The sequence below is a fragment of the Quercus suber genome, unplaced genomic scaffold, assembly GCF_002906115.3.
Source record: "Quercus suber isolate HL8 unplaced genomic scaffold, Cork oak 2.0 scaffold_370, whole genome shotgun sequence".
Classification (NCBI taxonomy): Eukaryota; Viridiplantae; Streptophyta; class Magnoliopsida; order Fagales; family Fagaceae; genus Quercus; species Quercus suber.
In genome coordinates this window covers 661,461-733,549 of record NW_027069822.1, presented here as the reverse complement: position 1 = coordinate 733,549, position 72,089 = coordinate 661,461, and the positions used below count along the sequence as shown (strand labels likewise).

Sequence of the window (72,089 nt, the reverse complement as noted above, 5' to 3'; positions counted from 1 at the left end):
GCTAAATGCCTTCAACATTGGTTACTTCTTCCTTTTATAGTGTGACCCTAGGGCTTCGAGGTACCAGTCATTTCTTTCTTTTGCCCTTCCCTGGGTACTAGAGCTCGTTTTGTGCCTATCACTCAAAAGGCTGAGCCTTTCCCTGTTTCTCATAATCTCCTTCTTTAGGTGCTGTTTCTTTGAAAGTCCATGACTGACTTTCCATTCCAGGGTGTGCTTAGAAAGTTGTTCTCAATTTCACGTTCCTCAAGACTTCCTACCTTTTTAGACCCAGCTTTTGGTCGTCCTCCCTTTTTTCATTTTTCTCAAGTAGCGGAATCCATTTCTGCTGGGTCAAAAGTTTCCTTCTAGCTACTCCCACTTATAGTTTTCTCGTTCTGGGTTCCTTGGGGTACCGATCCTTTATTCATGAATGATTGCTTTATACCTTCTGATTCCTTACTATATCACTGGGCGCTTGAGAAGGACTCATCTGTCCTTCATTCTTTGAGCTCTTTGGTACTTTCCTTTGAGCCGTTTCAATCCTATTTAGGCTGTGTTGTTCGTCCCAAGGATCCCGGGTCCCTGACAGTCTCTGAGATCCCGGCCCAGTTCTTCCTATTGGGCTTTTTTTGGCTTACTGATCTTGGTCGGTTGGGTTTTTCCTTTACTTCATGGGTTTTAAAGCCTGTTCCTCCATGGGTCTCTGGATCCCACCTCTTTGGGCCTCTCATCCTTTTCTTCTTTTTTTCTTTCTCTCTTCATTATGTGAGCCCAACTCTTTTATTTATCTAGTTTTATTTCTGATGGGGTTAGTCCAGTGTGTTATCTCTTTGGGCTTTGGGCTGTGATTTTTTGAACCTCAACATTTAGCCCCCCGAGCTCGTGGGTTGCCTGCAGCCCACGCGTGAGTGGTTGAGTTGCCGTAGGATCCTACCGTCTTGATCCTTTTTTGAGGATCCTGATTTTTCATTTTTGGCCTTTGGTATCCTGGTCTTTTTGCTTCTTTCTTTTGTAACTTCCCCCTTTATAGGGGACATGGCAGCTAAGTTATGGGGTGAAAAAACTTCTTCCACCTACTTTTACGTTCCCCGTAACTCCCATTAATAACTGCTAATAACTCTTCTCCAACTGCTCTTTGTGTCTTTATTGCAGGTGCTTCATATTATCTCTTTACTTCCCTGAATCTTCCATTCCCAAATCTCTTCTCTCCCTTTCGGTCAGTCTGCTACTCTTTTCTTTCTCCATCCTTCAATTCTCCTTACTTGCAAACATACCCATTGCTCTGATAGCCTCCTTCTTTTCTCGGAAAAGAAGAGAGCGTACTCCTAGTCCTTCTGAGGGTGAGGGCTCCTCTAGTTCTGCACAGGACAAGTCTTATGAGGTCACTAAGCATTCCGCCTTTCCTTTACAAGACCCCTGGTACACCCCTATTCTATTCTTCCCTCAAGTGTACCATGGTGAGGCCTCTCCTTTTCTTTACTCCTGGGTATTTTCTGGTCAGACAGGTTTCGCTGGGTCCGCTCAGGTCCCACACCCTAGAGAGATTTTTGATCTCCAGATCAGGCGGGGACTTTGAGAGGCGGTTCCCATCTTTTTCGATTTCGTTGTTGGGAAGATCCAAGGCTGGCCCATCTGGGTGGATAAGGAACTCCCTGACGAGGAGTTCGTGGGTTGCCTGGTGCACGCCGGTATTCTGAAGGCAGTGGTGATCTCTAGGAATCTTGAGGGCTTCAGAGATGCCAAAGGTCTTAGGCATCTGATATGCTGTTAGTACCCTGCTCTGCATACTTTTTTTCTTTTCTGTTGGTGAACTAACTATCACCCTGGAGGATGTGGTCAACAATTTCCTCCTTCTGATGTTTGGAGATGAAAATCCCTTCGATATTAATCTCTCTAATGAGGATCTCAAGTTAGAAGAAAAATTATTCACCCATTTTAGTTGGCGTACTGCTTCTCCTGGTGGGAAACCGGCTAGGATGGGTAGGTGGGTTATGAGCCTTTCGTGCGAGAAAGACAACGAAGTTAAGCGAGCTGGGTTCCTTGCATTTTGGCTTAGCAAGTTTCTATTCAGTGAGTTCCCTGGGTATAGGATTAAGTCTGCCCTCTTTCCATTGGTGATTAAGTTGGCTCGGGGTGCTCAGTATTCTCTAGCGCTCATATTCTTGGGCCATGTCTACTCTCAACTGGATCAGCTTCATGGAGATGAGGTCGAGAGCGACTCTTGTTATGCAATCACTTCTTCTCTCCACCGTGTCATCCTCCAAGTATTTATGTGGGATCGTTCTCTGGTTACTTTAGCAAGGTGTAGGAATTTGAAGTTTGTGAAGGACAAGTTCCAGGGATCCCATGATGTGGTTAAAGGTCTTTATGGTAGTTCAACTGATAGCCACCCTATTATCTTTCGTTGGCTGAGCCTGAAAGGTGGCAGCCTTAACTTGGTTGAATTGTTTGATCAGGCAAGACATTTGCATTAGCGTTCTCCCCGGGAGTTTGGCCTCGGTTTTGTTTGTGACTTTGTATTATCTCCCTTTCTTACTTCTCCAGGAAATACTTTTGATCTGCATCACGGTGATGAAGGTAGCCTACCTAGCATGTTTTAGTTCTTCTTGGCTTCCGGTGCCTTCTTCAAGTGGCCCCAGGTACACCCATTACTCAGCACATCAAGTACTCCGACAGTTTGGTTTTGATCAGGATATTCTCCCGTCCTTCAAGGACATAGTACCCTCTCTCCCTTCCTTGGACCCTTTTTTGAGATCCCAAGCCTTCTCCTATTGGTCGCGAAGAAGTCCTCAGTTTATAATGCTTAATTCCTAGAGAGGGGTTTTTGTCTCTAGCGGTTATGCTGGCTATTGGAGAAGAGTGCAAAAATCCTTTGTTAACTTTGTTGATTTTGACACAATTGGGAGAGTTCCTAATTCTAACATTTCTTCTACTCCGACGTCCAACAAGCGCCTGTCCCTCCGTACTGCTAGCATTGTGTCTACTGCTGTGAGTAGCAAAATAGGGTTTGTGGAATGGCATGCTTCCAGGGGAGGTTGGATGACTTATGCACAGGATTTCCTGGAAACTTGGTCAGGATGTGACCTTATTATTGGTGCTTTTGCTGGGGTACTGATTAAGGGGGGGCAGTAGAGGCCATAGGTGCTGATACTCCCATAGGCAAGGGTAGAGAAAAAGCGATTAAGCAGGAAAAGTTGAAGGAAGTTGAACTTAAAGAAAGTGCAGAGTGTTGTGAAATTTTAAAGTACTTGCAAGTGTACGAACCGTACCGAAGTATAGTTTGACAAGAACGAGGTCGAACCCACAGGGACTTGAATGAACGTAGGAAAATTAATTAAATCTTAACCAAATTAATCATAATCTAGTTTAATAAAAATTGGTTGTTTTGAAATTAAATAAACTAAGAAAATAATAAAATTAAGCAAATAGTTAAACTAAGCAAGAGATATAAAACAATAAAAAGATGTAAACAATCAAGGGAAAGGAATTAAGGTTTTGGAATCCACCTTGTAAGTCATATCAGCATATATTTATGATCATTAATTTTTCCCAACTCACTACATGATAATCTAGAAATCAATCTTGTTATCATGGAAAATATCCTCATTAAAATCCTTATTTTAAAAATCAAAGGCATGTTCTTCTTCGCTTCTTAAGTATAAAACCAAATCATCAATTGTATCCGTAGCCAAACAAATCACAAGATATATCCAATTCTAAAAATCAAATCATAACTTGTATCCATTGATAGACAAATCACAAACGATATCCAATTTTATAATCAAGAATTAATAAACCAAGCATTCAATTAATTAAGACAAATCCTAAATCATGAGAAAAACATGATTGAACTCATATCTAGAATCCCATCTTAGTCAATTGATATGAAGCAAGAACAATTTAAATCATTAAAGAACAACTATTGTGGGAAAAATCAAATCACATAAATATTACTGATAATCCTTAACAAGGTTTCATCCTCAACCCTAATTATAAATTTAGCTACTCATGGTAATTGAAATAAAACAAAAGAATAAAATACTAAACATTAAACTAGACAAATAAAATAGAGAAAGAAATAGTCACAATGCTATCATGGAGAAAAGCTACAGAGAAGCCACATGCGGCACTGCCTCTTGCTCCAATTTTCTGTTTTGCATCTCAGCCCTAGCACTAGCCTCAGTCCCCCCTGAATTTTGCCCTAAAAAGCCTTTAAATAGGTCAATGAATCCTATTACAAGTTGAATTCCCGTTTGGAGAAAATCCCAGACTTTTAGGCTTTACTTAACCGACTATTTAGGCCCACTTAACGTCAGAATTCGGGCTCTTGGTAAACTACAAAGTTGTAGCCCTTTAAGTTAAATTTCCAGCCCAACTTGAATCATCTCAATTGGACATCTGAGCCGAAAGTTATGCTGAAAATACTAACTGATGTGCAGGCTGGAATCCTAATCCGAATTGGACTTGGATTTGGTGCAAATTTCCTTTGATTCCTTACTCCAATTGGACTTAAATTTAATATTCATGCCTAGCTGGATGTAAATTGGCTTGATTCAATTGGCCTAGCCCCACTTTGCATGTAAAGCCCTTGTTATCTGCAACACAAAGATATTATATAATCAGTCACAAAATAACATAAAAGTAAAGCTAAATATGTAGATATGTGAGTACTTTATTGTATATATTTCATGCACATCACAGAGGGTACTGGCCCTGAAGTGAAGACGAGGAAGACTAGGAAATCCCAGAAGTAATTGGTGCTCTCTGAGGGAAAGGAAGTCGGGCAACCTTTAGCTTCAAGGACCCGGGTGAAGACTAAGGTAGAGTCTTCTTTTTCCCAGGTTCCTGTGAGTTCTTCAGTCCATAGTTCTTTGGGATCTTCTGATTTTGTACTTTAGTCTCCTTTGGGACCCTCTGGGTGTACCCACAGTAAACAAAAGAAACTTTGAGATCCTGTAAAGAAAGAGAGAGAGAGAAGGACAAGGCCTCTTTCATTCTTCTCTCTTTTATGTTGCAGTTTGTTATTATTTTCTTGAACTGATGAGTAATTATTTTTCCTTGCAATTCAAGCGTAAGTCAGATCGTAAGAAAGGTAGAAGTCAAACATCTGGTGAAGATGTGGTATGGTTCTCCTCCATTTGTACCTTCTTCTATTTACTTTCATCCCCTTCTCTGGTGCTATATATTTGTGATGTTCTTGTTACTTATATTTGTTGCTGTTTATGTTGTTGTTTTTTTTTTAGGTGGAAGTACCTCCTCCCACGGCTAGTAGGACTTTGGAGGAGGGAACGGTTGCAGCTGCATCTCAAGGTGTGGAAGAGGAGGCCCCCAGTGGTGGCATTACTAGGGAGGCCGAGCAGCCAATGCAGGGTGTCCAAGCTACCTAGGATCCTGAGTCTTCCCAACTTCTTGCGTCCTAAGAGCATCCACACCAGCTCGTGGAAACTCTTCTAAAATACAAAAGTGCTCCAATTTACACATTTTATCCCAAAAACCTTCCACATCAGTCTTTGTAAAAATGTCTAAATTTACATAATGGTCTTGCAAATGAACAGTAACTGTGGAAATATACATGGTTACTGTTCATCGTGTAAAAGATTTTTTAATTCTTTTTTCTCTCTCCTCTTTAAACAACAACAAACTAACGTGGCAGAATAAGAAGGAAGAAGAAATCTCATACCAAGACAAACCCAAAATCAACAACAACAAACTATTCCAAAATTAACAAAAAATTAACCCAAAATCATACTCAACGGAAAACTCACCTGAAATGCCCAACGGAGCCGGATCTGCCGCCCAATCTGCTACCGTCGGGTCTTCCATTGCTACCACCGAATCTTCCATTGCTATCAACGATTGGGGTGGGAAGCGAAGGGTCGGTGATGGAGGAGAGAGGGAGGGGTGAAGGAGAGAGGGAGGGCAAAAGCAAAAGAGAGGCCGAATCGTCTGATGGCTGAGGTGGCGAGCTGGATCGACGAGTTGGGTGGGTGAGCTGGGAGTGAGTGAGGGAAAGAGAGAAACGGGTGAATAAGCTGAAAAAGGAAAGGGAAAGGGAAAATAGATTTGAGTGAAGAGAAACGATTATTAATAAATAATAATAAATAATAACAAATAATATTATTTAAATAGACAAAAAATTTTAGACGAGCTGATGTGGTTGCTCTAAGGTCCCCAACCTGAACAGACTCCTAGTCCCATCAGAACTGTGTTACCTTTGGGAGGCGTGTCTCCATCCAAACAAACGGGTGAGCCTTATTTTCCCCTTTTAATAGCGTTTAATCCAATTTCTCTTGTATCACCTTTCTCTCTCCCCTTTTTTGAGTTTTCTCTCTCTCTTTTTCTTTTCAAGCCAAGCCAGTATGAGATCTGCCTCTGGTGTTGCCTTTTCTTTAGAATCAGAGGATTCTGAAGGCGGGTGTTGATCACCCTTACTGTGTTTCTTTTTCTTCCTTTCCTTTTATGCCCTTTTCCTGTCTTTTTCTTTTATGGCGAAGCCCCTTGTATCCTTACCTCCTCACCATGTATCCTTACCCTCCTTTTCTTTTATGGTGATACTAGTTTTCCTTCTTCCCCCTTTTACTTTCTTCTTTCCCCTTCTTTTTCTTTTGAACTAAGTCTGTTTCCTCTTCTTCTTTTTTTTTTTTTTTTTTTTTTTTTTTTTTTTTTGCAAGAGTTGATACAGGTGTTAGGGGTTCTAAGTTTGTGGTTCTTAGGGAGGCTGTGGGATCCGTTCAGGTTGCTGGTCTTCAAACTACATAAAGGGCTGAAAGTTCCTTAGCCTCTATAGATGGTGATACAATGATGGGGGAGGCTCCAGGAGTGGCTGCTTTAGATCCTGCTTCAAGGCTTCCCACCTTTTTAGCCTGCTTTGATCTTCTGGAGTTTAATAGCCTCCCTGCTAGTCACTTTCATCATTTTGGGCCCTCCTATGGCAGCTTCTTACGCTTCTCCGTGCCTATGGAGGGTCTACCGTTGCTAAAAGGTTTGTTCAAGAGTCATGGAGATTTTACCAGTGGTTTCAGGAGAGGTGTATTTTTGGGTAACATTTTAATGGGGCTACTATGTGCCGTGCTGATTTCCTTGAGAGATTCTTCACTAAATTCCTTATCTGGAAAAAAGCTCTTGGAGTGGAGAGGGGTGGTGCAGGACCTTTTAAAAGCCAAGTTCAACTTGTCCTTCTTGTTAAAGCACTTGCGTTTACTGGCCCACATGCTATTGCAGAGACAGGCTTCCAGGAGTATAAATGCTAAGATTGCTGCTGCTGAGGAGGCCCTAGCTCGTGCTCACAAGGTCTTGCAAGATTTGAAGGTTAAAAGGCAAAAGGTTCTTTCTTCTTCAGTTGTCCCTGCTATTTCTCCATATGGTTCTTTGTTGGCTGGCCTTATTCCCTAGTTTTGTTTTGCTAGTTTAGATATGTATAAACAATTTGAGGTTTTATAAGCTATTTTTTTTCCTCCTAGAACACTATTTCTTTCTTTTGTGTAGATATGTGCTTTTGTTTTTCGAGACTGCTTCTAAGTGTTTGTGTTTCAAGATTGCTCCTAGTTTCTTAATGGCGTGTGGATCTGTTTGTTTTTTTTTTTTTTTTTTGTACTAAGTCCTGGGCCATGGTCCCTACAAGTTTTGCTGTAGGTTCTGGACCAGGTACCCTTGTGGTTGTTTTGCTGCGCAAGTACTGAACTGGGTACACCGGGCGATTTCTTTTCCCTTCCTCTTTTCCTTTAGTCCCAGTTCATGAACTTTGTAAGTCTTTTGTCAAGTACTGGGCTAGGTATCATGAGCATTTGTCCGGGATCCTAGATCATGTATTTGAAACTGACTATGGGGTGGGTCCTGGGACATGTATCAAACATTACATATATATATATATATATATATTTGCTTTGGCCTAGGTATCCTCCCTTAATCCATGCTTGGACTTTGCAGTATTTAGAACTTAATGGCTGATGAGAAATAAAAGAGATTTCATTGAATTAAAACACCATTATGATTCAAGGAACACAACAAAGTCATCAAAGATAGTAAAGACCACAGAGTGTCCTTCTACCATGGGTTCCTAAACAAAAAATTACTTAAATGAGAAATTATAATAAAAACAAAGAAAATGATGAAAACACTTAGCAGGTTAGAGAGTCAGCAAAAGGATCCTGGCGTACTGAGACCTCGCCATTCTTATGCATAGTATTGCTTCAGCCACTTCCCATTTATGGGCTCCGTCAGGACTGTCCCATCTTCCTTTGTAAGGTAATAATATCCACTATCATGGGCTTCTCTGATGATGTAGGGTCCTTCCCATTTTGGGGTGAATTTGGAGGGTCCTAGCAGGTTTCTCCTTACACGCTCTGCTATCCTTAGTACTAGTTGCCCTTCAATGAAAGCCCTTGGGTGTATTGTCTGTGCGTATGCCTTAGTCATTCTCCGTTGGTACCTCTGACTCCTCTTTTTGGCTAGTTTTCTTTCTTCCTCTACCCCTTCCGAGTCTATTAATCTCATTTCATTTTTTGTGTCCTTGATGTCCTATTGGCTTTCTTCAAGTACTACTCTTGGTGTGGGAACAACTAATTCCACAGGATTGATAGCTTCTGTCCCATAGACTAGGGAGAATGGCGAGAATCCCGTGGCTATCTTCACAGAGCTCCTGCATGCCCAAAGTACATCTACCAAGTGGTCACTCCACTTTCCTCCATACTCATGCTTCATTTTTTTAAGGATTTTCAGCATCACCCTGTTAGTGGCCTCAGCCTGCCCATTTCCTTGTGGGTAATGTGGCGTAGACCTTCCATGCTTGATGTAATATGCCTCAGTCAACCCCTTCATGTATTTGTTTATGAACAGGATCCCATTGTCACTGATCAATCTTCTGGGGATCCTAAACCTTGTAATGATGTGTTCTCAAATGAAATTTGTTACGACTGCTCCAGTGACCTTTTTCAAAGAGATAGCCTCTACCCATTTTGTAAAGTACTAGGTGGCTGCTAAGATACATATGTAACCATTTGATGAGGGGTTTATAGGCCCTATGAGATCAAGTCCCCAAGTGTGGAAAGGTTATGGTGTTGTCATATCCTGTAACACATTTGGGTGGGTATGGATTGCGTCTCCAAGGACTTGACAGGCGTGGCAGGTTTTGACTAGTTCCTTGAAGTCCCTTTTCATTGTTGGCCAATAGTAACTGTTTATAGAGCCTTCTTTTTATTGGGTGTCTTCCACAATCACCGGAATGGACTTCCCTGACTACTTCCCTGGCTTCCCTTGGCCCCAGGCATCTTAGGGGATCCCCACTATATCCTTTTTTGAATAGGATTTCGTTCTACAAGAAGTACCTAACTGCAAGTTTCTTGAGCTGGTGGGCTAGCATCTTGTTAGATGGTAGGATCCCTTGAGCCAAGTATCCATGAAGGGAGTTCTCTAATCTTCTGTAACAAATACAGTGTAGCTCTCTTCCTTGTCCGTCAAGAGTTGACATTCTTGACATTTTTTTCTGTAAAATTGCTACCTCTTTGCTCATATTAGGCCAGTAGTATCCCATGCGTTGCATTCTTCTATATAGGCTGATCTTTTCTGCAGTCCCGTAGGCTTGGGTATGTAGCTCTTCTAATCTCAGTTTTCCTTCCTTCTTGTTAATGCTCTTAGATAGGATCCCTCCAGGCAGCTTCCTGTAAAGTTCCCCTTCTATCAGAGCGTAGTCCTTCAGCTCTCTGATACTCCCTCTGGGTCCTGCCTTTTTCATTTTTTCTTTGACATTGCTCCTTCAATCCCACTGCTTGGACTCTCCAGGGGACATCTCTTGAAGGATTCTTATGATAGAATGTTCCTATCTTCCTATTCTTACTAGCGTGTCCATTCCTTTGAATGGTACTTGGGATCCAAGGTGACAAGTGCATCAGCAAACCTGTTCTCACTCCTCTAGGTGTACTCTATGCTAAAGGTCTGGAATTCCTGCTCCAACCTTTGCACCTAAGTCTTGTAGGTTGCTAAACTTTGTTCTCTTAGTGCAAAGTCACCTTTCACTTAGGAAACCACAAGATTGGAGTCCCCCAATACTCTCATATGCTTTACTCCTATACCAAGTGCTACAGTTAACCCGGTCAAGTACGCCTCATATTCAGCTGCATTATTAGAATAGGCGAACCCAAGCTTGAAAGACAAGGGTATGGTATCCCCATCCTCACAGCTTAGTACAACTCCCACTCCATTTGAGGTCGTTGTAGCTGACCCATCGAACCTCATCGTCCATTTCTTTCCTAGGATCTTTGCCACTGCTACTTCACCCGAGATCTTTTCACTCAGTGAGTTTTCTTCCTCTCTTGGGAACTGTGCTAGTAGATCTGCTATGGCTTGACTTTTGACAGCCTTGGGGGTCCTAAGGCCTATGTCATATTGAGAGAGCAAGACCAGCCACTGTGCTATTCTTCTTGTTAGGAGGGGTTGATGTAGGAGTGTTTTTATGGGGTGGGACTTAGTCACCAAAAGGATCTGGTGAGCTGAGAAGTACCTCTTCAGCCTTTGGGACGCGTAGATAACCACTAGGCAAGCTTTCTCTATCTTAGGGTACCTGGTCTCGGCGTCCTTGAGTGTCCTACTTACATAGTAAACAGGCTGCTCATTCCCATCATCGTCTTCCTGTGCCAGCAGGTCTCCTATTGCTTGGGAGTTTGGTGGGTAATGTGTACACACTACTCAACCTATTAGCCAACACCTTGGATAGCAACTTGTACACACTACCCACAAAACTGATGGGACAAAAGTTTTTAATGTTAATAGCATTACACTTCTTGAGGATTAAAGTGACAAATGAAGCATTCATAGACCTTTCAAACACAGAGTGCCAATGAAAGTAATCAAAGAAATCCATGACATCCTTTTCCACAACACTCCAACATTTGTGAAAGAAAGCCATGGCGAAACCATCAAGACCAGGGGCTTTATCACCCTCCATCTCCCCTAATACCTGGAAAACTTCCTCATTTGAGAACTCCTGCTCTAAGGATAGTCTCTCTTCCTCTTCAATGCATGCAAAATCTAACGCATCCATAGTAGGACGCCAAACCTCAGTTTTCTCATACAACGCCTGGTAGAAGAGAACTAATTGAGAGAGCAGATCAGCCTCATCCTCATAAAGAACACCATCTACCTCTAATCTCTTAATTAGATTAGCATTTCTATGAGAATTTGCTAATCTATGAAAGAAACGAGTATTATTATCTCCCTCCTTCACAAACAAAGCACAAGAGTTTTATATCTAGGAAATTTCCTCAAGAGAAGCCAAATGTTCTATGTCCCCCTTTGAGCTGAATGCGACGATACTAATCCTCATTCTATAGACCCATCAACTCCTCTCTAGCATCTAAACCCATAAGTTCAGTCAGTAAATTCTTCTTTCTAAAAGCCAAATCACCGAACACCTCCTTGTTCCACTTTTTAAAATCAGCTTTCAAAGCCTTCAACTTTTATGCCAAAATATAATTTAGAAAGCCCATAAAACTATAACCAATCCACCATTGCTGAACTCTATCAACAAAACCCTCAGCTTGCAACCACATGTTTTCAAATTTAAAGGCACTTCGGCCTCGTCGAACAACATCTGCTTCCAACAAAAGCAGACAGTGATCTGAAATAACATGGGGAAGCACCCGTTGGGATATATTCTCAAAATGTTCCTCCCAATCTAGAGAAACCAAAGCCTGTCAATTCTTAACATTGAGGGGATACCAGAATCTCTAAACCATGTAAAGGAAGCCCTCTCTAAAGGTAAATCAACTAAAGAATTACTCTCTATAAAGTTTGAGAAGGCAAACATAGCAGGGCTGAACGACTCGCAACCAAGTCTTTCACTTGGGTACCTGATAATGTTAAAATCCCCTACTAAACACCATGCCATGGGCCACCTGGCGTGCATCCGTAATAACTCCTCCCACGAATAATACTGTTGACCATCATCATTGGGGCTATATACACTTGTACAAGCCCAAACAAAGTCATCCACCACCCCTTTCAATAAGACACTGACAGAAAACTGTCCAACAATAACATCCAACTTTTCAAAAACCCTCTTGTCCCAAACCAGCAAGACCCCTCCCGAAGTTTGGACAACATCTAAAGTAACCCAATCAATGAAAGGACTTCCCCATAGACTTCGAACAAAAGCAGTGTCGATAGAAGCTACTTTCGTTTCTTGAAGACAAACAATGTCACATTTCCACTCTTTTAGAAGATTCTTATAGACCAGTCTCTTCCGAGGATTGTTAAGCCCCCTTACATTCCAAGAAAGAAGGCTTAAATTCATTTAAAACTACTAACAACCCCCACAACATTCGAAGGAGCCCTGCTCCTACTCCTAGAAGAGACACCATCATAATTAACATTCAAAATGATCCCCTTAAGCTCCCTTAGACCTCGTGACCCTGAGTTTGTAGGTTGCTTAGGCATTCCATCATCGATCACCTTGAGACATTCATGTTCAAGAAGGTGAAACAAAGCCAAACATTGAACTTCATGTTTCACAATAGGAAAAACCACCATATTACAAAAATCTTTCATCAGCTGGGACACCCAACTTGAATTTGGTTCAGTTTCTGCCACCTGAGCCCCTCCTGCATCATCCTGAATCACTCCAAGAGGCAATTATCTTTCACCCCACTACCACCATCACAGTTATCAGCTCCACTGTTGTCCCACGGTAGGAAAAGAGGCCCAGAATCATTAGGACTAAGACCAACAGAATCCACTGACCTAAAAGCCTTAACACGATCTTCCCCTTCCCCAAACTCAGTACCCATCTCGTTACCCAACTCAAACAAAGGGGAAAAACGATTATGTTTCGCCCACTGATGTCGACGATGTGACCGTGACCCATTTTTTAGAGTTGGAGACACCATCACCGTATTTGTTGAAGTAGAACCCACCTTGCCAGAGTCAGGAACCACCACTACGGCCCCCAGTGCACCGGAATCAAACATCAGTGTGCACCCATTGAACTCCAGCTCGTAAACTGGAGCCACCGTCGCACGTACCACTACATTGGGAGCAGCTCCCTCCAAACTGCCAGACGGTGAAGCCACCGAGGCAACAAGGACTGGGTCGGCGTTGAGTGTAGAGGCATTAAGTACCAAGTCCTGTACCGCTACACACTCTGGCAACTCGGAATCACCACACCCAACACCACTCAAGCTCTCGCCTAATACCCACGTTGACTGAGCATCTGATTTTACTTGTAAAAAGCTAGGCTTAACCAAATTGCCCTTCTTATGTGACACATGCACCATGGGTTGGGCTTCATCAAGCCCACCTTTTTGTTTTGTCACTTCTGGCCCACCACTAACATCCTTGGGCTAGCTTATCTCCTGAGAACTCTAATAAGTCACAACACATTTCCCTCCTCAGGCTTGCACACCCTCAAAGCCAATAAAGCAGGAGTCAAATTAAACTTAAATGCCTGTGTGGGTCTGCCAGATAAAGCTAAAACATTACCATTTCTAGCTGAACCATTTTCTAAAGAAACTCCATGAATCCCATTCTGCCCCCATTTAGTTCCATTTTTTTCAAAATTCCTAAACTTCTGCTAATTACCATAAACAGACATACTCTTCCCACTCCGGCCACCACCAGCAAGCTGACCACCTCCACCACCATTGTTAAGTGAAACTTTATCCAAAGATACAGGTTTAGCACCATAGCAAAAAATCCTAAGCTCTTTCTGAAACAAAGTCTAACCAGCTTTATTAGAGCTTGCTGGAATCATTAAACAACCTCTCCTAGACCCTCAAAAATATACTGTAATAACAACAAACAGACCAGCATTGTTAGATCTCCCACAGAACTCTAACAACTTCCCATTTTCCCTGAATCTTTTAGAAAGTAAACCATGGCTAGGCACCCAATCTCGTTTATCTTCGAGACAAGTAAGAATCCACTCCATGCCCCTACGTCCAACCCAAATAGAGCTCTTAACATTCTGACATGTCTCATGTATAGCATACGAATCAGATTGGCCCCCATTAAAAGAAAAAGAAAAAAGTTTAGCATCAATATGGAAAGACCTCTTGCTGCCCCCAAGGACAAAGGATAAAGGTTTAGGAGGGATGTTTTGAGAGGTATCGATAAAGGGAGAACTTGGTAAGGTTAAAGGTGCAGGAACAAGAGAAGGCTGTTTAGGCAAAGCTTGGTTAGACCCCTGAGGTGGTGTGGGAGGGGAGGGTAAAGGTAGTGGTTGAAGAGGGGGATAAGGATATGGGAAAAGCCCAAAATGTGGAGGAAAGCATATGGGGGAGGGGGAAGGAAAGTGTGAGGGTGGCAAAAAAGGAAAGAAAGAAGGTAATGGTTGAGGGAGAGAAAGAGAGAGGGAGAGTATGGGGTGGAGGAGGGGGGGGTGGAGAGGGTGAGAATGTGGTGGGGGAGGGAGATGAGGGGGAGTAGGAGTCATGAGGGGTGAACCTCGAGTTTTTATAAATTTAATTCAAGCATTACAGGCATTGCAAGAGTCATTCTTTCGTGGAATGCATGCTTGAAGCATATGACTTCTCTCATATCAACTAAAGTTAGATGCTGTGGTATTGTTGATATATATACGTTGGAAAAACCTATTTGTATCGCATACAAAATGTATACAGCGGAAGACAAAAATGGATCTACTCCCATTATAGAAGAAAACATATATAATCTTTGAATACTGGAATATTGCTTGTAGAATACATACCTTGATGCACTTAATTAAGAAATAAAAGGGAACGCTTGAGAGATCTTTTATGATCTGCTGAAAACTTACATAAAAACTACATGGAGTATTTTTTTTTTAAATAAAATAAAATAACTGTTAGCAAAATGTTACTTACAGATAACTAATCTTTTTTAAAAAATAGATTAGCTTTTTAGGCTTTATTATGTGACTTGAGATGAGACTAAATGAATAAATAAAACTTTAGCTCTAATAGACTTTAAGCCTCTTGTCAACTTGTCAAAAGCTCAAAATTATCATTAATTATATTTAATTCTACTATAAAAATAAAATTGTTCTATAGGTTTTATTAATTAAATTAAATCCCAAAACTATATTATACTAGCATTCAACCCCTCCTTAAAAACACTCATAGTAAAACAAAGTCATAAAAAACATGGTGATTTTGTAAATCACTATTTTTAATTCCTTGAGTCCTTAGTTTAATCTTCTAGTTATTCTTATAATTGTGAAATTTAATTTCATTAAATATAATTTTTAGTAACTCTTTACTAAAGTAGTTGGGTTCAACACTTAGAATAACCAATTTCCATTAGGCTTATCTCAAGATAATGCTTTGTTTCTCTAGAAAAAGATTGTGAATTACGTCTTGAGAATGTATGTTCCTACAACACTACATGTGATTGCCTAACGCACTGAGGTTTTAAACATGTAAGATCTCACTCTTGTATACATCAAAGCAAACATTTTATGTTTGAGTTCACAATTCTCTCATGATTGAGAGTCTATAAAAATAAAAGTCGTAAAATTTATTATTCAGGTGACAATAGTTTGTAGAGTAATAAATCACACAACAATCAAGTTCAATGTATCCTACATATTTAAAACACACTAATATATCAATTAGAAATCTGCATTTCCATGATCAAAACAAATCATCTTGATTGATACGTTATAAAAGTCTTAAATTTACCACCGACTATGAACTAGGATTTATGAGTTTACAAGAAACTTGTTATTTAGATAACAAGTTCCTTAGATTTTCCGTATGCAAATTCCATTAGAATATATAATGTCCAAATATTCATGCTAAAATAATCTCATAAAATAAACAACTTTTATTTCATCCCAAAAAATATTTGTGGTCATGGCATAATTTATAGACAGCTTTCTCTTACATTCGTTTGATGAAAATGTGAAAATCAAACATATAAATCATTAGACTTGATAGAAGTCAAAAGTAGAAAACCTTTGCATGTTGTTTATACTATTTGGAAATATTTGGAGGAATTAGTTAAATTGAATTGAGTGTGTTTAATGGACTTTATTTATAATTTGAGAACTTGGAGAGTGGAAAAGTGGCTATTACAAATATTTGATTGGTCTAGGTTTGCCATTTAACACATGAGTTCAACCTCTATTTTAACCATGAGGTATTCTATCCCATAAATGCATTCTAGTTCATTGCTTTGATTTATATAATTTGTTACTATTTATCCATCTCTATTTTTCGATTACACCTGTTTCCATAATGATGGTTGGTAATAATCTTTAGATAGTATAGGAGTCTTACTATTTTATTTTTCACGTGGAGAATTTTAAAATGGAGAAATTATTTCATTAATGATAAAGTGCCCACCACCCAAAAAAAAAAAAATTCTTTCAAATTTCAGTTAACTCAACTGGTAAAGTTTTTTATAGTTAAATAAGAAATCTAAAGTTCAATCTTCCGCCAACACCAAAAACTAATTGGTGTCTTGGTTTGATGATAAAGAGCTATCATCAAGAGCGGACGCCATAGATTGAAACTCTCTAAAAAAAAAAAATTATCGAGGGTCACCAACTGTTGAAATATATATTACAATTAACCCACTTATGAGGTAGTGAAATTCCCAATTGCATATTCCTCCATAATAGTAGCCTTTTTTAAAGGCCTCCAAACCCTTGAAATAAGTTTTGTTTTCCGTTTGTTTGTTTTGCTTTCTTTTGTTTTTCCACTTCTTCAATCAAAATATTCCAAAACACAATATTATAATATGTAACGTGCTCCAGACCATTTCAATACATAACACAACCATGCATATATACTCTAAAGAAGCACATTAGAGCAGTGGAGGTTATTGCTATATTGCTAAAATTTAGCTCCACAATCACAAAATTCTTGCCGCAGTAGTGGAGCTAAAACTAAAAATTTTAGCTCCACAGCTACAGTGCACATCTATATTTAGATGTGCACTGTAGCTCACATCTAAAAAAAAAAAAAATAGTTTTTTATTAGGCTTCTCTCTCCTCTCTCATTAAATAATCATTTTCTATTTTCTTTCTCTCTCTCCGGCTTCTGTTCTTTCTTTTCTCTCTAGCTCGCCGTCCACTCATCTCTCTCATCCCTCAGCTCGCCGGCCAGCTTTCTCATAGCCGATTTGTTCCACCGGCCCACCCCAAGCCCCATCGCCGAGTCGACCTGGTCCCCAAGCCCCATCGCCGATCTCCGGGCATCAACGAAGGACCATATCGGGCACCTTCTTCGCCGCCCGATACGCCCATGCCGAGATACAGCAAGCCTTGCAACGAGGCCTGTTCGATACGGCGCTCGATGTTTAGGTACCATTCGTTGCCGCCGTCGATGATGGAGTCGCCGGGCTCCATGAAAGAGGAGAGGGCGGCGATGGTTTGGTCGACCGGTGGTAGATGGTGGATGATTGTGCTGTGCTGTGCTGGTGATCGGAGTGCTTGCTCGTGGTGGGTTTCTTTTTTTTCTTCTGCTGGGGACTGCTGGTGGTGGTGGTGGGTTTTTTTTTTTTTTTCCTTCCTGTTGTGGACTGCTGGTAGTGGGGGTGGTGGTGGTGGTGGTGGTGGTGGTAGTAGTAGTGGTAGTGGTGGTGGCTGTGACTGTGGCTGTGGCTGTGGCTGATGGTAGAGTGGGTTTGGATGGTGCTGTTGATTTTTTTTGGGAGTGTGATATATTATTTTATTGGAGTAGTTATATTATTTTATTGTAATGTTTATATTATTTTATTGTGTTAAAAGTTAAAATAGATCCACTGCTGCAGCACGTATGTAGGTATAATAGATAAAGTGATTTTTGGTGTAGCTAAATAGCTAAAATTTTGCCTTCACTGCTGTGAATGCTCTTACAAGGTCTAAACTATCTCAGCAAAAAAAAAAAAAAAAAAAGTCTAAACTATCTCAAAACACAATATTATATAACATGCTCCAAATCTCTTTCGATGTGTTCCAAAATCCTAACATGATAAAAAAAAAAAAAAAAAAAAAAAACACATTTCACCATATGCATTTTGTATAAATTTACAATCAGATTTTTTTTTTTTTTGGCTTACTCTTAACTTCTCTTCCACAATTTGCTGGTCCCTTTCTTTGGCGATCATATCAATCAGAATTATTTTCTCTTTGTCCTTCTATTTCGCGTTGTTTCTCTTGAATCTGATGGTAAAGAAGGAAAACCAAAAAGACTTCAGTTTAATAATTCACTATAAGAGATGACAGGCAAAACCAAACTCAGATACCTTTAATCATATAACTAGACTCCTAGACCAACATATTAATAAGCCCATCGTGTACTTTCATATTCATTCCTAACTAGTTAAGGACTTCCAAAGTTTTACCCCAAAAAAAAAGGTTATGGACTCTCAAAAAAAAATCATCTATGTAATTGGTAATAGGCTTCAATTTAATTGATATTTTTACTAACACCATGCCACTCTGACCAACTTGCATAAGCAAGCAGAATTGTGTAATTAAATCATTTCAAGAATCTACTGGCTAATATAATAATTAAGTCTGGCTATCATACCAAAATAATTTTCATTTCATTAAGCTGGGGAGAGAGAGAGAGTCTGGGTTAAACTGGGAAATATTAAAATTCAGCAGATTTCCAATTCCTTGTTATCTGTTTTAACATCTCTTTAGTGCTGTATGTCCTAGTCATAAGACCACATTTCTAAAAGATGCATAGCTATCTTAGTTATAATGATGACTGTACTACAAAATTTTCCTAAGAACAGTAAGAAAATTTTAGAGCTATAAATTGAAGTAAATGATCCTTAAACCTCTATTTGATTGAGCTGATTGTGAGGTCATACAACTCATCACTTGCGCCATCATATCTTCAAAACGTCTACTTTGTTCTACCATTTGACTAGCTTGTTGTTCCAACACGCTCTTAAGTTGATCTACCTCTCCTTTCAACGACTCAACCTTAGCATTAGCTTCTGCATCTGCCTCCACACGTTTTTGCTCAGATTCCTGAAGTCGTTTCTCAAGGTCATGCATTATGGATGAGGAGGAGCCCTTTAACTTTGTAGGAGTGATACCGGCCCCATAGCCACGAACTCGTCCATGACGCTCAGGTCCAAACACCTCCGTAAACATTTGGTCTTGAGACATATGCAATGCTCCCTCGTTCACTTGAGCAGTAAGATCCCTCAATGCCATCTAAAGAGAAAAGTAATAGTAATATGGATGAGGAGGAGCCCTTTAACTTTGTAGGAGTGATACCGGCCCCATAGCCACGAACTCGTCCATGACGCTCAGGTCCAAACACCTCCGTAAACATTTGGTCTTGAGACATATGCAATGCTCCCTCGTTCACTTGAGCAGTAAGATCCCTCAATGCCATCTAAAGAGAAAAGTAATAGTACAACATGCAACAAAACCACATAAAAAATTACCGTATACAACTAGTTATATTAATATGATTAGAAAGTTTCATACCAATGCATCTTGTGTTGGTTCATTTACTGCTTGCCCATTACGTTGCACATGGGTGATGTCAAATAATTGAACTCTTGTAGGGTCATCACCCGTCTTCTCTTTCTACCATTTGACAAAACAAAGGAGGAAATAAACTTGGTTTTTGACTAGATTATAATTATAAATATAAGCAAAAAAGGTATTATTTTCGACAAAAACACCATGTGTAACTATATGAACTCTAATAATTTATCAAATTATACCTCTTCCGCACTCCGTTGTTGAAAACTTTTTGATCCAGAAGTGTGGACAATATCATTTTTGCTCCGATTGTTCTTGTTTATCAAACACATGTCCTACATTAAGAATGATAAGTACGCATTAACTACATTTCTAATAACACAATAAATAATCTTTGCCTACATTATATTAGTGTGCCCAGCCTTGACTAAGCACTAATAAACATTATAATAGAATCAAAGCACAAAATATTATACTAAATCAACTATGCATCAATAAATAACCACCAAGGTTTTATATTTACATTTTATTGTATACAAACCAGCCAACTCCAAAACATTCAAGCAATTTGTAGTATTTTAAATGTTTAAAGTTTTTTCTTATTTTTTGACAAGTGAGATAAAAATTATTCTGAGAAGCCATAAAATGTTTACTCCCCCTTTAATAATCTACTGCATTAACCATACACTTATTCTAAGTTTCTGACAGAAGAATACCCATCAACAGCTACATCAAGAAAAGCACTGAATGAGCTTAAAAATCATTCTTTAAAGATGAAATTTAAAAACCCATTAGACCATTTTATAAATTAAATCTCTATATACAAATAAATAATGACTTACTAATGGTAAGTCTTTATTTGCCGCATAATCTAACTAATGCTATGCCCCCATTGTCTGCTACTTATAAGTTGTTAAGGTCCTACTGATCTTAATTGTTAGAAAGACGGAATGAGATGGGATGTGGTTAATGCAGTAGAATGGATTATGATCTTAACTGTTACAATCAGTTGAGTACATACTAGACTAAGTACATAAACTGTTCATCACAATAGCTAGATTACATCACTTCAGTTCAGTAGCTCAACATTTCATCAATTCAGCAGCAGAGGTTAATGCAGTAGAATGGGTCCATTGCAATATGTAGCAGCAGTGGAGGGTCTTAACATAAAGTAATAATACTGTGTTCAAAACTCATTCTTATCAGTTTTGATTCAATAAAATGAGTGCAAAATTTCCTGATGGTATAACATTGTATGATGTAGAATCATTATTTGAGATAATAACAATGTAACCACACATGAATGAGGTATCAAGGATGACATAAATTCAATGATTCACAAGTAACAAAGTAACCACAAATGCATAAAGTAAATTGGGTTGTAGAGATGTTTTTCTTTTTTAAAAATAATGGCATATTTTGTATTGCTAAGCAAGTCATCATAGGTCATAATTAAGAATAAATTTTACGTAATGGTACCATATAATCTTTGTTGGTCCACAAATCCACAAGACAGTTCCAATCATCCCTCTCTACTCCGGGTGGAACATTAGCTCGTGCCTCTTCTGTTGCTTCACCATATGGCTTAAACCAATTTGTTTTTAGGAAGTCACGATAATTTGAGTAAGAATTACCCATTTGTCGCCAAACCTCTTTCTCTCGGCCCTCAACTTTGAAATACTCCTAAAATAGAATGAAACAAAATTTACACAAATGAGAATATCACAAAAAAGACATAGAGGCTGCTACTAGATTTTGTTATACTACATACCAATACTTTATCAAAAAGCTTCCTTTTGTTGATATCAGGTACTTTTTTCCAATCTGTGAACTTTAGAGGTACATTTTGTTGTTCCCTAACAAGTTTTGTACATTCATTTATTAAGGCACGAGCATGAGGCCCTACAGGTCTTCCATTCAACCAACTGATTTCATATTTTTCTCCCCCTCTGAACTCTTTGGAAAATTTAAGATTCTGAGTAGGCCCTCGCCCTCTCTTCTTCCTTTTTTTCTTCCCTTTAGAAGTACCATTGCCACTTGAATCTCTAGCTATACAACTTGTTGCTTTGAAAGCTGCACAATAATCTTCTACCATCTCACTCAAGCCATCCTCATCTGACTCGCCATCCTTATCTGACTCACCATCACTATTCAAAGAATCACATGTCTCAAAACGTCTCTCCTCACCATGTCTAAACCATCGAGTATAGCTTGGGAGAATACCAATAGTAAGTAAATCACCCTCAACATCATCTCGAGTCTTTGCAAAGTAATTGTTGCATCGCTTACATGGACAAAAAATTTTATTCCCCATTGTTGTATGCTCAAATGCAAAATCTAGGAAGTCTTTAACTCCTTGTCTATACTCAGGATGGGCTCTATTCCTGAGTTTTACCCAATTGTGTTCCATCTTATATGTAGAAATGATATCTTAATATATTGCTGCAATATGAATAAAAGAACAACTTATTGAATTATTATCATCAAATTACATCCAAGTGTTATCACTTATCAATAGAAAAATTATTCTAAAAATATTTTTGCCTATAGGGCACTATCATTGTTCTTGTCATTTTAAAACCAATGCATGAAGAACATTATATAAAATTAGGAGCATAATATCCAACTCTTCACTGACTCAAGCTAAAAATTATAGGAAAAAATTACTTGATAACTAAATCTACAAAATCAGTGATAAAGCCAGTCAAAACCAGTGATAAATCCAATGATAAAAAATAACTTGATAACTAAATATACAAACCCAATAATAAAATTGTAAGAAATTTTAAATGAGGGACACCCCTTAAGTTGTCCTCTTCCTGAAAAGAATACTAAAACAAGTGATAAGGCCAGTGGAAAAGACTAAAAAAAAGAAATATTCCATGTTAGAGTTTCAGATATGAAATAAATGGGGAATAAAGTCACAATTTAAAAAGACATATAACTTTGTCCTTGGCACAATGGCACCAATATGATAGCTGATAGATCACTAGTGCAATATGATAGAGTGAACAACCTGACTTGCAAATTATATAATATGATGGATAGATGATAGATCTTGTATTTTTTAAATTCCTATTGAAATTTGAATCCTTGCTGCTCTAACACATTACCAACAAACCACTCTATGGTTCCTCTCCCAATGCCCTTTTCTCCAAGTCTTTTATGACTTATTTGGCTTCTGTGTCAAGTGAAAACCCATGTTAGATTTAGAATTGAGAAAAATTAAAATGAACAACACATGAAACAAAACAAAATTGCCCAAGCCTACTACTTTCCATTGACCATACAAATAAAGTCTCATAATCAACATGACTATAACATATGTCCCTCTCCAGTTTTTTCTCAGAGTTACAAGTTATGCAATTTACACAGACAAGATTACAACTAAAAGAATTAAAAATAAATAAAAAATAAAATAAAAAAGACCAATTTCAAAATAAATGAGAAATAGCTAAATTACATGTACCAAAAAAAAATCTATAGCTTAAAGGTCAAACGAAATACTAAGCACCAAATCAAAAGAAATGGACAATAATTATACACATAGATTTTTCAAAACCAGCATCAAAATCTCAGATCAAACACTTTCACAGAAGCTCAAAACTTCATCATCCAAACCTCGTGCTCCACACAAAACATAAATCAAAACCAGCGCTCATTTCCATAGTGTGGGTGCAAACAGTGTCTACACAAGGAAACAAAAATTAACAAAACAGCATCACACAAAAAAAAAAAAAAAAACACACCAACACACACAAAAAACCCTCATAGATCCAACCCATACTTAAATTGATACTATTGAAATACTACACCATCAATACTTATCAACTCTATAATGTACCCATAATCATCCTCAACATTCAAACTCTGTAATGCACCCCCAATCAAACAACAAAAATGCTAGAATCCTTAGGATAATGAAGAACAACATCAAAATGCTTCACGTTATCCCAATTCTCACCAAACCCATCGTTCTCTCTCATCGTCAAGACCCAACCAAATGAAATAGATGCATATCCTATATTATGATTGGAATAAATATAACAGATATAAAGAAATAAATAAAGAAAACACAAAGCCAATGGTTCAGATTCCATAGGAGAGTTACGCAATTCCAATTCCAAAGTATCTAGACCCCAAATTATACTACTGCTTTCTCTCTGAACCCCCAAAACACTAGGACTAACCCGAAATTGGATCAATACTTCGTAGTCTCTCTGTACCAATGAAGAGAACGGGAGTGAGAAAATGAGAGAGAATACCCCCAAAAAAAAAAAATGTTTGGCAAGGTCTGCTAGGCAATTTACGTGACAGACTTCAAAATTTTTTTTTTTCTCGGGAAACAAACAGATAGTTAAATAGAGAGACCTGTAATCGGACGAAGAAGTGGCGGAGATGATATCGCCGACCACCACGCCTCTGATCGTCGTCGGAGAGCTTAAAATCAACGAAAATGGGACTGACTGAACGAAATGAATTTTTTCTTTTTCTTTTTTAAATTCTAAATATAAATATGGAGCCACTCTCTCTCCCGCTATGTTTTTTTTTTTTTTTTTTTCCTTAACGGTTCTATTGGGTTATTTCGAGGGTTAAACTCAAAACTTAAAACTTAAAATCCTCTTAAAAGGAGTCTTTTTGCTTAATATTGTAGAAAACCAAGTTTATTTGTGATATAGCTATTGTTTAAACTTATTTGGGAAATGGGAAGAGAAACAAATTTCGGCAACACCATTATTGAAATTTTGAGAAAAAGTAAAAGAGATGAGAGAGAAATAATGTGATGGAAGAGGGAGAGAGAAAAAAGAAATTTCAGCAATAGTATTGCCAAAATATGTGCCCAAAAAAAGCAGGTTGACCTACCCAACTGGACCGAAAATAAAAAAATAAAAAAAAAAACTGAATTGTGGCAATTGAATTGTCAATTGTGGCAACAAATGCTTCCTTCACAAACTATTTTATAATATATTTACAAATTGTTATTATGGCTAACTTCTTACTAATTCTCATCAGGGCCTACTAATAATATCATTTTTTTTATTTATCAATAATCACTTACTACATCAGCAGTTTGTGAAAGTTTTTGTAAAAAAAATTTGTATCTCTAGCATTTTGCCTAAAGTGGATGATTACACCCAAAAAAAAAAAAAAAAAAAACTCAATTTTGGCAATTCAATTGCCGAAATTGGAGGAGTAAAAAAAAAAAAAAAAAGTGATAGAGATACAATTGCCACAATAGGCAATAGGCAAAATGATACAGATACAATTTTCTTTTACAAAAATTTTCACAAACTGCTGATGTAATGAGTGATTATTGATAAATAAAAAAGTGATGTTATTAACGAGCCCTGATGAGAACTAGTAAGAAGTTGGCCATAACAACAATTCATAAAAATATTATAAAATAGTTTGTGGATATAACATTACTCTTACCACAATTGACAATTCAATTGCCACAATTTTTTTTTTTTTTTTAAATTTCGGTCAAGTCAATCCCCAATTTCAGGTAGGTCAGCCTGCTTTTTTTTGGGCACATATTTCGGCAATACTATTGCCAAAATTCCTTTTTTCTCTCTCCCCTTTCGTGACATCATTTGTCTCTCCTCTCTCTTACTTTTTCTCATAATTTCGGCAATGGTGTTGCCGAAATTCGCTTCTCTCTTCAATTTCCTAAATAAGTTTAAACAGTACCCATATCACAAATAAACTTGGTTTTCAACAATATTCAGCCATAAGACTCCTCTTAATAGAGTTGTTTGTATCGTTTATTTAATTAAAACTGCAAAATTTTTGCTAATATTACTGCAAATAAAGCTAAAAACTAGCTAAAATAATATAATAGGACTCATGAATAATACCAAAAAGTATAATGAGACTCATAAATAGTAACAAAAATAAGCTGAATAGTAGCATAAATAAGCTAAATAGTAAAAAATGTTGTTTTATTCAGGATCTGTTTTGGATCCGCTTATATTACTAAAACTGAAAACTTTTTACTGAAAGTACTGTAAATAAAGGTAAAAGTTAACTGAAATAATATAATGAGACCTATGAATAGTATCAAAAAGTGCAGTGGGGTCATGAATAGTAGTAAAAATAAGCTGAATAATAAAATAAGTTAACAAAATTGATCATGTCAAACGGACACTGAATTAATGCCAAATGCAACATTAGTACTTAGTTTGCGCACACCCACTTTTAGTGTTTATTTTTGCTGAAGCTTTTTTTAAGTGTTTATTTTGACCCTTTTTAGTGAACCACTTAAAAAATTGGATCAAAATAAGTCCTTTTTTTTTTTTTTTTTTTTTTTTGTATTGAGTATACTTATGTTACACATTCATTTGATAAATATAAAGTCGTTCATTTAGACATAATACCACCTAATTTTTTTATGTAAGAAAAACTTAGAAAACTCACCAAAATTTCTATAACTTTTGAAATGTAAAATAATGTTTTTTTTTCCCATCAATTAAAACTCCTTTTTTTTCCTTTTTTTTTTTTTATGGCCTCTGAGTCATAATAGACATAAATAAAGTATGTTTATTTCTATCTTTTAAAGTGAAATTCAAGATATGATAGAAACACTAGTTTTTTAATTATATCAACAATAAATTTTCATCTACGGAAAATATAACAAAAATTAAACAAGTTCATATGAAAATTTCATTCCTCGACTCTACCTGCCCCATTGTTATCCATCTCTATTTTTTTTATATCAATTGATACCCAAAGATCATCTAACAAAAAAATAAATAAATAAAAAAGGCAAAGCTATAAGAGAAATGTAACGGTTAGATTTTTCTCAACTATTTTATTTATTTTCCTCAAGAAAAAAAAAACTATTTTATTTATTTATTTTTGCCAACCCCTCCTTTGTTTTTTACTTTTCTTTTGACTAAATAATATTTTATATTCTTTAATGCCGGTACAGAGGAGCAAATTTCATTAATTATTCAGTATTTCAATATTCCTTTTCATATGAATAGTATGTCTTACCATAATTTTTTTTTTTTTTTGAGAAGGTACCATAAACTTAATTAGTTGGTCACAGAGCACTAAATAATCACTCTTCAAATTTTTTCTTTTTTTTTTTTTGAGAAGGAATTACTCTTCATTTGATACATAGAACCTACATATAAAATAAAAATTACCCACCTTAATAACCCTTAAGTGAGGTATTAAAGTGGTTGAATAATGAATGTATGTCACTAACACACTACATTGAAAGTGTTAGTATGGAATGTGGTTATCTCATGTATGATTGTAAATGAATCAAGTTGTTCATAAACAGCTCAGATTTGACTCGATAAAAAAAGTCATTCATGTTTGTTTGTTTGTGAATGAGCTAATCTTAAGCCTTAATTTTAGGCTTGTTTAATAAATTTGCCAAGGCCCAACCTAATATATATATATATATATATATATTACCAATTAATTATCATAGTCAATAGAATCATTTTTACCAATTAATTCTTGTTTTACCTTATGAGCAAAGATAGGAGGCAGACCGTCAATAAACTTTTCTTTCCAATAAGGCTTGTAACAGTCTTTCCGTTGCATCACTCTGGAAAGGAAAACATCTTGATACCATCTATAATCAGACATAGTAGGGCATCTCAAATTATTCAATAAATCAGAAATTCGAGATGAAACATTAGATGAAGCTTCAAAAAAGCATTTGGATGCAATAAAAAAGTCAAATTTTGTTAAAAGTGACAAGATCATTGTTAGGACTAGCCATCCTCCCCTTTATGGTATCAGAGCCACTCTTTTCTGGCCGGTGGTAGTGTTGTTGTGTGTCTTTGTACCTTGTCTATGCTTGTCCGACCCTTTGGTGCTCCGTTGTTGTGTCCCCTTCATACTGTCGTTGGCGCCACCTTAAGTGTAAAGTGAATCCCCAGAACCTGACTGTAGGGCCCGTTTGAGCCAAGAGAGGGCGTGTAGGGCATGTGTGTGGTATAGGGTTGATTAGGGTATGTGTTACGAAATGCAACGGTTGTGAGAAAAACATGATAACTGAGTGTTAAAACTAGGATAGTATGGATAAGTTGTGGAGATCCAACTCCTCTATCAGCTCCAGGACTGGTTGTCCTCCTGATATTGTAAATGAAGAAGATCACACTGTTGAAGATAATGAGCTTCCTGATTTCTCAAAATGGAACATTCCCAAAGTTGATACTAAAACTGTTTACAAAACTAGTTGGGCTGAAACCACTTTTCATCCCATTTACAAAGTGAGAACTGTTGAACAAACATTTTCTATTTCAAAAATATATTTCAATAGTCCTTTTCATATGAATAGTATGTCTTACCATAATATTTTTTTTTTTTTTTTTTTTTTGAGAAGGTACCATAAACTTAATTAGTTGGTCACAGAGCACTAAATAATCACTCTTCAAATTTTTTCTTTTTTTTTGAGAAGGAATTACTCTTCATTTGATACATAGAACCTACATATAAAATAAAAATTACCCACCTTAATAACCCTTAAGTGAGGTATTAAAGTGGTTGAATAATGAATGTATGTCACTAACACACTACATTGTAAGTGTTAGTATGGAATGTGGTTATCTCATGTACGATTGTAAATGAATCAAGTTGTTCGTAAACAGCTCAGATTTGACTCGATAAAAAAAGTCATTCATGTTTGTTTGTTTGTGAATGAGCTAATCTTAAGCCTTAATTTTAGGCTTGTTTAATAAATTTGCCAAGGCCCAACCTAATATATATATATATATATATTAACAAGTTTGTGAACAATAAGCTCAATAAAAAACAAGTCAAGCTTGAACTAGTTTATGGATATAGTAATAAGCTTGATTTGAGTTTGAAGAATAAACTTTATCCTTCCAAGCCTTAATTAATTTGGAGTCGGGATTACATGTCTAAACTAAATGAACTTGATAATGTGTTTGTATTAAATCTTGAGCTCAAGCTCAACTTGACTAATAAATCAAGGAAAGCCAAACCGAGCATAAACTTTTGGATTATATGACAAGCTCAAACTCAATCTCAAGTTCAAACATAATTTATAAGTTTAGTTCGAGCTCAAACCAAACTTAGGACACTTTTCATCTGTTGTCAAGGATTGGGACGAGGGACAACCCCCCTCCACCATGGGCCGGAGAAAAATACACCTGATTCTGGTAAATATTTTCTCACTCTCACAACGGATAGGACTCACAGCGGATAGGACCTACCAGCTGTGAGTGGAAGGAAATATACCCTCAAAACAGAATATACATCCTCCACGGGTGGACAGCGATTGGTTAAAAGAAAACAATTACAAAGGAATATAAAATTTTGGGTTGTAAAAACAAAAACGAACAGCGCTGATGGTTTTTATAGCGTGTTCCACTCAGCTATGAGATGATGCCAAACACACCTGACTCAAATCCAAAACACTCCCAAATGATGTACACGTCAGCCCACAATCTCACCAATTGCCACCTGTCGCTCCATCTTTACCGAGGTTTTTAAAAAAACACACACACACACACCAACAGCCTAACTTTAAATTGCTACAGTGACAACCAAAAACCTTACAGGCCATTTGTCACCGTATTTTTCGCAGCAACAAAGCCACCCATTGGACTGTGACCGCGTAATATCACAGTCGTGATTGATTTGGCCCAGTATTTCATCCTCTCCCATTCGTTAGCTTTGTACAGACTACAGAGAACCCATTTTGGAGGCTTCGAAGGAAGGAAGAGCTAAGAAAAAATGCCGGGACTGGAAGGACCCTCGGATTACTCGAAAGAACCACCTCGTCACCCATGTCTTCAAATCAACGCTAAGGTAACCATCTTCAACAGTGTGATCTTCTTCATTTACAATATCATCAGGAGGACAACCAGTCCTGGAGCTGATAGAGGAGTTGGATCTCCACAACTTATCCATACTATCCTAGTTTTAACACTCAGTTATCATGTTTTTCTCACAACCGTTGCATTTCGTAACACATATCCTAAGCAACCCTATACCACACACATGCCCTACACGCCCTCTCTTGGCTCAAACGGGCCTTACAGTCAGGTTTTGGGGATTCACTTTACACTTAAGGTGGCGCCAACGACAGTAAGAAGGGGACACAACAACGGAGCACCAAAGGGTCGGACAAGCACAGACAAGGTACAAAGACACACAACAACACTACCACCGGCCAGAAAAGAGTGGCTCTTGATCGGTTAAAGAGCAATCCTTTACCTTGGTCTGATGTTCATACTTCTCTTGTTAACAAGTTCGTGAACAATAAGCTCAATAAAAAACAAGTCAAGCTTGAACTAGTTTATGGATATAGTAATAAGCTTGATTTGAGTTTGAAGAATAAACTTTATCGTTCCAAGCCCTAATTAATTTGGAGTCGGGATTACATGTCTAAACTAAATGAACTTGATAATGTGTTTGTATTAAATCTTGAGCTCAAGCTCAACTTGACTAATAAATCAAGTAGAGCCAAACCGAGCATAAACTTTTGGATTATATGACAAGCTCAAACTTAATCTCAAGTTCAAACATAATTTATAAGTTTAGTTCGAGCTCAAACCAAACTTAGGACACTTTTCATCTGTTGTCAAGGATTGGGACGAGGGACAACCCCCCTCCACCATGGGCCAGAGAAAAATACACCTGATTCTGGTAAATATTTTCTCACTCTCACAACGGATAGGACTCACAGCGGATAGGACCTACCAGCTGTGAGTGGAAGGAAATATACCCTCAAAACAGAATATACATCCTCCACGGGTGGACAGCGATTGGTTAAAAGAAAACAATTACAAAGGAATATAAAATTTTGGGTTGTAAAAACAAAAACGAACAGCGCTGATGGTTTTTATAGCGTGTTCCACTCAGCTATGAGATGATGCCAAACACACCTGACTCAAATCCAAAACACTCCAAAATGATGTACACGTCAGCCCACAATCTTACCAATTGCCACCTGTCGCTGCATCTTTACCGAGGTTTTTAAAAAAAAACACACACACACACCAACAGCCTAACTTTAAATTGCTACAGTGACAACCAAAAACCTTACAGGCCATTTGTCACCGTATTTTTCGCAGCAACAAAGTCACCCATTGGACTGTGACCGCGTAATATCACAGTCGTGATTGATTTGGCCTTGTATTTCATCCTCTCCCATTCTTTAGCTTTGTACAGACTACAGAGAACCCATTTTGGAGGCTTCGAAGGAAGGAAGAGCTAAGAAAAAATGCCGGGACTGGAAGGACCCTCGGATTACTCGAAAGAACCACCTCGTCACCCATGTCTTCAAATCAACGCTAAGGTAACCTTTTTAGTATCATTGTAATAATAATTGTAATTGGTTAATCGTTAATCAAGTTTTTTTTTTCCCTATAAAGTTTGGTTCTTTCTATTGGGAATTGTATAAATCTTCAAAACTTACCTACATGGTCACAATTTTATGTATGTATACGTGAAAAATTTATGGTCTGTGATTGAAAATGGATATAAACGCTTTTGCCTCACTGGGTTCTTCTTGTAATTGAATGTGACTTAATATGGATATCTAAGTTTCATTTTTTTTTAATTTTTTTTAATTTTTGTATCTGGTATAATTTTCCATGGTCCTATTGGGAAGGTAAATTGTAATTTTGGGAATTGGTGGAACTGGGTTATCAATTTTCATGTTGTCTAGCTTTCAAAAGTGGTCATTTTGCTGCAAAAGGTCTCTTTTGGGCTTGAGTTATGTATGCCAAAAATCTCTAATGAGATATCTTGCTTTATTGCATATTTGCATTTGGGAGTACATTTTGAGATTGGGGTCATCTTTAAATAGAAGGGATCTTTTATCATGTAACTTGGGTTGGTGCAGGAGGGATTAGGATTTCATTTTTGGGCGAGACAAAAGTATGAAGAAGAAAAAAATCACCAATTAAGAATGATAACTAAAAAAAAATATTCAAGAATAAATTATATATGAAAAATGAAACTAGCATATATTCAATGGCGGGATTATTATTTTGTTGGCATCAATGGCACTTGAATATATGGAATTTGATTCCAGATTGCCTGATGTGGATTACTTGGTTGGAACAAAATCGTTGTTCCTTTGAGGACACTGAGAAGACGTTGGAAGAGTTAAAGGTTTTATGCCAGCGTAATCTTTTTGAGTGGTCTCATTGTTGTGGTTTAACTGATTGTTCCTCTCTCTCTGAGTTTATGTTTTCTCTTAGATTAGTTTCCTAATTTCCCTCTTTTATTTATTCTTTTTTTTTTTTTTTTTTGTAATTTGTTTTATCCTTTTCTTGTTGTAGTGTGTGCTAAACTCGTCCATGGACCACCAGTACCTTGAGGTGTTCCCATCCCTCCATGCTTTGTCTTTGGAATTGATTCAGGAAAAAAAAAATGGAATGATTTTATTAATTGTTCTGTTTTCTTTACTGCAAAATGCTTAAACTTTGGGGTTGAAAAATATATCTTTTCATTTCCTTGTCTTTATTTTTTTCTTAGTTATTTTACTAATTTCAATTATAAAAATCTAATATCGAATTATAAAAATTAAAAAAAAAATAATAATAAAAATAAAGAAATGGAGGGCTAACTATGCATGTATCATCCCCCTTTTTTGGTAGTTTTGGTGAATAAAACATAATATTAAGTAGTTTTGATTGAGTCAAACTGAGAGCGTTATTTTTGTTCAAATTGTTTGGGATTTTCATTTTTTCAAAATTATATTTTTCTCTCATTGTCATGGTTATCAATTCATTATTATTTTTTTGTTCTCAATTGTTTGGGTTTGGAATTAGGTTCCAGGAAAGATATGAAATCATAAATTTGTTTATATAAGAGAATTTAGGGTAGTCTCAAGCTTTAAAGTCCAGAGAAATTGTTGTGAAATTTAGTATAGATTATAGAATCAATCATAGATGACTTATAGGGTTTTTTATAAAGAAATTTTGAGTTATGTTTTTATAGATGATCAAGTTGAAATGTGTTAAAAGACAAAGTATAGTTTCTATTATTCAATTTTTTTTTTTTTTTTTTGATAGGTAATCAGAAATATATTATTAAAGAAAATAGTAAGGAAAAATATAAGTTGTACATGATGATGAAACACAAGAAAAGGATAAAACAAATTACNTTTCAAGAATTAATAAGTTAGTCCAAAGAGTTAAAAAAATAATAATAATAAAATTTAGTTAATGAATTCCTTAAAACTCAAGTGGTGCTACATTGAAGTTGTCAAGCTCAAGAAGTGTTGTAAACTCGTCCATGGACCACCAGTACCTTGAGGTGTTCCCATCCCTCCATGCTTTGTCTTTGGAATTGATTCAGGAAAAAAAAAATGGAATGATTTTATTAATTGTTCTGTTTTCTTTACTGCAAAATGCTTAAACTTTGGGGTTGAAAAATATATCTTTTCATTTCCTTGTCTTTATTTTTTTCTTAGTTATTTTACTAATTTCAATTATAAAAATCTAATATCGAATTATAAAAATTAAAAAAGGCGGGGGGGAGTCTAAACTTTTAATTTTAAATATGTACTATAATCTTTTTTTAGTTACTATGCAAAAATTTATCTATACACAGGGTAAAGAAATTTCAAGTGCCCCTTGGTCTAAATGTGGTTCTGTAATTAGGTACAAGCTGATTTATATATGTATAATGCAACTGCTACAGATGCTTACTCTCATAAGAAGATTAAGGGGAAAAACAAAATGAATGAAAAATATATAGTATGTTATTCAACTGAAGATATGGCTGATAGAGTGAATCAAGGCAAATTATTCTTTTGGAAAATTGTTCATTGAACCAAAAGCAATTTCTAAATTGAGTACCATTTGCAATACTGTACTTTATGTATATGCTAATGTTTCTTTCCCCTGCTTTCAAATCCAATAGAGTAAAACTTTTTGTATTTATATATATATATATAAAAGAGTAAATATTATTTTCCTAACATCTCTGATACAGGAACCCTTCAATGCTGAGCCACCACGCTCACTCTTGGTTTCCTCTTATGTGACTCCCGTGGATTTGTTCTACAAGAGAAATCATGGTCCAATCCCAATAGTTGATGACTTGGAAAGGTTTCATTTGCTCTTTTAGTTCCTTCTCTCCAAACTATAAGATATTCAAAGTGTTTGATGTCAAGCAATTATAACTGATCATGAACCTGTGTGGCAGAACAGATATTGTTTTTCTATATCTGGGTTGATAAAGAATCCCAAGAAGCTGTTTATGAAGGATATTTGGTGAGTGCTGGGATAGGGGATCTCATTTTCTGCATTATGTACTAGAATGCCTATTGTACAATTGGAATATAAAGCTAGGTTAATCTCTTTTGTTATGTTGGTACAATTTGTTTGATTTCTTCTACAGAAATTGGCAATACTAGTATATTTGTTCACATGCAATACAACTGTACTTGACCAAGGAATTTACACTCTTGTTATCTGTTACAGGATGCTTCCAAAGTATAATGTTGCTGCCACTTTACAGGTATTTCTGTTGTACATATGTTGTTGCCTTTGTTTTGTTTGGAGCCAAATGGAGCCTCTTGCATCAAGTTGTAGCAAAGAGAAACTTGGCTATGTTCTTGGCTATGCTATGAACTAATTATTTGGCTTATATCATAGTGTGCAGGTAATAGAAGGACTGCTATGAGCAAAATCAGAAAAGTGAAGGGAGTGGGCTGGGATGTTTCTGCTTTAGGAAATGGTTTGTTTTCTCCGTTGTAGATTTACCATTTGTTTTGATATAGGTGTTAATCTGAAGGATATTCAACCAGGACAATAATTTGGAGTTAAGAATCTTTGCAGCAATGTTTTGGCATGCTAGAGGATATGTTGACGCTGATGATGGATTAAATTTGATCACATAGTGGATTTTTTTTTTTTTTTTGGTTGATGCTTTACTGAATTGTTGAAAATGTGGTTTCTTGTAGGCTACGTTATACATTTATTACTTGAAAATTCACACAACTAAGTTTTCAATTTAGCTAATTGCTGTGATACAAATAACTGTAGAAACCCTACCTTTAAAATAAAAAAGATAAAAAATAAAAATAACAACAACAACCTGTAGAAACCCATTTGGAAATATACTTGATAATCAATTGAAATTTAACATACTTAGTAGAAGGGAATCACATTTTGATTCAAGATTTGCCTTTTGGCTTCAAAGAGAATTAATTGAAGTCATGTGTTATTCCTTCAATTAATTTCTTCTCGTTTTCTGATATGTAAAGTTTTAGTCTGGACAGAGGGAAGACTTGAGCTGTATATAATTTTCAGTCTAGCTAAAATCATATATTTTCTGAAGGATTTTTAGTAGTTATCATTCATATCTCTGAAGTATCTAAATCATATTGAGATATACAACAGCTACAGTCAAACATGTTTTACCTAATTAATTATAATTTCTTGTCATTCTTTGAGTTCTTTTCAGCTGTCTGGGGTGGAGCCAAGTTGGCTGACGTTCTTGAACTCGTCGGAATACCTAATTTGACAAGTGCCACTCAATAGGTGGAAAACATGTTGAATTTGTAAGCGTTGATAAATGTAAGGTAACAAACTCGGCCTTTCAAAATATTATTTTAAAACTTCTTCTGTTGTTTTCTGGCCCTTTCAGTTGATGAAATTTTTTGCATGTTAAGTTTTATGGAGGGACTTTACTGATGTAATGCTTTCTGAATAATTAAAACTTTAGGAAGAGAATGGTGGCCCCTACAAGGCATCTATTCCACTTAGTCAGGCCACAAATCCTGATGCAGATGTTTTACTTGCTTATGAGATGAATGGAGAGGTAAGTGAATTTTCCTTGAGGTCCTAAGAATGTAACTATTGTGCTTATCTAATCATAAACTATGCCATCTTTCTATACTTCACTTTGTATTGAACTAATTGTCTTCCTGGTTTCTTTTTACTCTTTCTTTATCTCTTAGTTTTGGTTTTAATAAATTTCTACTTTATGCTCCTTATGCTAATCCCAGCCAGAAAAATCTGTTTTTGGAGCTCAACACTAATTGCCAAGTGTTTTTGTTGGTTACTCCTACAGTCAAGTATAACTATTATAATTCCCTATGATAATTGCAATTTAACTGACAAGATGTATTTCAAAAGATTTTCCTGTGCATCTTGTAAAACCAAGTGTTGCATGTGGGTCTATCTCATGTTGCCAATGTGCTATAGCTCAATTGGCACCCTCTCCTCCCATAATAATGGGATGGAGGGTGAGGTTTTGGGTTCAAGACTCACCGGGTGCATTTGTAACTAACCAATAAAAAATTGTGGATCTATCTCATGTTTTTGAGGTATTCTTTATTGACTTGTTTTTGTGATACCTTTTTTTAATATATTATCCTATTGTTCTCTTGTTGATTTACTTTCTTGTTATCATTCCAAAGACTCTTAACAGGGATCATGGGTATCCATTGCGTGTGGTTGTCCCTGGTATTATTGGCGCCCGTTCTGTTAAGTGGATTGATTCTATTAATGTAATTGCAGAAGAATGCCAGGTTGGACATGCACTATTAATTTTGAATTTTTTTTAATGGTTCGTTTGCTACATTGTTTATGTAGTCAAATTTATACATGTTGCAGGGTTTCTTTATGCAAAAGGACTATAAAATGTTTCCCCCTTCAGTGGATTGGGATAACATTAATTGGGCAAGCAGGAGACCACAAATGGATTTCCCTGTTCAGGTAATTTCATTATGCTACTTCTTTTTGTTGTAATACCTAAAGCTTCTGATGTTAAATATTAGGTTTTTGTAATTAGAGAAGCATTACTTTGATTTCTTAAATGCAAGTAGGATCTCAGATAAGCTGTTTTAATTGAATATTGGTTCATTCATACAGTTAATGTTAAGGTCGGTTACATGTAATTTACATCTTATTAACTTTTTTAGTAATATTATACCCACCTTGGAGTTACTTCTCAATGTGAGGCAATTTACCAGCAAATGTGAAGAAGTTAGTCATGTGGAACTTGTTACTTAGGGCTGTCCAACAACCCAGCATATCTGATCCGACCAGCTGACCTGGTCTGTACTGGAGTTGCAGTAGTTGAAGTTGAGATATGGTTGCGGAAGTCGGAAGTCCAGATCTGACTGTGGAGGTTGAGATCTGGGCACAGCAGTGCGACTATAGAGTCATCTCCTTCATCACCTTCAAACCATCGTTTTTTAAATTGTGATCTCAAACTGAGGCCTGCCAAATCCGATGACCCGCTTGCTCGACAACTCATCACTGACCAGTTGGCATCGATTGGTCTCCTGCCCCAACCTGCTGTTATCGGATCGAGTGGCAGGTTCTAGGTAAACCCAAACCCGCCTAGCCCATTGACAGCCCTATTTACTGTCTGTCTAAAGTGACAACCACTGAAAAGAAAAAGGAAGTTACCATGCAATTTTGCAGAATTTACCATTGGATTTGACATAAATACTATGTTGTCTAACCTTATTACTATTTGTCCAAAGTGACTAAAAAAAAAAAAAAATCCTAGGTCACCTAGTGACGTGGTGAAGTACCCTCAGACTTGACATAGACATTGTCTTATGTGAGTTTGTCGCAGAAAAAAGAAGAAGAAAAGAAGCTAGAATATCATAGAGTTACTATTCAATGTGACATGACTTACTGCCGTGTTATTGGGAGTTAATATCCTTAAAAAATCATAGTGGGTACCATAAAATTCCTCATAGAAAAAGCTTCTTTTTTGCTAAATTAAACTTCAGATATTATCTCTCTTTTTTCCCCTGCCCTCTTTGTGTTTGTGCAATAATATCTACTAACATAAATGTGCTGATTGACAGAGTGTAATATGCTCTTTAGAAGATGTGAATGCAATTAAACCTGGAAAGGTTAGTTCTATTTGTAATTACATGTTTTACTCTACATGTGTATGAAGTTATTCTTTATCATCTATCATGACATGCAGAAACATCTGATGAGTAGCATTACTAAGCTCAACTAGTTCTCCTGTGGCATGAATATTAAGGGTTCTGCTCAACGTTGTCATTAAGCATAGGATATCTAGTTAATTGTGTGGTTCATTAGCTTTTGAAATATCTACAAAAATAGAATGATCCAAATATCTGTGAGATGTTATTATCAAGTGATGGTAATAATGTATGATTTTTTTCGACTGTGTATGGCAGTACAACCCATCTTTACCTATCCAAACTTTTCTAGCATCAAAATTTATATTTGAATTGGAACATTTATTGGTATATGGTCCGTAGGTGCTGAGGAGTTCTTTTCTATAATATGCTGGTGTGGCATCGTATTTATTTTTGATTTTTACTTTCAAGTTACAATCACAACCAAGTCTTGGTCCCAAAACTTTGAGGTCAACTATGATTCCTCAACAACTAATCAGGATCAGCCACATGTATTCTTTTCCACCTTTCTATTCCATTGGAAGTCATACTTTTGCGACTTAGATGACATGTCCTTTTTGAATTTTACTTAACCCACAAAAAGTTCTGAATCTCTGTTGTAATTCCTGATTTTATGTCTAGCTGTTAAAGTTCTTATATTTTCTCTTTGTTCCCAAGCTGGATGGTGGAGCTAGACAACCTTACAAACAAGTCTATTAGTCAAATTGCTTAGATCCTCCGGAAACATGTAATTTGCAGGTAAAAATTAGTGGATATGCAGTATCAGGAGGTGGCCGTGGCATTGAGAGAGTAGATGTGTCTATTGATGGTGGGAAAACCTGGATGGAAGCCTCAAGATACCAGAAAACTGGCATCCCATACGTCGCGGATGGTATAAACAGTGACAAGTGGGCATGGGTGCTTTTTGAGGTCACCGTTGATGTCATGCAAAGCACTGAGATTGTTGCAAAAGCAGTATGTTTTTTCTTCTGATTATCATACTACTAATTGTGATTGTATCTTCACATCCTAGAAATGACATTAATATGTGTCAGCAAGTTCTTGACACAATAAATATGATCTTATCCCCAATGAACCAGTGTGACATACTTATTGCTGTCAATGTCATTGTTGTCACTACTGCCTGACTTGTGAAGTGCAAATTATTTCGTTGGGTGAAATCAACTAATAAATTATTATGGATAAAGAAATATGCACATGAAGTTTTTGTAACATAAAAAATTGGTTTGTTCTAGATGTCTTGGATATGTAACCACTTAAACGTGACTATTAATATATAACTTTTGGCATTTTACACCTAAGTCCGGCCCATGTGTTTGAACTTTTGAACTTTCCCTCATCTTGTTTACCTACTGTGTTTCCACATGGTTTGACTCACCATAGTTCACAGAAAATTGCATTCCAAATTAGCTGCTGCAATTCTATGCTTGTATATTTCTTTTGGTTTGCACTTGACTATGTTTCTCCCTTTCATTGATTGGCAGGTGGATGTAGCATCAAATGTCCAGCCTGAAAAGGTTGAAGACATTTGGAACTTGAGAGGGATATTGAACACCTCATGGCATCGAGTTCAAGTTCGAGTTGGTCACTCAAATATGTAGACCTATGTCAAAACAGTATCAAATAAGTAATTGAATGGCTCAACACCCTTTTCCTTATTTAACTCCTGGTTAAATTGACCACCTTTGTTTTCCTTAATCTCATTTACAAAAACAATAATTTCAGCATGTTGGATACCATTTAGTGGGATTTTTTTTTTTTAATATTCTGTGGTGTTCAAGTGGCAATCCAAAATTCTCATCAACCTTGCTTTATTTGCCAACGGTAATGACCTTTGCAGGCCCAAAGTTTGGCTTATTCCATGACCCCAGACAGTACGAAGATTTTTACTTGATGGGTGTTAAAAGCCAATCCTATCAGGGCTTATATGCATGGTCTCTAATCAGCCATGCTTTTATCAGGCAGCTAGGATCTTTGCAGGCCCAAGGGTAGGCTTTATTGTATGACCCTAGTTGCACCAGGTGTTTACTTTTTCCTGAAAGGTTTTCCACATGTTATAATTCAATCCAATCAATGGTCAATTGAAGCCATTCTGGTCTGGGCATACCTAACTGCCATTGTAGTACATGTCTCTCATTTCACGTAAGGGTGGGCTCTATGTACAGCGATCCAGCTCATTCTTATGTGAGAACCTGAGAGGAGGAGGATATAGTATATGTATACTCATGGATTGTCTCACACCATCTCAACCGTCAAATGTTTGTCTTAAATGGTTAAGATTGGTTGAACTCAAGATAAGAAACTTAAAAAGGAAAGGAACAAACTATGAAGACAAAAATATGTGGGATCCGCTAACAATTTGAGTCCTAAAAGTTACAATCCAAATAGCTGCTTGGTTCAATACAAATTAAAGCTAAATGACAAAAATAAAAAAATTGAAGGGTATAAACTATAGTGTTTCTATTTCCTCTTTCCAATATTTTCCAATGGGGTAGAGTATAATATTAATATGAAAACTTGACTTGAGTGTGAACCAGTGGAGTCGTTTCTTAAAAAACAAAAGGCATATCATTATCTCTAATCCTTTAAACTAATCAATTTTTTTAACCATTATTTTCTCCACCAAGCGCCAATCCTTTCTTGAGCTTCCAAAAAGCATCTGTAGATGAATTATTCTGGTGTCACTTTCCTAGAGTACTTTCAAACACCAATGCTTGTCTGCATGTGCCATAACATGGCACATGCTAAGAAATGACCCACTTAATAAACACCACAAAAAAATTTGCACTGTGGCTGAATATTAATATGGGTGACCTATTTTGGACCCTAGATTTGCACCCCTTTTCCACTAAACAAAAGGTTCAATATGAACCATATATATATATATATATTGCTTTCTTCTGCTGCAGAGTAAGAAAATGTTTTCCCAATTATAAAATTGCAACTTCTTCGGAGAATTCTTAATTGTAGCCCCTCTCATCAAATCAGTTGTTAATTCATATATTCCAATCATTTACACTTTATTTCAGACCTATATGTTGAAGAAGAAAGAAAATGACATAATTATAAGCCACAACTAGTGGTCCACACACCATACACGTTAAGGGCCACTACATGTTTTTTTGCTTTTCTTTAATATTTCGGTGAATTTGGTCACATTTTGTTTAGGGACTAGGGCTCTATATATGTATATATAAATATATGTGTGAAGTTGGCTACAAGAAACACAAGGAAATTGACACAGCGGTGGAGATTATGGCTGGGCGTTCGTCAATTTTTAGGGACTCCTGTCTTTCTAGAGGGGAAGTAGATCTGATTGAAAAGAGTGCATTTAATTTTAAGACCCTACTCGATTGCACTTTATAGGCACAGGATAACAGGGTAGTTATTAGTCAAGCATTTCGGAACTTTGCGACATGATCTATGAACCCCAGCCGTGGATTTGTTTTACTATTGCTCAAGTTGTTCATATGAGTTGTTATTATACATTTGTAGGGAAAGTTGATAGGTTAAGAGCATTCATCGCCAGATCCTCTAAAATCTTTTAAGATATATTTACAGTGTAAATTTTACACATTTTGTGTAAAAAAAACACCCACATCAGTGGGTATAAAAATGTGTAAAATTGGTCATATTTTTCCATGAGCTACAGTACCCGTATATATTTATACGAGCACTATAGCTCGTGTAAACATTAAAATAATATTATCATTTTACAATATAAAAACTTCTTTTTTGTTTTTCACTCCTTTTTTTTCTCTCTTCACCATCTGCGCAAAACCAACGCTCTCATGCTTCTTCCTCTTCCTCTGGAACACACACTCCCACAGACAAAATCAAAAATCAACCACAAAAATAAAAAATCAACAACAAAATCAACCACAGACACCACAAAACCAGACACACCCACACACGGACACCTCGACGGAGACAGAGAGAGTGGATCGACGCCTGTGGCGAATCGGTGTGCTTGGATTGGAGTTTCAAATCGGCGTGCTTGTATCGGAGTGCTTGGATCGGCGTGTTTGGATCGGTGTTCTTCTCATTGTGCTTGGATCAGAGTTTCAGATCAGCATCGTGCTTGGATCGGAGTGTAGTTGTGTAGCTGGATCAGAGTGTAGCTGAATCGGAGTTTCAGATCGGCGCCGTGCTTGGATCAGAGTGTAGCTGTGTAGCTGGATCAGAGTGTAGCTAGATCGGAGTTTCAGATCGGTGTTCTTCTCGCCGTGCAGGGGTTTAATTTATGTAGGTTTCTGCCTTTGTGATGGTTATGTGATGTTCGGCCATGGCCATGGAGCTCTAGCCATGGAGGTTTGGCTTTGTGACAGTGTGTGCGTGTGTGGAGGCAGGGGGTTTGGGATGAGAGAGGGGCAGAGATTTGAGATGAGGGAGATATAGATATTAAAGAAGTGGTATATAATAAAATAATAATAAAATGATTATTTTAATAAATTGATATGTATAATAGACAAACTGATGTGAGTACTTTGTAAAAGTGAGTGTGTAAAATAGAAAAAGTGTGTTTTAAATGTGTAAATGTACAAAATTTTTGCATGGACTGATGTGGATGCTCTAAGGAAAAGTAATAGAGAGGTAGGGTCACCTAGACTAAGGAGGCATTTCCATCACATGACCTATTGGGTGCATTATATTAAAAGATAAAAGACATGATGGGCTGTTTGGAGGAGAAAGATTGCTGATCCCCACTCAGATATTTTTCTATTTTCAAGTATTATTGAGTCAGATTGGATTCCAGAAGAAGATAATGCCAATTGTCAAGTTTATGGCTATTAGAAAAAGTTAAATTCATCGTATCATTGATTATACATATGTGGATGGAGCTTGTCAAACATTGTCCATCAATTTTTGAGTAAAATAGTTTTAAAGAGGAAATAGTGGATGGAGTGTATCAAACATTGTCCATCAATTTTTGAGTAAGATAGTTTTAAAAAGGAAATATTGGATGAAGGTAAATGATATTTTTGACAACTTTTTATATTTTTCATGAAAGTGATATCAAAATTTTCTTAAAATAGTACATTAATAAATGCTTTAAGGGCTCTCATTAATCGGACCTATTTGGTTTCTAAGCTTTCTAAGTTTATTTCTAAATAATAAAAAATAAATAAATAATCCTAAATTTATCTCCTAAGATTATATTTGATACAAAGTTTCTATCCCAAGATTATATTTGATATGAAGGATGAAAGGTGAAGGAAATAAGGCGGATTGAAAGGAGTTAACCTCGTCATATTATTTAGTAGGAAGAAAGAAAAAGAGAAAAAATAGTCGGAATATAAAAATAAAAAAACTTTGTTCAACTTATCTAAACTTAAAGATCATTTTATTTTATTATCTTAATAGTTAACACTCAATCCCTTTCTCGCCTCAACTTTTTCTTTGGGGTCCGAGATACAATAAAAACAATAAATAGACCAATTAACATTCATGGCAATAGATTGTCTTAAAGTAGACATTGAAAGCTCTTGGAGGATTGATTTAGGTAGGCCAAAAGGGTTTTTCCTCCCACCTTTCTCTTCTCACTTTTTCCCTCTTTATCATGTAATTGTTTTTTTTTTTTTTTTTACCCCCCCCCACACAGACCTATTTGGTTTCTAAGCTTTCTAAGTTTATTTCTAAATAATAATAAATAAATAAATAATCCTAAATTTATATCCTAAGATTATATTTGATACAAAGTTTCTCTCCCAAGATTATATTTGATATGAAGGATGAAAAGTGAAGGAAATAAGGCAGATTGAAAGGAGTTAACCTCGTCATATTATTTAGTAGGAAGAAAGAAAAAGAGAAAAAATAGTCGGAATATAAAAATAAAAAAACTTTGTTCAACTTATCTAAACTTAAAGATCATTTTATTTTATTATCTTAATAGTTAACACTCCATCCCTTTCTCGCCTCAACTTTTTCTTTGGGGTCCGAGATACAATAAAAACAATAAATAGACCAATTAACATTCATGGCAATAGATTGTCTTAAAGTAGACATTGAAAGCTCTTGGAGGATTGATTTAGGTAGGCCAAAAGGGTTTTTCCTCCCACCTTTCTCTTCTCACTTTTTCCCTCTTTATCATGTAATTGTTAAACCTTAAAAGTTTGTATTTATTAATTTGTATTCAAACTGTACATTGGATGCTTTATATAGACAATACAATATAAGACATACGCGTATTTATATACTAAACCTTAATTTTTTTTTTTTGGCTGAATCTAAACCTAAATAATTAGGTCTTTTGGTTTTTGCTGAATAGATAATTAGGTCTTGGGCCTTAGACTCTTGGACCTACCATATGTAATTAGTCTTTGTTCATAAGTGTACATGGAGCGCCTTTATATGGGCATTATGAATTAAATAAAAATATAAAAGTATTACTAATACAAGGTATTGATTTAGGCAGGCCAAAATGGTTTTGCCTCCCACCTCTGTCTTCTCACTTTTCCCCTCTTTATCATGTAATTGTTAAACCCTAAAAGTTTGTATATATTAATTTGTATTCAGAATTACACATTAGATGTTTTATATAGACAATACAATATAAAGCATATATGCATTTATATACTAAACTTAGATAATTAGGTCTTGGGCCTTAGACTCTGGGACCTACCATGTGTATTATTAGTCTTTGTTCATAAGTGTACATGGACTGCCTTTATATGGGCATTATGCATAAAGCAAAGATACAAAAGTATTACTAATACAAGGTATTAATTAACAGTTTTGTAACTCGATTAACAAATTTGGGTGTTTTTAACGGAAAGATTTAAGATAGTACAATACCTCTCAATGCGTATTACAAAGGTAGTACAATGTACCAACACACTAAACCTAGACAATTAAGTCTTGGGCTTTGAACTCGTGGATCTACTTCTATTATATCATAATAACATATCAAATACATGGATTATACATTTCCTTCTCTCAAAACAAACATAGTATTATCTTTGCCATACCTCCCAACGATGTGCCATTGCCGAAAGAAATACCACTCTATGCGTCGTACTAAAATCTTTCCTACTGTAATCAGTCAACCCTTGGCACAAGGGTAAGGTTGTTTGTATGACAAACGCTCAAATTAATAAATTTTTATAAAATATATATATATATATATATGATTTTTTAGAAACAGAATTTAAAAAGATAAATAAGCATCTTTTGGAGAATATGAATTGTTTAAACCGAATACTTCAGCATTTTCTAAAACTAACCGTTGGAAGGCAAAACAAATAGAAAAATGGGCTCTCATACATAAGCACCGACTAGGATCAACTGCACATATCATTGTAGGTATTATTCTTATTTCTTTAAGCACAACTGCTCACAGCCACGTTTAATTATGAATACACATTAAAATACAAAAGCTTTTTTTTTTTTTTTTTTTTGAGAGTCACATTAAAATACAAAAGCTTGAACAAACGCTCAAATTAATAAATTTTTATAAAAAAAAAAAAATATATATATATATATATATGATTTTTTAGAAACAGAATTTAAAAAGATAAATAAGCATCTTTTGGAGAATATGAATTGTTTAAACCGAATACTTCAGCATTTTCTAAAACTAACCGTTGGAAGGCAAAACAAATAGAAAAATGGGCTCTCATACATAAGCACCGACTAGTATCAACTGCACATATCATTGTAGGTATTATTCTTATTTCTTTAAGCACAACTGCTCACAGCCACGTTTAATTATGAATACACATTAAAATACAAAAGCTTTTTTTTTTTTTTTTGAGAGTCACATTAAAATACAAAAGCTTGATAAAAATAATAAATTAAATTAATTAAAAACAATATGTTATTAGCAAAAGACTCGCTTGCAACTTTGCAAGGTCCAAAAAGCATAAATAGGCTTCCCTTATAGACCTCATTACAGTTATTTCCATGCTAAGATGGGAGTCTTCTTGTCTCTTGCTACACTGAAGCCCCTAACGATTATGTTGTTTCCTGTTCTTCTCTTCTTATTGTTTCACGTAATTTTATGTGAACTCCGGCGGGTTCGAAAGCTTTCCAGCCATGGACCGCCAACCTATCCTATCATTGGATGCTTGATTTCCTTCTACAAGAATCGTGTGCGTCTGTTGGATTGGTATACTGAGCTCCTCACGGAGTCAGCAACCAGCACAATCGTGGTGAACCGTTTTGGTGCACCACGGACCATAGTCACCGCAAATCCAGAGAACGTAGAGTACATGCTCAAGACAAACTTTAACAACTTCCCCAAAGGCAAGCCCTTCACTGAAATCCTTGGGGATTTTCTTGGCTGTGGTATATTCAACGTAGATGGAGAGCTTTGGCACACTCAGCGCAAGTTGGCCAGCCACGAGTTCAGCGCCAAGTCCCTCAGAGAATTTCTGATGAATGCATTGAAGGAAGAAGTGGAAAACCAATTGTTTCCAGTACTAGAGTCACTGGCTACCTCCAATGAAGTTGTTGACTTGCAGGAGTTGCTAAGACGACTTGCATTCAATATGATTTGTAAGGTCTCATTGGGGATTGATCGGTGTAGCTTAGATCCTTCGCAATCCATTTCGCCACTTGCAAAAGCTTTTGACATGGCATCAGGGATATGTGCAAGGCGTGGAGCTGCACCTCTTTTCATTGTTTGGAAGGCTAAAAGATGGCTTGGAGTAGGATCCGAACGGAAGCTAAAGGATGCTGTTGAAGAAGTTCATGCCTATATCACTGATATAATTCACAATAGGAAGAAGAAGATTAATCAAGGTGAGGTTTGCAGTGAAGATCTCCTATCTCGGTTAATTTCAGCCGGTCATGAAGATGAGGTTATAAGAGACATGATGATAAGCTTCATCATGGCAGGGAGGGACACAACTTCGGCAGCAATGACATGGCTCTTTTGGTTGCTCTCTTCCCATCCCAATATAGAGCAAGAGGTGGTTAAAGAGACAGAATTTGTGGAAGGGGAAATGTTGAATTATGAATCACTAAGGGAAATGAGATTGTTGAAGGCTTGTCTTTGTGAGTCCATGAGGATCTACCCACCTGTGGCTTGGGACTCCAAGCATGCTGTAGTCGATGACTTGTTGCCGGATGGCACTTTTGTGAGGGCAGGAGATAGGTTGACTTACTTTCCTTACGGGATGGGGAGAATGGAAGCATTATGGGGGAAGGACCGGTTTGAGTTCAAACCGGATCGATGGTTTCTTGAACCGGACAAGGAGAGAGGAGCACTGAAGAATGTGTGCCCCTACAAGTTTCCAATCTTCCACGCCGGTCCAAGGGTGTGTCTCGGTAAGGAGATGGCTTTCATTCAAATGAAGTATGTTGTGGCTTCCATTCTGAGGCGGTTCGAAGTTAGACCAATTGGTCCAGACCGGCCAGTTTTTGTACCACTCCTTACAGCTCACATGGCTGGCGGGCTAAAGGTTTTAGTTCGCAAGAGAGGGGCTGAGGTAAAGTTATAAAATTCAGTATATTATTCATACCAAAATAAATAAGTATATTAGTCAAGGTCAATGCTTCTGACGTACGATCTGTTGGGCTGTAACATGCCAATGCCTTAGTTTTGTAATATAAACACAAGGGAGATGATTATATACAACAAATTATACAGTAATCTTTGTATAGACCTTCACCAGCCACGCATATTATAGTCAATCACGGGTATCCAATATAATCCAAAATTACGTGCCATTGAATTAGAGAACATGTGCTTGCGAAGACAGAACTAGTGTTTAATTTATTCAAGATGTAGTCAGAATATTGCACATGCGTGTTTGGAACGATTACTTCACATGTTCATTCAGGTTTCTTTTATTATTAGGAAGAAAGGGGTGGGCTGGGGAAGAGTAGGCATAATATAATAGTATTAGGAGTCGGCCAAACATTGTCTGTCTTGATAAACTAAATTGACTTGAAAAACTTCAGCTAAACTAATTTTCCCAATGGTTGGTCGTACGAAAATTACTACCATCATGCGTTCAAGTAAATTGCCATGTGAATTGCTCACATCTTGGGATTCTAATGGGGGACTACCACATCTTAGTATACAAGTCAATGAATATAGATTAACATCACCAACTACTGCTTAGAACCTATTGATTTCTTTTCCCCTTGCATTAATCAAACTTATTCCTAGAGTGATAGGCTTCCAAATTGCTTGTTCCATTCATCATATGTGCCTAGTTCATTCAAGGAAACTGAGGGCCTCACCTCTTGCAATGCATTTTCAAAGTCCTGTACGAAATTAGCAAAACAATCTCAAACAATCTAAGCTGAGGAGACATACTAAACGTTTTCTTGATATGCACGGTGCTTTCTCTTACCTGAAGAGTTACGGGCCGCATATCCTCCTTTTCTAGCTTTGTAATTTCTATGCCTTGTCTAAGAGCCTCTCTGAGTGGACCCATAGAAGCATCCTTCACTAGGTTTTTCATGTCTGATCCTGAATACCCTGTAAAAGAAAATTATCAAGCAAGGAAATTTACATACAAAATCCAAATAGAACTTCAAAGTTACAGTAGTACTGCAGAGATGCTAATGAACTTAGCCTGTACAGCATGTACAGTATATACCTTCAGTCAAATTGCAAATGGTCTCAATTTCCTCCTTTGACAGCTTGAATAGTCCGTCCTTGTCTAAGAGATTACGTATAATCCAAGCTCTTGCTTCTGCATTGTCAAAATCAGCTGGTTAGCCATAAAATTATAGCATTGAAATTGTCAGTTAATTAACTGAATATTGTAAATTGCACCAGAGGAGGGCAGGGGTATATAAAGTCTCTTGGTAAGTCGCCTCCGTGCTGCTTCATCAAGTTCTTGGGGTCGATTTGTTGCTCCTGGAAAATGTAACCATTTGTAAAAGTTATAGTACAATTGCCACAAAAGAGATTTGAGAATGGACTGTTGAGAGTAGTTCATCCAAATTTAAAACACTTTTAGGAGTGGCATTGGATTTGAAGAGAAAAAAACTAAACTGATATCACATGGAACATAAACAGATATACTTAACTACCACCAAATCGGAAATGGTACCAATTAAGCCCCAAAACATGGTATGATGGGGCTGGCTTATATAGCTTCTATAGTTTGCTTAGCTTGGTAACGACGATAGCAAAACGAGAACTAATAGCAAGCTAATAAAACGTTGAATTGCTCAGAAAAATAAACTTAAACAAAACATTGAATTAAAGTTGAAGTTTCCAGAATCATAGACTCTCAAACATAAACTACTGATTTTAAGAACCCTTCATTTAAACAATTTACCTATGAGTAGGATTTGCTCACTGCCACTGTCAAAACCTTCCATTTCAATGAGGAACTGTGTTTTTAGTCGTCTACTTGATTCATGTTCACCTTCTGACTTACGCTGCAACCACACCAAATTTGCCAATGAAATGTAATTACAAGAAAGGAATAGCAACTAATGCAGTCATAAACTTGTACTGGTCATTCAGCAAACCACCAAGTATAATCCTCAAATTTTTTTTCTTTTCTTTTCTATAAAAAAATACATAAATAAATAAATTGATAAGTAATGATATTTTATTGAAAAAAGGAACTTACTTACAAAAGAGTAACAAAGCAGTCCTAAAGAGACACAGTAAGTGATAGTAATAATCTACAATGGAATATATCTCACAGTGATCCAAATCACAAAACTAATCCAACAAAGTTCTTAGGAAAGATGATTTAGCTGAATAATGAAGGCATCTACATCCTCAAGAGTATACTGGTTCCTTTCCTTCCACAAAGGCCATAAAAGACATAAACGAGCTAAGTTCTATCCAGAAAGTAGTTCTACTACACTCTTGGGCATTACCCATTGTACTCCAAAAACTGAAAAGGTAAAAGTCCACATTTCATGAGCAATATCATAATGCAACAACAGATGATCAACATTCTCACCGCTACTTTTACCTGCAACATTGATTTATTAAACTAATCCCTCACTTAATAAGATGGTCACCAGTTGGAATCTTTCCCCAAGCTGCTGTCCACACAAAGAAGGATACCCTTTTTTTTGCCTTAGCATACCAAATACTTTTCCAAGGGAACAACATTTCCCTTGTGCCTCTTAAAGCCTCTAAATATGAGCTAACATCAAATTCACCATCACCAGTCAATGTCCATCTCATTCTGTCAAAACCCTTGCTGCTTCAAAAATTGGAGTATAAAATATCAAACAAAGAGTCAACCAACCCCAATTCTAAGTCAGTAACATCTAGAATATCCTCAAGTATTTACTGGCAAATTGCATTTGATGAAACTCCATGCATATGATCCACAGGTCTAAGCTTCAGCAAGAAGAAACTGACCAAAGTTATTCACCTACTTGGTAGAATTTTAATGACATTCAGGCTTGTGCAAGAGAATTGATACAGCATTTATGGGGTTGGCTTATAGCATATCATGATTGTCTTAAGGGCTAGAACATACCTTACCTGAGAAAGAAGTGAATCAATTTCATCAACAAAAATCACAGCTGGCTGACGACAACAGGCAACCCCAAAAAGAGCCCTCACTAGCTTTTCACCCTCGCCAATCTACAGTCACTTGTCAAATTGTTGATATCAAAAAATACCCTCTACAAAGGGTAATGAGTTAAGAATAACACTAAAAGAAAGGATTTCAACATTGATTTTGTACATAATTTAGAAACAATGAAGAACACAAAATAGTACTTTTTTATTTTCTATAATAAAGAAACATAAGATTACCATTAAAATCTAATCATAATTACAGTTATGTATCTCAAGTTATTCTCATAAAGCTTCATGTCATGACATATTCCCAAACAAAAATCAGAGAATTTCACTGAACCATGACCATGTGAAAGTCAAGAAAAATAACACATACCCACTTGCTTGTTAATGAGCTGGCAGATATGTAGAAAAAGGTTGCTTTTGCCTCTCCAGCTATGGCTTTCCCAATCATTGTTTTTCCAGTTCCCTAAAACATGACAGCCACACAGATAATAAACTGGTAAGGCGGAAACATTTAGAAGGCACCTATTTAAGAGGATTCATCACTTACAGGTGGACCAAAAAGAAGAAGACCTTTTCCAGGAGAACGACAACCTTTAAATATGTCAGGACGTAAGAGAGGCCATATGACCATCTCAGTCACACATTTTTTAGCATGATCCAAACCAGCTACAACATTGTCAGGAAATGAGACTAAATCAGAACCAGTACACATATGCAAATTAACACAGAAATGAGATATCAAATGAGGTCTGAAACACCTAAGCTTACCAATATCATCCCATCGAACATTGGGATCCCTATCCATGATCTCATTACTAATATGTTCAATAAGACGAGGTTCCAGATTCCTTAATTTTTCAGGAAGCTCACCATCAGGACCACATAGCATATCTAAACTGAAGAGTGAAGACAAAACATATGACATATTAGCAATTTAGTAGATAAATGTATACCTCACACAATTCATCATAATTACTTTAATCTAAAACCCGCCCCCAGAGAGAGAGAGAGAGACTGCACCAAACAACTTTAAAAAATTGGATATCACCTACTTCAGTACTTCCAATATGGCAAAAAAAAAAAAAAAAAAAAAAGTTTTTTATTTTATTTTATTTTTTTGAAAGATCGGAACACCAACAAGAAGCTGTTACATATGGATCAATCTGACAGAGAATGGTGTCTGCAAACCACCATATAGGACTGCAGAGTTGGAATATGAAGCCACCAGTTTGTTCTGACTCATTCTAGTGAAAACACTACAGAGATGGATCAAACATTTGTTCAAGACCACTCTCTAAGAACTTATTATAAAACCTAAACATTGGAAATATACAAGGATACACTTTAGACTATTTATTATATCATGGCTACACCACTCACCATCTCTTTGTTGAGTCATCTAATGCATCATCGCACTTTCCACCAATTCGTGAAGTCACATTCCCAACATTGCCCCCATTGGATTTGATAGGGGGAATAAAACCACCACGGACACCACGGCGTGAAACACCATATGATTTCACACCATAACCCCTATTGGCACAATTGTTATCACTTTGTGGGGAGACAGAAGCACTTGGTGATCCTGCCAAACCCCGTCTTTGCCTTGCATCCATTTCCTGTGAAAATGAAGAAGACATTGTCAAACACAAGGAAAACAATAGAGAAAAAGTTTTAATTTCCAATAAAATCAGATAATATACAAAGATTAACAAAAAGATATTTCCAAAGGCAAAATCATCTAGAAACTACATATAACTAAAATCTGAACAGAAGTTTGCTCTCGTCTCTTTAAACAAATTTCCCTATACACATGGAAGGTGCGTGAATTATAAAGATGTTTCTGCTTCAGGCTATAAACTCGAACTTACTACATCTACCAGCAACACCAAGGAAGCATGCACCACTTGTGTACAAATTGAGAGAAACACAAATTGAAATGTTTTAGATGTATGCATAATCAAACAAGAAGTCCTCTCTCAAGTTTTGATTTAGTAACAATAGACTTATATCAAGAATCTAATGTCTAAAGAAAAATGAATACCAATTTTGCTCGAGCGGTAACAAACCCATTGCCAGAAGCATCAGCATTAGCTTCTTCATTGCTAGATGGTGACTTTGCAATATCTATCCTGGGGCTACTGATTTCCATGTGTGCCCGTTTTGCCCCTGCAGCACTTCCATAAGCTCTGTCTTCGTCTTCAACTTTTGGAAAAGATGAGACACCATGACCTTTTACTTGGTTGTTATGTGAGCGAGGTTTTTCCACAATAATGCAGTCATCGAAGTTGTTGCTTTTGGAACTCCAAAACCCCTTGTTTAAGCCATTACTAGCCCTTGTCATGTTGGATGTCAATTTTTCTTGTGTCATAAATTTTGAAGCCTGGTTACTCAACCTGTCATGCTTCTCTATTTGACCTCTCTAAGAGAAATGGCACAACGAAAAGTTTAGAGCATAATTTTGCATTATTAAATGCTAGACTATATCCAAAAATACACACAAACAGGCGAGGAATATAATACCAATTCATTCTCCGCTTTAATATTGGACTGCTGAAGAAGAGCTCGAAAGTACTTGGATTGTTTAATCCTCCCTATGTCAATCTCTCCTCTTGTTCCAAAAACACAACCTGGAGCTTTCTTTGCTTGCTCAAATGCTCGGCTGAATGAATACAACAGACAAATCATCACAACAGTGACAAGCAGAACAGTGGCCAACATGACTTTCAAAACTATTCGGTGTCGGTGCAGTAAGCAGGGCTTCTATATTAAAACTCCAAAGGTTCCTTTTTATCATTTTAAAGTTCAATTTCCACATACTTGAAAACCTATGTCCTGGATATAAATACAGTTCCATCTATAAGCGTTAAATTCAAAGCTTGCTAGAGTTAAGAGCTTCCAATAGTCACACACACTTTGAATCCAAATTCGCATAGCATTCATTCTTGCATCATTTCTAGGGTTTCAGCCTACATTCGACCAGTAAACTAGATTTCAACCGAAGAAGAAAAAAAAAAAAAAAANGGCAGCAAAAAGAAATAGACAAGTATTAAAGGCCTACTAGGTAATGTGCATTGCACATAATCCTTAAACACGTCCCTTTCCTTTTGCTGCCACTAGGTGTAAGAATGGGTCAAGGTTGAGGGGATTTTTCGACTAAATCCACCATGGTGGGTTAAAAAAATTCAACCCAACCCATCACAAATATTCAACCCAACCCTCATGAATTAGGTTGGGTTGGGTTGAACCCATGGGTTGGATATTTTTTATTTATTTATTACTATTATTATTAAATTGATCAGAAAAAATATATCACACTTTTCAATTGAGTTGATAAATAAAATATTCATGAACTAATATTCCGACTCAGTTATAAACAAAATATATCTAACTGAGTTGATAAACAAAATATAAATGAACTAGTATCACAACTTAGTTATAAACAAATAGAAGTGGATTGGGAGAGTGGGAGTGAGAGGCGGCAGAGAGAAATAAGATTGTTGGGGTTGCAAGGTAATTGGGTTTTATATAGGAACTAGGAAGAGCTGAATAAGGGGAAAAAAATTAAATAAAAAATTATTAATTACATAATATATTTTTAAATATATATTAAATATATTATTTATATTTTAAATATATAGATAGGCTGTGTTGAGTTAGGCGGGTTTGTGATTGTTATGACCGGAATCCAACCCGACCAACTATTAAAAAAAAATTTCATAACCCAACCTAACCCACCAACCCATAAAAACCAAACCAACCCGGCGGGTTGGGTTGGACCGAGTTGGTTTTGATAGGTTGATGGGTTGGCTACACACCCTTAGCTGCCACATACCCTGTATGCAGTAAAACTTTTTTTATTTTTTTTTTTTTATAGAAAACCTTAATGTCGAAACAAATAGAGCTTACCATAAAAAAATAATAAGTTTTACTACCACACACTCTTAGTGTAATAATTGTTCCACAAGTATAAATTCTTGTGGTGAAGAGGGGGGAAAGGCTCAGAGTTTAAGTTTTCAAGAGAGAATTTATATACTTAAATTAAGTTAAAGTAAAATTCTATCTGTGGGGCCAGAAAATCGGGTAGCCTTGGCCCACCCCAAGCCAGGCCCAAATGGCCCATGCCGAGGATGCATGATGGGTCTGAGGATGAAAGCGCGAAGACCAGCCCCCGAGGGGCATATCCGAGGATGACCTGCCCTCGGGCGTCCGAGACCCCGGGAGAACACAAGGACCACCCCACCAAAGGAGACTCCTTGGCTGTCTGAGGAGGAAAGGGCCGAGTGCCACGCGTCGGCGACAGAAGTACGGCGAAGGGGGCAAGCCCTGGGCGAACTGTCACCTCTGCATTGAATACGCTCACCTAACTCTCCTGGCCGCATTAATGGGGATGTAACCCCTTGGCAAGGCAACATCGGTCATGGTGAGCCATTTGAGTACGGACAAGACCGCTGATGGGACGGAGGGTCAGAGAGGAGGCCAATGGATGATCAGCAGAAAGAAAGGAGAAGGATATAAGAAAGAGGAACTAAGTAGAGAAAAAGAACTGAGGAGGGGATTTTTGGGAGAAGTCATTGACGGAGAAGAACTTAGAATTGCTCCTAGGCGATGATAGTTTGAAGAGGGAGAACCTCCTCGGACGAGGGCCGAAGGGCTACCCTCAGTTGTAAATTGGGCTTACCATCCTTCAATAAAAGAGAGGTGCTTGTAGTCCGTTGCTAGCCGGTTAGGGCCTAAACCTTCGACCCACTCTCTAAAAATGTATTGTTGGGGAACCTTACAAAAATGGACCCTACAATTGGCGCCGTCTGTGGGAAGGATTAGTGCGCTGGCAGGCGCAACAGGCGATCGTTCTAAGTAGTTATTCTACGGAAGGTTGGCGGTGACATATCAAAAAAAAAAAAAAAAAAGAACTACCAGACAAACATTGCAGAAAAATAAAAAGTCTGAAATAGAAGATCCAGCAGAAACGAAAACAAGCTTCATGTTACTTTATTAAATCAAAGGGATACAATGTACAAACAGAGGCTCAGGCAGGCGTATTTTAAAACTACTCCTACAAGCTAATTCTACAAACAGAGGCCCAGGTAGGCCTGTTCTAAAACTAGCTAGAGAAAAGGGGGCTGAGACTGGCTTGCTTCAAGGCCACCAACAACTCCTTGTCTAGTGCGGCGAAGCATGAACAAAGAGAGGAGCAGACGCAGGTGCTCCGGGAAGTCTTCCTCCGTGATGTTCCCTTGATTCTCTCCAATCCTCACGAGCGTTGGCCGTTGGAGACGGCAACACTTGGGCACCAGCCATGACATGAGTTCGCGCGTCTCCTCCGGCAGGGGTGCGCTCCAGGAAGAAGCATGAGGTACTTCAGCGACATCCCTCCTGGCCACCGTGCATGGCACTATCAGTGTTACGCCTAGACTCTGTCGCGCCAGAAGTCCAGTGGGGGTTGCGGTTACAACGGCTCTTGGCACGGATGTCCTCACACTCGCCCAAAGCCGCCCCATATCTACAACTCCAGTCACAATTCTGGCGGGGTTATTAAAGGGGCTTGGGGAATTGAAGGTACGTGTTTCTAACTGCGTTGGGAAGTTCATGGAGTGTGGAGAAACCTTCCCCCGAAAAGCCTTATATAGAGGATGAAAACTGGTGGGAATTAATCCACACAGGATTCGAAAAGAGAATCATCAGCAGTGTTAATCACGAAGCTACCAACTTCCAAGAGGATCGTGGACCGCTGGATTCGTGTTCATTCACGAGGACATTAATGAAGGCGCGTCTTGCGCACCGAAACGTCAAGCGCGGAGCGCGAACGGCCAAGGGACGCCTCGTAAGTGAAAAAGATGGGGACTCGAGCTGGAGGCGAGGACAACGCCACGTGTAAGATCATAGTTCGACCCAAGGAGGAATCGTCTCCAATAAAGCGCTCCGAGGACAAACCCCTTCATACAGAGAAATGGAAGCGTTAGACAGAACCAAGGCATTGCATGGTCCTCGGACTCAAGCCTATAGGGAAACTAACCGCTCAGCTATACCTGGGTACTAAACAGAACCAAGGTATTGCATGGTCCTCGGACTCAAACCTATGGGGAAACTAGATACTTACAGAGAAATGGAAGCGTTAGACAGACCCAAGGCATTGCATGGTCCTCAGACTCAAGCCTATGGGGAAACTAACCGCTTAGCTATACCTGGGTACTAGACAGAACCAAGGTATTACATGGTCCTCGGACTCAAACCTATGGGGAAACTAGATACTTACAGAGAAATGGAAGCATTAGACAGACCCAAGGCATTGCATGGTACTCGACTCAAGCCTATGGGGAAACTAACCGCTCAGCTATACCTGGATACTAGATAGAACCAAGGTATTGCATGGTCCTCGGACTCAAACCTATGGGGAAACTAGACACTTACAGAGAAATGGAAGCGTTAGACAGACCCAAGGCATTGCATGGTCCTCGGACTCAAGCCTATGGGGAAACTAACCGCTCAGCTATACCTGGGTACTAGACAGAACCAAGGTATTGCATGGTCCTCGGACTCAAACCTATGGGGAAACTAGATACTTACAGAGAAATGGAAGCGTTAGACAGACCCAAGGCATTGCATGGTCCTCGGACTCAAGCCTATGGGGAAACTAACCGCTTAGCTATACCTGGGTTCTAGACAGAACCAAGGTATTGCATGGTCCTCGGACTCAAACCTATGGAGAAACTAGATACTTATAGAGAAATAGAAGCGTTAGACAGACCCAAGGCATTGCATGGTCCTCGGACTCAAGCCTATAGGGAAACTAACCGCTCAGCTATACCTGGGTACTAGACAGAACCAAGGTATTGCATGGTCCTCGGACTCAAACCTATGGGGAAACTAGATACTTACAGAGAAATGGAAGAGTTAGACAGACCCAAGGCATTGCATGGTCCTCGGACTCAAGCCTATGGGGAAACTAACCGCTCAGCTATACCTGGGTACTGGACAAAACCAAGGTATTGCATGGTCCTCGGACTCAAACCTATGGGAAAACTAGATACTTACAGAGAAATGGAAGCGTTAGACAGAACCAAGGCATTGCATGGTCCTCAGACTCGAGCCTATGGGGAAACTAACCGCTCAGCTATACCTGGGATGCAAGAGGACTGCCTATGCATACATTCTTTCCCCATTATCGTGGTTCCGGGCACAGTTGGTTGAGATACGACTCATGCAAATAAAAGAAAAGAAAGGAAGCGGATAACATGTGCACAAATAAACAACCCAAAGTAGATGAGAAGGGAAATTAAATTCGCATTACAATAATGAGTCCATAAAAGTCGCATGGCAAGAGCCACAGTACATAGAGGAGAAGCACAACAAAATAAGATAAAATGATATGAGAGTAGGAAGAGCCAAGGCGCCAGGGAATCTACTCCTTTTGTTCAGGTTGGACAGGGGCAACCCCTGACCCCTCCGAGCCCTGGCCTGAGGGGACGGCCTGCAAGGGTACGGCGAGAACAGCTACTTCCTCGGTCGCGGGGGTTTGATCGTCGGAAGGGATCTATCTCTTGGGGCTCCTTCGCTCAGTTTTCTATAAAAAAAAAAAAATAAAAAAAGTTTTACTGCATACAGGGTATGTGGCAGCTAAGGGTGTGTAGCCAACCCATCAACCTATCAAAACCAACTCGGTCCAACCCAACCCGCCGGGTTGGTTTGGTTTTTATGGGTTGGTGGGTTAGGTTGGGTTATGAAATTTTTTTTTAATAGTTGGTCGGGTTGGATTCCGGTCATAACAATCACAAACCCGCCTAACTCAACACAGCCTATCTATATATTTAAAATATAAATAATATATTTAATATATATTTAAAAATATATTATGTAATTAATAATTTTTTATTTAATTTTTTTCCCCTTATTCAGCTCTTCCTAGTTCCTATATAAAACCCAATTACCTTGCAACCCCAACAATCTTATTTCTCTCTGCCGCCTCTCACTCCCACTCTCCCAATCCACTTCTATTTGTTTATAACTAAGTTGTGATACTAGTTCATTTATATTTTGTTTATCAACTCAGTTAGATATATTTTGTTTATAACTGAGTCGGAATATTAGTTCATGAATATTTTATTTATCAACTCAATTGAAAAGTGTGATATATTTTTTCTGATCAATTTAATAATAATAGTAATAAATAAATAAAAAATATCCAACCCATGGGTTCAACCCAACCCAACCTAATTCATGAGGGTTGGGTTGAATATTTGTGATGGGTTGGGTTGAATTTTTTTAACCCACCATGGTGGATTTAGTCGAAAAATCCCCTCAACCTTGACCCATTCTTACACCTAGTGGCAGCAAAAGGAAAGGGACGTGTTTAAGGATTATGTGCAATGCACATTACCTAGTAGGCCTTTAATACTTGTCTATTTCTTTTTGCTGCCACATATCCTTGTATGTAACAAAATCTTGCCCAAAAAAAAAAAAAGTCATTTTTCAAAATATATTTTTTGAAAAAAATATCTCATTTTCCTATGTTTGCTAGTGGCCTCAAAATAAAATAGAGTTATTTTCAATATTTTTCATATTGCCGCTTAATTTTATTGAACATGATGTGAGATTACGTTGTTTTTTCAAAAATTTTAGTACAAAACAATTTTTAAATAATAAGCCATATTTTTAATAGGATTTTTCATTAATCAAAGATAGTTTTTCTATGACTTATTTTTTCTAATGCTACCAAATACATGAAAACATGAAAAATTATCTTCACAAGAGGTTTTCATTGAAACAAGTTTTTTTTTTAAACAATTTATTTTAGTGTTTATTATTAAAAACTTTACTCCTCCCTAATTGACAATCTATATTGAATCGCTTTCTAAGATAGAGGAATTTTTCTTATCAACATAAAGTCTACTCTTATACAATTTTGCTTAAAGTTTTGGTTGGATAGTATACGTAAATGTTATTATGAATCTTCTTTTTTGTTGGTCTCGTAAATTATCTTATGCCGTTAATATCAAATTTATGCATCCGTCCTTGTTCAAATTTCTCACATGTACCTCCACTAGAAAACTGTCCATCTGTATAGGACATGGTTTATCTCTAAACTGTTTGGGAAGAAAATTTTTATAATTCACTATATGAAAAATTGAAGGATTATTTATGTTACTTTAAAGAGTCACACAGTTTGTTTAAATAATTTATTAACTCATGTAATACACGTGGATGATTGTATAAAAATATACACATAATAAGTTGAAAAATATTTCTCTAAGCTAATTTGGAAGAAAACTTTTTCCATTTGTAATTTACAAATGGCTGCTGTTGGGAAACTTTCATGAATGCTACATAAAACCTCATACATGATACAACCTATATTCTCCTCTCACGTCTTACCAATCAAAAGCAGTTCTGGAGACCTCAAACTCAATGATCTATCATTTCAGTCTATTAAGCAGCATAGATCAGATTGTGTGAAAGCTTTTATTAGAGCAACACAGCAAGCATATGATTAAGGTAAGTTTGCAAGGGTTCAGGGTTATTCACAGCCTAACCAAATTTGTCATCAGCATGATGAAACAGTTGTAGCGAGTGCAAAAAATCTACTCTCCTAGTCCTCAGGAAGTTTTTCAGGTCATACCCTTAATATCTCAGCAGAAAGAGTAAAGATTGTGAGATTTTTCATTTTTGTCACAAACATACATTGGTACTAACGAGCTTAATTACTTGTGGATGAGTCTGACACAACGTATTATTCATCACTTTTTTTCTTTTTCTTTTTGAGAAACATTCATCACATTGAATGCATGAAAACACTTGGTGTGAACATTCATTGGTTTTAAAATAAGCCTTAGATGAGAGTGAGCCCCCCCACAATAGAAGTTGGAACTAAGAAAGAGATGCGATTGAGAACCTAACTTATCTGTAATGATCGACTAGAAGATGATGAGGGAATAGGTGGAGATGCTGTAGTTCTAGAGCACAATGCAATATTCATTGAAAGCAATAAGCAATGACAGAGATAGTATTGCACGAAACAGAATAGTTGTCAGTGTGTGCATGTTTTGTTCAAGTAAGAATTATAGAACAATTGTGGTTAGTGACAAACTGGATTTTATCTTTGGTGGGCCAAAGCATGAATTAGAAACATTTTACCATAGAATGAGAAATTTACTAAGATTCAGAAATAAATTTTTACATGAAAATCCAAACTATGATTTCCGATATTCTTCTAATTAAAAAACCAAAAAAATAAAACCTGTACAATGATTCAAGAAGAGAGACAACTGAACGTAGTTTTATCCAAAAGTCTTAGCTATATTAGCACCTTATGGGTTCCAAATATTATCGCAAATACAATAAGTCCAACGGAAATTAATGACTGAGAGAGAGACAGAGAATCGTAGAGGTGTACCAGTGCAATCGTGGCTTATGAAAGAAGTGAACATTCATTAAAGGAGCTTCCCATACATTTTTTGGTTTGTTTTTGGGGTTTAAACCATACTGAATTATGTTAACTTCGTCTTCTTGGATTTCACGTGAGTCTTCTCAGGGTTTTCAGTATCATCTTCTGAAGAGCTTTCAACAAGTTCATCAGGAACATCATTAGGAACATTATGTTTGGTGATGAATTCCTTCAATATGCTCATGCTTTCCTCTTTCATTGAAACCAATTGATCGGAAAGAACACCCTCATTCTTGCAAACAACATAAGTTTCAGGCCCAAGGCAAAGTGTGACTCTAACCCGATGATGCTTGGGAGGAAACAAATCATTAGATTCAGCCTCCATCATAGCCTTAAAATCTGCATGTTAATCAGTATAAAAATAGATTTTATTTACTGGTCTTGGGCACAAACAACTACATATCAAACCAACAATAACATAAACACATTGACCACAATTGTGACAGGCAGACATCAAAGTGTGGCTTTAAAACCCAAGTTTTGGGAGGATTCACATCATATATATATATATATATATATGATTTCATTAATGAAGAAACAAAGAAACATCTGCTTTTCAAGAAAAGGAGCATTTAGAATTAAGAGTATACTTAGCTAAAGCATGAGCTAGAGTTCCCCTTCCTCCTCAGCGATTCAAAACTACATTTTTTGGTAAGTAAAAAGTATGTAGCAGATGTTGCAGTATTGTGAATGATATAAGATCAATTTTAGCCCATCATAAGTTCATAACTTTCAAAACTCTAAATTTTCATCAATATAAAAACAGAGTTTTATTTTTATTAGTAATTTACAGATGTAAAAACAACAGAATATTAAAATAACAATAATATATACACATGGACCCGCAATAGTTATGCATATGCTAATTTGTGACAGCTTATGCATATACATGCAACAGTAACACAGTAAAGTGGCACGTCATTTTTTGGAACTATGGGCATTATACTGAGAACCATACTAATATCATTTTCAGAAGACAATTTCAAAAACCAACTTGAAGCTGAAAATACTAATAGGGTACCCCCCCAAAAAAAAAAAAACCACCACGTGGGGGGGGGTGTTAATTTGTTCATTTTTCGTGGTCCATTAAGCCCTTTATAAACATTAAACCACAATTTTTTCCATCCAAATCAAATAGGGGTAAAAAAACTAAGAGTGTGTGTGTGTGGAGGGAGAGGAGACATGGTCATAGGGAGTAGAGAGAAGAGGGTGGAAGTTGGTGAAATTTTAATAAATCTGATTTGTGTGCTTTAAAAGGGGAAGAGCTTGAAGGAATTTGGAGGGGTATAATACTTCTCCAAACCTTCAATTTTTATTTTTTATTTTTAATAATTTGATAGTTATAATAGGAGAAGGGATATGAACTCTGAATATTCCCTTTGAAAACATCAAGATTCAACCAAATTAGGGAAATTTGGCTAGAGAAATGTGGGGTTTGAGTTATATATATTAAAAAAAAAATTTAAATTCTCAAATTTAATCTTATATGTCAATTTGTATTATTTTCATTAAAATTCACAAATAAGGGTTTATAATTGTCAATTTATGTTTAGCCTAGAAAGCTAGGCTTTCTTTCCAGCTTTTAGTCATGTAGGAGTTTGTTCCTCCAATAATTAATAATGTTGTTATGGTTGATTTACTAGCCTTGGAATGATATTCATGATGATCTTTTTCTCCAAAAAAAGAAAAAGAAAAAAAAAGAAGAGATGACAATTTCCTTCCCCTCTACTCCCCATACTTAAATTTTAAAACATCCAAAAAAAGCTAGGGATATTTATTCCCTTTCCTCCTACTTAATTTTAAAAAACATCCAAAGAAGAGGAATGGACATTCATCTCCCCTCTCCTCTCCTTCCCCCTACCCTCTACTCCCCTTCTCACTTGAAACTTAAAAACACACTATATATTTATGTTGGGTGGAAAAATTATTTAGGGGAAAAAAAAGCGCTCATTCAGGCTAATTCCAAGCACCACCAAGATTTTTTCAAAAAATCCAATTTGATTTTTAAGCATGAACAACACTGAACACTTTTTGAAAGTTTCCATGCTCCTCCAAGTCCTTTGTTTCCTCCTTCATCTTTAGTTATTATCCATCCACCATATGCTACCCAGAAAGTCCCTTGTGCATATAGCTACAACAATCTAGTCATTATCGGATTTGTGCAATCAAGACCAACTGTTAGATATATGCAAATGGGTCCAACTTCTTTGATGAGATTCAATTCCTACCCACAATTAAGATAAAATTTAAACACATTTAATTTCAAATTTCCTATCCATCATGCTGGTGCAAGAAGCAAATTAACTCGTAACCTAGCCACAAGTAGTTTTTTTGGGAATTGAGCACAAATGGTGTTAAGTGTTGTTTATGCTTAAGATGAAAATGTGATATTTTTTAAAAGTCTTAGTAATGCCTATCATTAGTCTAAACCCCAAGGATTGTTTTTGTGTTTACCCATTTATTTACCAATGAATCATCATCCCAATTCAAATCACAAACTATTTCTTTTAAAAGAAAGAAAGAAAAAATATCAATATATTCCCTTTGTTGCTTGATTTGAAAAGAAAGAATAATTTGAAATAATATAAAGTTAATCCTTAGAATCATTCTCTCAATTCCTCTCCCCCAATTCCTTGAAGATGAAGTTAAATAATGAAGTTCTAAACATTCTCAATTCACAACCCGACTATACCAAGGAGCAATCCCATGCAATTTACAATCTTCCAAAAATTTCATGAAAAAAAAAAATCCATTCAAAAGAATTATTCACACTATTTGAAATGATCACCCCAAACACATTAAGACACCACAAAACTTAATAGCAACCCAAATTAAGCCACCATAAACTACCCCACCCCACATAGGGACGGAGTCAGGACTTGGAGTTAGGGGGGGCAGAAGTATTAAAAAAAAAAATGAAACTCCAAATAAACATTCATTTAATAAACCATCAACAAAGAAAAATACACAAAATTATTGTTTTTTAAGATATTACAATGCAGTTATTTATGAAAATGGAACTTGCCGTCTTTTTAAATCTTCGAAATCATCTATGATTGAATCTGTACTAATTGTCGCAGCAATGTCCCTTTCAATGAATAACATCATAGCATCTAACAAAAACTCATCTTCCATTTTGTTGCGAAGGTCAGTTTTGATGACATTCATAGCTGAAAATGCCCGCTCTATAGTTGCAGTAGAAACGGGAAGAGTAAGCACAAGCTTGACCACTCTATAAATAAGCGGATAATATTCTGATTTTCTAGTTCTCACCATCCATTGGCACAATTCAGAAATATTTTTCAAATTCTTGAACCCTGAATGCTGAACTACATCATACTTATAAAGATCAAGTTCCTTTTTCAAATCATTCTTTTCATCATCTGTGAAGTCTATTGGATAAAAATTATCTACCAATGAACAAATATCACTGACTTGAAAAGATTCATATGCCTCTCGAGGGTCTAGAGCTGAGCTAAGCGTAAGTAACTCCATGGCATGCTCACTAAACCGATGATTTAGTTCCTGTAATTGAGAATCTATTCCTGCATTAAAAATATCTACTTTATAATAATGCTCATTTCTAAAGTCCTCTTGTTGATGACGAGATCGACCAAATCTTGCAACATAACAAGCATTCATATCAGGGACATCTAAACTACTTTCCTTACAAAATGATATCACAGTAGCTAGTAAGTCATCCCATTTCTCATCTCTAAATTGTTGAATAAGTTTTTTAGTGGATGAAACTAAATGCATAACATTTAAAATGTCTTGCGATTGGTTTTGCAAAGCTTGACAAAGTTTATCCGTGATCCCCATAGTTTCATTAACAAAATGCAAGATGAAGACAAATTCAAATGAAATTAATACCTCATAAGCGGACTTTGCTTCTACTTTTTGTGAAGAATTTCCTTCATCCATAATTTTTAGTAGAACTTCACATGTTGGACTAAACAACTTTATCAAGTTAGAAACCGATTTATAATGCGAACCCTAACGAGTGTCTCCAGGTCGCTGTAAAGTGACCATTTGATTAAGTCCTTTCCCAGTCTCAAGCTCTTCAATATCAATCAAATATGCAATGTCAGAAGCTCTAGCAATTTTTAATTGCTCAATTCGTTTGCATGAAGCACGAATATTATTGATAACCAAAATCAATTTAGTGAAAAATCTATTAAGAGGGACAACTGCTTTTGATGCTCCTACTAATGCCAATTGTAAGCGATGTGCAAAACAATGAATGTAGTAAGCATATGGACAATCATTCAAAATCAAAGCTTGTAATCCATTCCACTCACCTCGCATGTTACTTGCACCATCATACCCTTGCCCCCGAATATTTTGGATATCTAAGCAATAATTAGAGAACAAATGATATATCTCCTTTTTAAGGGTTACTGCTGCAGTGTCAATAACATGAACAATCCCATAAAATCGTTCTCGCACAAAGCCATTTGTATCAACATATCTTAAAACCACAGCCATTTGCTCTTTCATGGACTCATCACGAGCTTCATCAACCAATATGCAAAACTTTGCATCACCAATTTCTTCCTTAATTGCCTTCTTCACTTTGGTTGAAATAACATGTAGAATTTCTTTTTGAATCTGAGGTGATGTGTAGGTGGCATTTTTTGGAGCTTTTGCCATTATTTCAACAATATTATTATTATAGCCCACCATCAAATCCAATGTCGTAAGAAAGTTTCCCCGATTGGTTGAAGTAGAGCTTTCATCTCGACCTCTAAAAGCAATAGCTTGCAAGGCAAGATGTCGAACAACATCAATTGAAGCCTTCAATCGTACTCGATTATTTGCAATTTGTTCTGAAGTGAAATTGCTCACTACCCTGTCTATGTGTTGAGACTGGTTCATCAAATCTAGACACGCTTTATGGGCAATTCTATGAGTGGAGTTAAGATCTTTCCCCATATGAAGACTAAAAGAACAACTTTCACCATTTCTAACTTTCTTCCAACTTTTAAATCCGTTAACTGTGAATGCATTTTGTCCGTCATGCCCAGTTGGCTTATGAAAGAGAAAGCATGGTAGACAAAAAGCGGCATCTTTTTTAGGAGAATATTCAAGCCATGACTTAAAGCGATCATCTTCATACCAAGAACCTTGAAAGCTTTGACCCTTCTTAGATTTTTAAAATTTTTTAAAACGAGGCTGGTATGGACCCAACTTAATGTAACGTCGCCGAATCTCATCTCGTTGATCAACATGATATGTATATATTTGTCTACGCAATCCAGGATCAAGTTCTAATTGCAACAAACTCATATCAACCTTTTGAAATTTTGTTTGAGAATTTTGCTTAATAGGGACATCAAGATTTTCCTCAACAGGTTCAGGATTTTCCTCAATTGGAACGTCGAGATTTTCCTCAATTGGGACATTAGGATTTTCCTCGGCTGGGACATCAGGATTTTCCTCAACATTAGTGGTTGGCAATGTTGCACCACTAATATTAGCTTCTAAATCATTTGAAACTTTTCTTTTAAAAAAATCAAATATGGTAGTTGACTTTTTCATAATCTACAAATAAAATATAATTTGAAATTATTATGTTATTATATGGTCAATAATCTACAATCATTACACACAATAGACAAATATTATGCACACAAACATTCAACAACTAACCAATAAATTTTAAAGATACAAATAATCTAAAGATACAAATAATCTCTTTAATTATTTATCCAACTTTAATATTTTAAAAGACACTAACTAATAGACAAAAACACTAAAGACAAAAAAATTTTTAAAAAAAATCACAAAACATCACAGCCATTCACTATTGCTAAAGACAAAACTACGAAAAAAAATATATATTATAAAACATCAATGGACTGTAGCTGTGTGTGTGTTGTTTGTCAATATCAAATGCAACTTTTTCAATTATAAAAGAATGCTAAAGACAAAGATGGGTATTGAATCAGATTTTTACCTCTTTTAACTCTTTCTCTAGTATATTTTGTCTTTAGAGTCTCTACTCTCAGGTCTCTCCGTCCCAGCCCCCAGGCTCCCAGGCCTCAGCGTGATAGCGTCCCTGACTGGCTGTGGCTGACTTCCTGCGCTAGTTGCTTAGTTGCTCTGTGCCCTCTGCCGAATTCCTCTCCTCTGTGTTCAGCCGTAAGTTAGGTTTTCCTCTTTTTTTTTTCTTTTTTTTTTTTTTTTTTTTTTTTTTTTTGAATGGCTTAGAAATCCCCTTCTTTTTTCCCTTTTATTATATGTGGAAGGTAAGTTAGGGTTTCTACTCCTAGGCTGGGTAGATATCTAATTGGAACCGACTTTGCTTTTTTTTTTTTTTTTTTTTTTTTTGCTTGTGTTTATTTTGGAGCGTTGTTTGGGCTTAATTTTTGTGGTTGGCTAATATTTTTTCTATAGCATTTAAAAATATCAATAATATTGTTAAGAGGGTAAAGTGTAATTTTATTGAAACAAATGGTAAAAATAATATATTATATATATACTAATTTTTTTTTTTGAAAATCTGGGGGGGGGGCCCACTGCCCCCCCAGGTCCAAGAATAGCTCTGTCTCTGATCCCACACCATATCTATAAATTAACTATTTATTCAACTATCCCATGTCCCTGGTGGCCGCAAACCACACCCAAACAGTTGTTGGGATATAGTCTCAAATTCCAATTGTGACTTGAAAAGTTAATTGAGTTTCCTTGTTGAAAATGAAAACTTAATTTGGTTATTTTTTGGTTTCCTTATTGTGAAAGAAAATGTTATTTTTTGGAGTGGATGGAAAACCTAATTCTTGTTAAAGAATTAATGTATTTCATATTCATTAAGTAATAGGATTTGAGTATTTTAAATAGATAATACTACAAAAATTTTTATGGCTTGGCCTAGGGACTCTCCTTAGAAGGAGAGGGGAAAAATTATAGAATTGGGCGTGAAATACTGAAATCAAGAGAGAGAGAAAAAAAGAATTTTTTCTTGGAAGGTAAGGCAAGGTGAGAGATAACAAGGTTTGTGTTTTGTTAACAATGTTATTTTGTAAAACACACAAATCAAGGAGAATTTGTGAGGCTTATTTGTGATGTTAAAAAGTGAAGAAATAAGAAGATACTACAATGAGTGCAATGAGTGTGTGCAAGGGTAAAGAAAATAAGGAGATTTTCTTTAATCTTGAGACATGCACAAAATAATATATTATTGTATTTGGTGTAGATCTCAAATTAGGCATAAACTTGAAAGAATATATTTTAATTGATTTTATAATAGTAAATTATTCGAAATTTGTCCCATAATTTTTCATATTAAGGAGAAAATGTTTTTCACATATATTTCTCATGGTTTTGAAATTCGGACTGAACCGTATGGTCTGACCCAGTTAACCGTGAACCGTTCATTAAAACAGTTCTTTTATCTTCCAAAACCAGCATAAATAAATAAGTCAGTCAGCCGTGGAAACCGCGGTCAAACCGCCCTCCGCCCGGTTTTAAAAACCGTAGACAGTTCTCATGGTTCATATCAGAGCTTAAAAAAGCAAAAAAAAAAAAAAAATTACAACGCCTCGCCATTGTTAAGAAAATCCGAGAAGGCAAAAGAAGAATCAATTGATACACAAAACCAAAAAGAAATAGCAGTATAAGAATTACTTAATCTTCAATGAATCAATAATCTTTCTTAAAAAAAAAAAAACTCCTTTTACAAGATCCCTCCAAAATAGGAAAAAAAAAAAAACTAAAATTTTCTCTTACACAGCCGCAATGTCCACACTGTAATAACTCAAATGTTTGCCTCCACAAGTCGTCCGACGCCAGTCACAGCTTCAATCCTTGTCTTCTGCAGCCTCCAGTCGACGACTAGTGAGCAATGTCTCTCACTGTTCTTGTTTCTTTGCTGAGAACTCTCATCTCATTATGTCATTTGCTTGTTGAAGACTTGAAGTCTATCTATCTATTTGGTAAAAGGGACATTCTGGCCTTTTGCCCTTAATTTTAAAAAAATTTAGCAATATGCCCCTGTTTTGAAACTATATAGGTTCGTGCCCCTGTTTCGATACTCGATGACCTTAAAATTGAGTTACTTAAAGTACTCGATTGGTTTAAAATCAAGTTATGCCCAATCAAACTTTAAAAAAAAAAAAAAAAAATTGCATGAAACTCGATTAAATGGAAATCGAGTTCCAAAACGCCACTATAGGGCTTAAAAACGCCACTATAGGTATAAAAAACGCCACTATAGGGCCACTGAACGTGGTATTCAGACTTATAAAAAATTTTTTCCAGAAAAACGCTACTATAGGTATTAAAAAATGCCGCTATAGGGCCACTGAACCTAGTTTTTAGACTTATAAAAAAAAATTTCCAGAAAAACGCTACTATAGATATTAAAAAACGCCGCTATAGGGCCATTGAACCTAGTGTTCAGAGTTATAAAAAAAATTTCCAGAAAAACGCTACTATAGGTATTAAAAAACGCCGCTATAGGGCCACTGAACCTGGTATTCAGACTTATAAAAAAATTTTCCCTGAAAAACGCTACCATAGGGCTTAAAAACGTCACTATAGGGATTAAAAAACGTCACTATAGGACCCCTGAACTTTGTTTCTTATAAAAATTTACATGAAACTCGAGTTCCTAGAGCTCGAGTTCTATGCAAATTTTTTTTTTTTTTTTTTTTTGAGATTGATCGGGCATAACTCGATTTTAAACCAATCGAGTTTCGCGTTGAAACTTAATTTTATGGTAATCGAGTATCGAAACAGGCGCACGAACCTATATAGTTTCAAAACAGGGGCATATTGCTAAATTTTTTTAAAATTAAGGGCAAAAGGCCAGAATGTCCTTGGTACAAGTAGTTTCCACTTTCTAGCTTAGGAAATGAGGCCTGCCACTTTGTGTACCACACTCTATCAAGACCACATAAATTTAGATTTTCACCAATATTTATTATATTTAATTATTAGTTTTGTTGATATTTGTGTACCACGGCAGCTTTTGATTTTATCAACTCACTTTTTTAATATTTTAATAATATTTTATGTTAGATTTAAATTTGATACCAGTGGTTTATTATTTGTTTACTTCAACAGTAGTTTTGATAAATTAAGTGTGTTTCTTTTGCTAAATAATTATTGGTTGATATTGTAATAAATTGATTGCACATTTATATAAAGTGTACCATTGAATATATTTACATAAAAAAATATATAATATTATACACATTTATTTAGTTTATAATGTAAATGTTTATGTAAATATTACCATGTAAATTAATAATTTTCTTTTTGATAATTAGTAGATCAACTATGATATTGTTATATGTTTTGTTTATTATATTTGCTTAGGATTTCTTATTTTTTTTTATTTATCTTATGAAAGTTATGATATAAAAAAAAATACATTTGAAAGATAGAACTCTGTATTTACTTGGACTATTTTAGTATTTTTTTTTCATTTTTTACTAATTTAATATATTTATCTTATAAAAAAAAAAATTTAATATATTTATTTATATTTTAAATAATTATAAAATTAATTATGACGTCATCACGGTTCAACCTAGATTCGACCTCGGTTTGACCTTAAAAACCTTGAACCTCTCCCTTTTACGGTTCAATGAACGGTCCGGGTCTGAAAACCTTGATATTTTTGTGTTCTTACTAGAGATTGATATTTTGACTTGGTAATTTTAGTGATAATATTTTTGGGGGATTGATTAAAATTGTTGGTTGTTTTTCTTAATTCACACAAGGCTAGATTGATACCCAATAAGTGGTATCATAGCTCAAGGTAGTGTGCAACAAGGTGGCGAGGTGTTCAGGCTCCTTTTGTAGGTGATGTGTAGTAAGGTGGCGAAGTATTCAGGGTCTCCCATTCACAATTGGAGCTGGGACATAAGAAACCTAAAAGGTCCACGCAAATGATCCTAATAAAAGGCCAATTGAAGGAGTATTGTTAATGGGTGCTAATTCATGTTTGTAGCATGAGGTGTTCCTGTGCACAAGGAAGTGTGGGATTGGGATGGATTCTCATGAATGAGCATGCAGGATTGACACATAGTTCCCATAAATTAACACATGATTTTCAACTTTTCATAGATTGACAAGAGGTTCCCATAGATAGCATATGAGAGGCCTATAGATAACACACTAGTGAAGGAAAGAAAGTTAATAGGTAAAGTGGAATGAGTAGGACTTGTTTGTTGGTCCAAGTAAAGGCCTGGAAGCTCATAGATAGGCAGAGATTCACATATGAAGGAAAGATGGTTAAATATACACGTGTGAGCGAAATTTCACGTTACATAATAATAAGAAAAATGAATTGTTCATATATCATAATTTGGCTCAAACTGAAAGGTTTAAAATTTTAGGTTAAGTGATATCCTATATTGTAATCACAAGATTCACAACAACAAATACATATACAGTATACTACATAAATTAGCGAGGAAATGGTGCCTACGTTCTTTTTCGGGTGTTTTTGTACCCAGCCATTGACAACTCATTTGCCATGAGAAACATATTTCAGAGCATTAAAAGATGAGAGAGCTGTAGTTTGTTTAACTTGGACTTAATTGTGGGTTCCAGTTAGTTTGTGGGTTCCAGTTAGCTCAACTGGTAAAGTCTCTGATGGTTGTATAAGAGATCTGGGGTTCAATCCCCGCCTACACCAAAAACTGATTGGTGTCTTGGTCTGATAATAAAGAGCAATTATCAGGAGCGGACGCCATAGGTTGAAACTCTCTCAAAAAAAAAAAAAAACTTGGACTTAATTAATTAAACTTGGAAAGATCAGATGCGAATCAAATTTTTAGCAACTCTCAGAATATATAATACTGGTTCCAAGATGCAAAGAACCTAGAAGGACCTAGTCCTGTCCTGTTGAATAATGAAGGTATTTCATTTTAAACTTCCAGAATGTTTTAGGAGCCGCCCATCTTGGTAAATTGCATCGAGTGGGAAGCCCATTAGCCCAAACGTACCAATAGGTCCAAGCCAGCATCTTGTGAATTGTCATTCAAAGGAAGCACAACACCAAATTTGCAAGCGTTTAATGCACAAGTACAACGTGCAGCAACTGTAGGGTGCAATGCATTTGCCATAAATTATATCAAGGAAGATGATCCTTTCATTTTCAAATAGACTGTCCATTTACAATGGGTCCATTTGGATTGAACTTAATATTGCTGAAATTAAAAACCAAAAACTGAAAATACTGTAACAAAATAATTTTTAAATGTGTGAATAGTATCGTGGGACTCATTTTTAATATTTTTTATTACGTAAACAGTACATGAACAGTGATAAACAGTACATGAACAGTAATTTTTGTCTCTTGCACAGTAAACCCATGTGAGGTTACTGTTTATGCGCAGGAAAAAAAGAAAAAAAAAAGAAAGAGAAAACGCTGAAATGATAAACGTGGACGCCGAACCCAAACGCCCTCAATATGTTGAAATATCAGTACTCCTGCAATTTTGCTAGTAGACTCTAGCAATACATTTTGGTATAAATGGTCTTGATTAATAATCAAACTTGCCGGGAAAAAAAAAAAAAATCAATGGTATAAATGGTGTCACAAACTAACAATTTGCTTTTCGGTCATTGTAATTAAACAATAGTTCATTTTATAAAGCACATCATATGTTAGATTACAAAAATTTAATTCAAAACTACACCAATAAGTCACTTTTGTGTAGTGCTCATCTTAAAATAAACTTGAAATTAAGACAATAAATATAATTTACCCATGTAAGGGTGGCAATATTTGACACGGCCCTCTAATAAAACAAATTTTTGACCGGTTTATGTTTGGTGTAAATGGGTTCGTGACGAAATAGGTTGACACGTTTGGACACAATTAATAAACAAGTCAATTTTGTGTTGATTTGCTTGACTTGCAATCAACCAAAACAACCTGACTTAGATTATAGATCCGTTTGGATAC

The 72,089-nt window shown here is 36.4% G+C and overlaps 5 protein-coding genes and 1 long non-coding RNA gene across 6 annotated transcripts; 3 read left to right on the top strand and 3 right to left on the bottom strand.

Annotated features, from left to right (window-relative positions):
• The first annotated feature begins 6,783 nt into the window (after positions 1-6,783).
• Positions 6,784-7,374, top strand: LOC112005153 (uncharacterized). The gene has a single exon (XM_024037404.1). It carries the CDS (start codon positions 6,784-6,786, stop codon positions 7,372-7,374), a length of 591 nt encoding a protein of 196 aa, XP_023893172.1.
• Positions 7,375-17,838: 10,464 nt separating this feature from the next.
• On the bottom strand, positions 17,839-19,123 carry LOC112018907 (uncharacterized). Its single transcript, XR_010623830.1, has 2 exons — positions 18,724-19,123; positions 17,839-18,097 (listed from the first exon to the last, which is right to left on the bottom strand). It is a non-coding gene; the product is annotated as an uncharacterized LOC112018907 (long non-coding RNA).
• Positions 19,124-30,483: 11,360 nt separating this feature from the next.
• On the top strand, positions 30,484-39,016 carry LOC112005146 (sulfite oxidase). Its single transcript, XM_065760502.1, is given in 13 exon segments — positions 30,484-30,677; positions 33,329-33,444; positions 33,547-33,609; positions 33,820-33,856; positions 33,994-34,075; positions 34,805-34,873; positions 34,876-34,922; positions 35,066-35,161; positions 35,763-35,873; positions 35,959-36,060; positions 37,170-37,217; positions 37,995-38,210; positions 38,741-39,016. Coding segments are annotated over 13 exon segments (1,179 nt in total). The 5' UTR covers positions 30,484-30,602; the 3' UTR covers positions 38,858-39,016.
• A 6,012-nt stretch (positions 39,017-45,028) lies between these two features.
• LOC112005217 (cytochrome P450 94B3) lies at positions 45,029-46,918 on the top strand. Its single transcript, XM_024037474.2, has one exon. It carries the CDS (start codon positions 45,167-45,169, stop codon positions 46,697-46,699), a length of 1,533 nt encoding a protein of 510 aa, XP_023893242.2. The 5' UTR covers positions 45,029-45,166; the 3' UTR covers positions 46,700-46,918.
• A 156-nt stretch (positions 46,919-47,074) lies between these two features.
• Positions 47,075-52,458, bottom strand: LOC112005212 (ATPase family AAA domain-containing protein FIGL1). Its single transcript, XM_065760510.1, has 12 exons — positions 52,246-52,458; positions 51,767-52,144; positions 51,103-51,341; positions 50,491-50,618; positions 50,270-50,388; positions 50,093-50,185; positions 49,678-49,779; positions 48,500-48,602; positions 47,989-48,072; positions 47,810-47,905; positions 47,561-47,688; positions 47,075-47,471 (listed from the first exon to the last, which is right to left on the bottom strand). Exons 1-12 carry the CDS (start codon positions 52,441-52,443, stop codon positions 47,370-47,372), a joined length of 1,770 nt encoding a protein of 589 aa, XP_065616582.1. The 5' UTR covers positions 52,444-52,458; the 3' UTR covers positions 47,075-47,369.
• Positions 52,459-64,159: 11,701 nt separating this feature from the next.
• Positions 64,160-71,244, bottom strand: LOC111996653 (uncharacterized). The gene is made up of 3 exons (XM_024028644.2): positions 71,125-71,244; positions 65,459-65,707; positions 64,160-65,194 (listed from the first exon to the last, which is right to left on the bottom strand). The coding sequence occupies exons 1-3, from the start codon at positions 71,242-71,244 to the stop codon at positions 64,160-64,162; spliced, it is 1,404 nt and encodes a 467-aa protein (XP_023884412.2).
• Positions 71,245-72,089: the final 845 nt, after the last annotated feature.

Coding starts and splice junctions, on each gene's coding strand:
- LOC111996653 (XM_024028644.2), bottom strand. CDS start 71,244: ATGGCAAATGCATTGCACCCTACAGTTGCTGCACGTTGTACTTGTGCA. Junction 65,708..71,124: donor ATGCTGGCTTGGACCTATTG/GTACGTTTGGGC, acceptor TTTTATTTGTAG/ATTATGAAAAAGTCAACTAC. Junction 65,195..65,458: donor CTCAAACAAAATTTCAAAAG/GTTGATATGAGT, acceptor CTCTTTCATAAG/CCAACTGGGCATGACGGACA.
- LOC112005212 (XM_065760510.1), bottom strand. CDS start 52,443: ATGTTGGCCACTGTTCTGCTTGTCACTGTTGTGATGATTTGTCTGTTG. Junction 50,619..51,102: donor GATGACTCAACAAAGAGATG/GTGAGTGGTGTA, acceptor TTCACTCTTCAG/TTTAGATATGCTATGTGGTC. Junction 47,472..47,560: donor TGCGGCCCGTAACTCTTCAG/GTAAGAGAAAGC, acceptor AATTTCGTACAG/GACTTTGAAAATGCATTGCA.
- LOC112005153 (XM_024037404.1), top strand. CDS start 6,784: ATGGGGGAGGCTCCAGGAGTGGCTGCTTTAGATCCTGCTTCAAGGCTT.
- LOC112005217 (XM_024037474.2), top strand. CDS start 45,167: ATGGGAGTCTTCTTGTCTCTTGCTACACTGAAGCCCCTAACGATTATG.